The sequence below is a fragment of the Lactuca serriola genome, chromosome 9, assembly GCF_051521515.1.
Source record: "Lactuca serriola cultivar US96UC23 chromosome 9, Lser_US96UC23_V15, whole genome shotgun sequence".
Lineage (NCBI taxonomy): Eukaryota > Viridiplantae > Streptophyta > Magnoliopsida > Asterales > Asteraceae > Lactuca > Lactuca serriola.
Genome location: NC_136416.1, coordinates 14,801,950 through 14,874,038, shown reverse-complemented (window position 1 = coordinate 14,874,038; position 72,089 = coordinate 14,801,950). Strand labels below are relative to the sequence as shown.

General features: G+C 36.9%; 3 protein-coding genes across 4 annotated transcripts; 2 read left to right on the top strand and 1 right to left on the bottom strand.

Moving 5' to 3' along the window:
* Positions 1-36,851: 36,851 nt before the first annotated feature.
* LOC145074120 (xyloglucan endotransglucosylase/hydrolase protein 2-like) lies at positions 36,852-39,702 on the top strand. Its single transcript, XM_079020538.1, has 4 exons — positions 36,852-37,156; positions 37,453-37,553; positions 38,009-38,202; positions 38,946-39,702. Exons 1-4 carry the CDS (start codon positions 36,943-36,945, stop codon positions 39,331-39,333), a joined length of 897 nt encoding a protein of 298 aa, XP_078876664.1. The 5' UTR covers positions 36,852-36,942; the 3' UTR covers positions 39,334-39,702.
* Positions 39,703-50,259: 10,557 nt separating this feature from the next.
* Positions 50,260-53,089, top strand: LOC145076992 (protein XRI1-like). Of its 2 annotated transcripts, none has more exons than XM_079022774.1 (9): positions 50,260-50,511; positions 51,116-51,162; positions 51,260-51,379; positions 51,475-51,623; positions 51,854-51,917; positions 52,001-52,112; positions 52,190-52,218; positions 52,294-52,365; positions 52,452-53,089. In XM_079022774.1, exons 1-9 carry the CDS (start codon positions 50,489-50,491, stop codon positions 52,742-52,744), a joined length of 909 nt encoding a protein of 302 aa, XP_078878900.1. In that variant the 5' UTR covers positions 50,260-50,488; the 3' UTR covers positions 52,745-53,089. The 2 variants fall into 2 exon arrangements, with proteins under 2 accessions (XP_078878900.1, XP_078878899.1); XM_079022773.1 differs by having other exon boundaries at positions 51,257-51,379.
* Positions 53,090-57,436: 4,347 nt separating this feature from the next.
* LOC145074846 (uncharacterized) lies at positions 57,437-58,769 on the bottom strand. The gene is made up of 2 exons (XM_079021168.1): positions 58,588-58,769; positions 57,437-58,434 (listed from the first exon to the last, which is right to left on the bottom strand). The coding sequence occupies exon 2, from the start codon at positions 58,385-58,387 to the stop codon at positions 57,590-57,592; it is 798 nt and encodes a 265-aa protein (XP_078877294.1). The 5' UTR covers positions 58,388-58,434; positions 58,588-58,769; the 3' UTR covers positions 57,437-57,589.
* Positions 58,770-72,089: the final 13,320 nt, after the last annotated feature.

Below are 72,089 nucleotides of genomic sequence, written 5' to 3'. Positions count from 1 at the left end.
CATGCAAGAGTCACAAAGATAAATAACATACAAGATAGTCATCAAGCCCTACCCGGTGTACATATCAGAAATCATACATGCACAATCACCCAGACAACTAAATTCCTAATCATAATAAACCATAGGCCGGCATGGTGCCTTCGACCCGCCGAATATGGCGAGGAAACTCACCTCAAGCTACCGAATATCTCAGATAAAAGCTCGGATAACTGATCTGGAAAATCTCCGCTCTAACATCTTCAATAAAATCCAATTAACAATTGGATCTTAATCCAAAATCAAGAATCTAGATCACTTGTCCTACATCTAGGGTAAAAGACCATTTTACCCTTTTCCTACTTGGCCCAAAAAAAGGCCCAACCCATTTGTCCAAAAGAGCAAATTCCTAAGTGGCACCAAATCCCAATATGGACCAATCTAAGAAGGCCCAATGATCAACAATAACCCAAAGTCTAGAAATTATCCATAGGAGTAAAGGGGCCAAGCCCAATCGAAACATAGCCTAAATAACCCAAGCCCACAATTTATTCGACCCATAAGATAGCGTACACTAGACGTACTAAACTCGTACGCCTGACATACGCGATTGATCCGGAAACGGGCACGCATCCAGTACGCTCAGCGTACCTAGGAGTACGCCCCGCATACTGGCATGATCTCAACCCTTTGTCCAAACGACTTAATCACTTTAGAACTTATGATCCAATCCACAAAATAACATCATATTAAGGTTCTAACCTATAAAGTCTAAGACTTTATGCCTTTGCATGGCTATAAACACTCCAAGGCCCAATTCTAGCATCTTAACTCCATTAAGAGATGCATCAACCTTGCATGGTTAAGCAAAAACCATCAAGTTATCATTTTTATGAACAAGTGACCTCTAGAAAAGACTAGATCTATCATCCCAAGTTGTTGGAGTAGCCCACACTCTCAAACAAAGCTTAAAGGACCAAAAAAATGCATAAACAATGCCCTAAACTAGATCTAGCATAAGAAATCATCAAGTTGAGAGATTTATACCTCAAATAGCTTGCAAAGTTGATGATGGTTTTGAATCTACAAGCTCAAGCCACACCAAGACAACCTCCAAGTGTTATTCTTCCTTCAAATCACCAAAAACACCACCAAAACTCACTTCCAAGCTCAAAACTCACAAACGACACTTAAGGTTTCGTTCTTAGGGTTTAGGGGAGTCGAGGCTAACCAAAAGATACCACCAAGGCAACATAAGTTCCATAAATAGGGGACAAACCCTAAAATTAGGGTTTGTCCCTGCTTAACGTATGCCCCTGGTACTCCCTCGTACGCCCAACGTATGTGGCCGCATCCGCGACCAACTAATGAGCCAGTACGTCCAACTTACTCATAGAGTACGCCCAACGTACTCGAATATGGAATAAAATGAGAAGAATTATCATTAAGGGTTAAAACAGAACATACCACTAAATTTCGAATGTTACACATACATACAAATAAGCATGAAAATATAAAAAAATACATGGAAACGTAGACGAACTCAAGTTTATATCGACGCATACATCAAAAAAAGCAAGTAAGTTTTATGTAAAATTAATGAAAAAAAGTTATAAATTTACGTCGAAGCATTGACCATATTGAATTTATACACTTACATAAAAATAAGCACATAAAAATTAGTTTTTTTTAAGTTAACGAATGAAAATTATTATATGTGACCCGACCCATATGTAGGAAAAGTAAATAAAATTAAGCACAAAACATAGAAAAAATTACGTCGAAACGTAGACAAACTCAAATATAATACGTTTTTTATGGATAAATTCATTTATACCCTTATAAACTTGCATAATCACATCTATATCCTTGTAAAACTTCAAATTACATTTATATCTGTATAAAACCTATAAACTCACATATATATCCAAATACTTAATTTAATGATAATTCACATATTTAAAAATAAAAAACGTTATATTTAAGCTATATTATTACTAAATTACTAAAATACTTATTTGCAATCCATCCCATAATCGATCTCCTTATTCAAGATATGGTTATTCATGAATTGATTTTTTGTCACTTCATATTTTGCATAATTGGATAGCAAAACCCGATGATTGTATATTCCTAATCGATTGCTAAACAATATTTTCCATATCCTACAATTGATTTAGGAGACCTGTGATTATTCTTTTCTAAACGATTTTGTTTTTCCTCTGATTCTTCAGTTAGAAGTAGAATCCGGGATAAACTAATTTCAATGAGGGTGTCAATATTTTGTAAAGATTCATAAAATAAATAAGTCGAGAATAGCAATGTGAGAGAATGGTAATGTTGTAATGTTACAAGTTAATTATTTTCTTAATAATGAAAAATCAATTTAGATATATTCTTTTCATTTTTTTAATACATTAAATATGATTAAATTAATTAGGTATATATGTGAGTTTATAGCTTTATAAGGATATACATGTAATTTGAAATTTAAAAATATATAGACGTAATTATGAAAATTTACAAGGATATAGATGAAATTATCATTTTTTAAGTTAACGAATGAAAGTTATTATATTTGACTTGACTCATACATAGGAAACATATATAAAATTAAGCACAGAAACGTAAAAAAAATTACATCGAAACATAGACAATCTCGAATTTATACCAACATGTGCATAAAGAAAAAGCAGCTAAGCTTATTTTCAAAATTAACGAACGAAAGTTCTAAATTCATGTTGTTGATCACCTTAAATGTATACCGACACATATATAAAAATAAGCACGTAAAAATAGTTTTTTATTAACATACGAAAGTTATTAAAGAAAATCAAATTATATATACCACAGAGGATAAACACAAATTTTTTGATGTGGGAACATTATCCTGAGTTATTCTCGACTGCCGGCTTTGACGGCGAAGTCTAGTTCAAGAGGGGGAGAATTGTAACATTCCATTGTCAAGGTAATTTCAATTTCAACCCTAAGTTTGGACAATATTTTATTTTTGCCATTGGGATTAAAAAGGATTTCAAAATGGCCCATAGTGACAATATGGTAAATTAGTCCAAGAGTAGTACGATGAGCGTACGTTGTGTATGCTAGCATACCAAGGTGCGCCCTAGTACGCTGGGTGTACACCTCGTGCGCAGCACGTACGTGAAGAATGTGCAAACCCTATTTTTTAGGGTTGGTCCATATTTAAATCCCACTATAACCTCATGTCCCATTTCTACATCAGCCACCCTTTGTGAAAAACGACCCCAAGCAAACCCTAAGTGAGAAGAGTGATTTTTGAGTCAATTGGAGTGTTTTGGAAGTGTTCTTGAAGAAGAAGAAGAAGAAGAAGGTGGGGAGAATAGCTTGGAGCTTGGGAGCATCTTGGATATGGGATTTCCTTCTTGTTAGCAACCTCGAGGAGGTATAAAGTTTGCAACTTGATCACTCCATCTTATAGATCTAGACATTTCTTCCTTTAAGACACTTTTTTTTCCCAAATATGGTGATTCTTGAGCATGACATGTTCTTGACCCAATAAGTCCTCCTTTCCGACCTTAAGAGGGGTCTTAAGTCATAAAAATGTGGTCTTGATGGTTAGTTTTGCTCCATGCATTTTATAGAGGGTCTTAATGCATTAAGATGTTGAGTTTTTGTGTTTTAAGCACTTAATGGACATGTAAAGTCATAAAGTTGGAAATTTTATGACTCTTGAGGATATTTTAGCCTTGGATTTGTAACTGGAAGCATTAAGTCGAAGAAATAAGGGTTGAATTGGTTAAGTAGAGGAAAGTTGCGTACGTTGGGCATACCGCAGGGTACGCTGCAAGTACGCAGATATGACCCTGATCACTTGGACGCTTGTATGCCCCGCATACCTCTGGAGTACACCCCGCATACGAAGCCTGAGTCAACTCGACTGAGTTGACTCGACTGTATTAACCCGTTGACTTTGACTTTGACCAAGTTTAACCTAGGGGTATTTTGGATTGTGTTTGAGAATTGGTCATTTGGATGGATAGGTGACTGTTAGAGATGAGATTCGGAGTCGGGACCTCATTAGCTATTGTTCAGACTGTAAGGTGAGTTTTCCTCACTGTACTTTCGGGTAAAAGGTACCAAGGCCGTCCCATTGGATTGATATCCTGGTTTACCGTATGTTGCTATGTTGGAGTTATCTGTAGATCTGCTTGTTAGCTTGTTGATTGATTATATGTTTATCTATTATGTATATGTTGACATATTGTGTTAGGGTGAGGCTGTACTACTTTGTGTTGTAGCCAACAAACCTAGGAGCATTCCATATATGAGTTGAGGGCCGATTGGCATGCCAGACTCATACTGAGGGCTCAGAAGCATTCCAGATATGAGTTGAGGCCCCGAATGACATGCCAAACTTGTACTGAGGGTCTGAGGGTATTCCCCCGTTGACTTAGTGCACTTGTTGTATATTGGCATTCTAGTTTGAGGACAAATTAGGCCAGGGGTAATCCAAACCGATGGTTGGGGACCTGGGGGTATTCCAGTCCGATGACTGATTGGACCCAACATGCTTGTTCGTTTATGTTATGTATTTTGTGTGGTGGTACTTTGTGGGAAACTCACTAAACATTGGCTTACAATTTTTGGTTATGGTTTCAGGTACTTCTGAGGATCGTGGGAAGGCGAAGGCGTGACCGTACACATCTTGATTTTATGTTGTTGATCTTGGGAAACTCTATTTTGAACTATGTGTTTGGAAACAATGGTTTTGTAAAAAAATTTATTAGTAAATGGGTTGATTTGAAAGTTTAAATTGGTTGTGATTTTTGAGATGTTATAAGTTGGTATCAGGGTCTTGGTTTGAGCGAATTGGAGGAACACGCATGTGAATCCAGTCTCAAACTAAGGAATTGCGAAGGTTTTAAAACTGATTTTCAAAAATAATCAAGAAAGGATGTGATGTGTACGGCCATCCAGAGCTAGTAAGTAGTCCCCAAATTACCACACTGTTATTTGATATTGTGATATGTTAGAATAGCATGCTAGTGGTAGGGTAGGGATCTTCAGGAATTGCATGATAGAAGCGTTTGGTTATATGTTGCCTGATAGCCTAGGGTTTTTTCCTTATATGAAATTGACATCATTATTGTAGTAGCTTAGTGTATGCATCAAAATTGTACATAACTAGGCTTTTATAGCATGATAATGTTTGATTTAGCCTTGTTTCTTGTTCCTTGTTTGGTTGTGGGCTTAGGGTAGAGACAAGCATTCGATTTTCTATAGGATCCAGTGTTATGTATGATTAGTATACACGAATGCTCCAAGGTTGGTGGAAGTTTCATGGATGAGTTATGTGGAGTCAACCGACCCGTTAAGGGGTGTCCCACCTTTCTCTAAGAAGTGAGATTTGGTTGTATGCGTACTCCAGTGAGTTTTTTAGGGTTGTTGTGATGATCCTCTTAGAAAAATACGACTAGGTGCAGAAGGTAGTGTAGGCCTGTACTACTGGAAGCACAGGACCCTACCTGTAGCAGGGAAGTCACAACCCCTATGGTTTTATGGGGAATGGTTCTTATGGTATAACATGCGTCTTATCTGATATCTCCCTATTTTATTTTCAATATGGTGGTTACGAGGCGATTTGAGTCAGGATCCGGATCAGAAACCGAAGGAGGTGGCCAGGATGGGCCAGGATTGACTAAGGACCGGGTTAGGGAGATCATTCGTGAGGAGGTTGTTTCTATTTTCTGGGAGAAGATACCGGAGCTGTTTAGGTCTATCAAGACCGCTAAGATGGAGTTATTTGATGACCGATACGTTGCACTTTTAGAAGTTGTTGCTGCTATGGGGATTGGCACTGGGAAAGCTTTCCAGTACCGGGAATTCGACAATACGAAGCCCCCGGTGTTTGACGAGGTTCGGGATCCGATCATTTCCATGAGGTGGTTGTCAGATGTTGAGGGATGTTTCTTTACTTGCTCTTGCCCAACTGACCAGAGGGTCAAGTGCGGTCTAAACCTTCGTACGTCCGGAGCGAAGGATTAGTGGAGACTGATTACTAGTTTGTACACTCCAGAGAAGAGGGCTGCAATATCATGGGAGCAGTTCAATGAGATGTTCCACTTGATATATGTTCCATTGGTGGAGCGGGAGAGGCTGGCTCAGGAGTACTTGGATCCGAGGCAGGGGACTGATTCGGTGACGGAGATCACCAATATGGTTACAGAGAGCTATGTTTTTCCCTGAGTTTGCTGCTTCCGAGCAAGTTCAAATGACCTGGTGCTTGAGCATGCTCAAGATGGAGTTACAGGAGGCCATTAGGCGAGGTTAGATTGAGATGGAGCTCCAGACGAGGGAGCAGAGGCAGGCCCCAATGGATTCACAGCGGTTCAAGGTCGCTGATGTTAGATATAGGAGTCGGAGGGGCCGCACTTATGGGAAATGCGGCAAGGTTCATGATGGTGATTGATGATCTTCTTCTTGATGCCACAAATATGGTTGATAGGGCCACATTGCAAGGGACTGCCATCAACAGGCTCCAGTACCCAACACCGGGATTTGCTATCACTGTGACTAGGTTGGCCATATGTCCCTTGTTGGCTGCTACGTCGGCATAGGCTCCAGCGTCGGCTACTCTGAGGATCACATATGGGAGCCAGGGTAGGGTGGAGCCCCCGAAGGATCGAGGCCGAATTTTTAGCTTACGATAGAGGAGGCCAGGGCGGCACTGGACGTCATGAAGGGTATGTTTCTATTTATTGTTTTGGCAATTATTTTATGGTATGCTTATATTTATGATTCTGTTAGGTACCTTCCTAGTGAACTCTTTGCCTGATCTTGTGCTTTTTGACTCGAGTGAGAGTCGGTCTTTTGTATCCCAAACATTCAGTAGGGAGTTTAATATGCCCATTGGGGAGTTAGAGTGTCCGTTGCGGGTTTGTATCACCCACGAACACAAGATTTCTGCATCCATAGTGTATTAGGGTTGTGTATTTGAGATCTTTTTGGCGCCTTTTCCGATTGATTTGATCTCTATTCCCATGGGGGATGTATGCGTGATTGTGGGGAGGGATTGGCTGATCCAGTTTGGTGCCATGATCGATTGCGAGGGCCAGCGAGTAGTGGTTCAACCCCTAGTGGGGGAGAACTGGTTATCTATGGAGAAGGTACCATGGTTGGTTTAGAGTTTTGTTTGGAATCCAGGGCTCGACAATATATTCAGCATGGGTATGCGGGTTATCTTACTTATGTGGTTGATATGCGGGTAGGGGAGCAGGTTTCGGTTTCAGATATGCCAGTTGTTAGGATTGATCTAGTGCCAGGTGCGGCTCCGATTTCCAAGCTATCGTACCGCTTGGCACCGACCAAGATATAGGAGTTGTCCTCTCAGCTTCAGGAGCAGTTAGGCAAGCAGTTCATCAGACTGAGAAGTTCATCATAGGGAGCGCCAATACTATTCGTTAAGTAGAATGGTGGTTCTCACTGGATGTGCATTAATTGCTGAGAGTTGAACAAGTTGACGGTGAAGAACCGTTATCCCTTTTCGCGGATTGATGACCTCTTTGATTAGCCGCAGGGTGCATCTTGGTTTTCCAAGATCGACTTGAGATTGGGGTATCATCAGGCGAGGGTGAGAGAGGAGGACGTGGAAAAGACCGCGTTCCAGACTCGTTATGCGCATTATGAGTTCGCGGTGATGTCATTTGGGCTCACTAATGCACCTGCAATGTTTATGGATTTGATAAATCGGGTATGCAGGCCGATGCTTGACCGATCTGTTATTGTGTTCATTGAAGATATCTTGGTGTATTCCAAGACCAGAGAGTAGCACGAGGAGCACCTTCGAGAGCTTTTGGGAGTTTTGAGGCGGGAACGACTGTATGTCAAGTTACCAAAGTGTAAGTTTTGGTTACGAGAGGTCCAGTTCCTGGGACATCTTGTTAACCAGGATACGATTTTGGTCGATCCAGCCAAGATCGAGACCGTGATGCAATGGGAGGTTCTGAAGTCTCCCTCATAGATAAGGAGTTTCTTGGGTTTGGTAGGATACTATCGGAGATTTATTCAGGATTTCTCCAAGATCACAATACCCCTCAATCGTTTGACGAGGAAGGAAGTGGATTTCCGTTGGGGCCCCAAGCAGCAGATTGCTTTTGAGACTTTGTGACAGAAGTTATGTGAGGCCCTAGTGTTGAACCTTCCAAAGGGTGTTGAGAAGTTTTTGGTATTTTGTGATGCGTCCATCACTGCTTTGGGGTTGGTCCTTATGTAGAAGGGATGAGTGATTGCTTATGATTCGATGCAGCTGAAGCTGCATGAGGTGTAGAATCCTACTCATTACCTAGAGTTAGGGGTATTGGTGTTTGACCTCAAGATTTGGAGACATTATGTTTATGGGGTCCGTTGTATTGTTTACACGGATCACAAGAGTTTGATATATATTGTAGACCAACCAAACTTGAACATGAGGCAACACAGGTGGTTGGACATGGTCAAGGATTATGAGTGCGAGATCCTTTACCATCCTGGTACATCGAATGTGGTAGCAGATGCATTGAGCTACAAGATGGCTGGATCTTCAACTAGGGAGATGTGTATGAGGATATCGATTGATTATCCACTTTTGGGCCTTGTCCTTGGGCCAAGTTCGGTAAAGGGTGAAATGGTCTTTTACCCTAGTTCAAACTCTTAGTTATGATTTGGGGTCTAATGATTAATTACATGTTGTTTTATGATGATAGCGCGGGGATTTTCAGACCAACAACCAAAAATTTATTTGGTAGATTCAGCAGTCTGAGGTGAGTCATCCTCTTTATGTTTAGCGGGTCGAAGGCACCAAGGCCGACCCATGATTTATTATGTTAGGGTGCTAGATCTCTGCATGACTCTTGTATGTGTATGTGTTTGTATGCTTAGTAGGCAGGGCCCAAAGGTTATTTTGTATGCTATTACTTGTTATTGTTGCATCTTTGTATGTTAGGCGGGGCCCGTTGTGAGAGTTAGGGCGAGGCCCATTAAACTCAGTGGGTGGGGCCCGTTATGCGAGTTAGGGAGAGGCCCGTTATACTCAATGGGTGGGGCCCGTTGATTGAAACATCTGTATACCGGGCAGGGCTCGATAACGAGCGGGGCCCATTATGTGTTGATATGTATGGTATTTGGTATTTTGGGGAACTCACTAAGATTTGTGCATACGGTTTATATTTTATGTTTCAGTTACTTTTGTTTCAACAGGGAAGAGTCTGGGATGATTAAAGAGCACGCACCACTTTATTCCGCATTTTGTGAATTACTCTGATATTTTGTGATATAGTGATATACTTTGGTCTACCTTGGTTGTATGAAAATGTTTTGGATTACCATTTTATTAAATTATAAATGAAGTTTTTGGGTCTTATTTTTGGGACGTTACACCATAAGGTCAAGTGCGCTCCGAACCTTCTTCGGTCTGGAGCGAAGGATTGGTGGAGACTGGTTACTGGTTCATACACTCCAGAGCAGAGAGCTTCTGTATCATGGGAGCAGTTTTCAGATATGTTCCGCTCAAGATATGTCCCTTTGGTTGAGAGAGAGAGATTAGCTCAGGAGTATTTGGACCTGAGGCAAGGGACGGTGTCGGTGACTGAGATCACCAAGATCTTCACTAAGAGAGATTTGTTTTGGCCTGAGTTTGCTGCTTCTGAGCAAGCACAGATGACCTGGTACTTGAGCATGCTCAAGATGGACATCCGCCAGTTTGTGTATACTAAGTGCAATCCCTGCTAATATGACCCGTCTGACCGCACTTGAAGCAGGAAAAACCACCCACCCTGGACACCCCATCGTGCGTCTTGTCGTACTTGCCACGACAGCTCCAACCCTACTGGTCTCTCGATCTCGAATCAGATAACTTGGGCCTCTTGCTTGAACCCCTGAACCTTCATCCTGATTTGGCTTTGTCTTCCTATCCATCTCTAGATCAACCCCTCTCTCTCTAGATATTGTAATCATATCATACAATGTCTTGCAACTGGATCGGCTCACCAGTTTATGACTTCTGAGCAGCAGGTTGCATTTGAGACGCTGAGACAGAAGTTATGCGGGACACTAGTGTTGAACCTGACTTTGTGGTATTTTGTTATGCATCCGTCTCCGGTCTAGGAGCGATACTTATGCATCGTGGGAGGGTTATCGCTTATGCGTCTGGACATTTGAATCTGCATGAGGTTCGCTATTTGACTCATGATCTGGAGTTAAGAGGAGTGGTGTTTGCTCTCAATATTTGGCCGCATTATTTGTATGGGGTCCGGTGTACCATCTACATGGATCACAAGAGTTTGAGATATTCCATGGATCAGCCAAATCTAAATATGAGGTAGTGTAGGTGGCTTGACAAGGTCAATGATTATGACTTTGAGATCCTGTATCGCCCAGGGAAAGCGAATGTGGTCGCTAACGATTTGAGCCGCAAGGCGGCTAGTTCCTCTATCGAGAGTCTATGTATGAGAATATTGGTTGATTCTCTGCTTCTTGATATGATTAGGGAGGCTCAGGTCGATGGAGTCAAGAAGGAGAATTGGAAACAGGAGAGACTCGGGGCAAGGTTGTCAGGTTCGCCACTGACAGTCGGGAATTATTGACCTGGTATGGACGGGTCTGGGTGCCAGAATTTGGTGGGGTCAGGCAGACTGTAATGGAGGAGGCGCACAAGTCTAGGTTTTTGATACACCCCGGATTCACCAAGATGTATCAAGATTTGAGGCTTAGTTATTGGTGGCCTTGTATCAAGAGGGTGATAGCCTAGTATGTCGAGAGGTGCTCGACCTATTAGATGGTCAAGGCTGAACATCAGATTCCGCATGCAAGCTGCAACCATTGGAGGTTCCCATGTTGCCTTATACGGCTAAGGGCTTCGACGTAATTTGGGTTATTGTAGACTGTCTGACCAAGAGCGCCCACTTTCTGGCCATTCGAGAGAGTTCTTCGACCAATCTATATGTGTGCGAGATTGTTGCTTCTGGTCTCTATTGTATCAAATCAATATGTTTGGTTCACATCACATTCTTGGAAGAAGTTCCATGAGGAACTGGGTACTAATGGGTTTTGTGCATTCTAATACTCCTATGGTGTACATGCAACCCTATAAACCTTGGATCTATGTTTTCTCTATTATACATGAAAATATTTGATATTCAAGGGTTTCATCCTAACTAGCATAATATGGAGCAACTATACTACAAAAGCCTAGTAAGATGACATACCTTTTGATGTAGCTTGAAGTCATGAACTTTAAGAGCTTAGCCCCAATAGTGTGGAAGCCTCAAGTGGAATCACAAATCACCAAAACCACCTTGGAAAACTTGAGAGAATAGATTACACACTAGAAATTAGCCCACTCTTGTATCCTCATACACTAGTGCCATTTCATGTGCCAAAGACCTCTTTATATAGTATATAGGATTAGGGTTACATTAATGTAAACCCTGATACCCATGACCTTTCATTTCCATAGGATCCATGGGTTAAAAACTCCATGGACTATCTATGAAATCTTAGCCCAACCTAAATGAACTTGGCCCATGCTATATATATATATATATATATATATATATATATATATATATATATATAAGAGTCTATATTTAATTAGTTCCTTCTTATCACTAAACTAATTCTAACATAATTCTTGATCAATACTAATAAATTAATATGATTCCATATTAATATATTAGAACTTATAATATATTAATATAAATCATAAACATACTATTCTTAAAAGACTATCCATATAAATTGTTTCGGTAAAGTGCAACCCAAATGGACCATGCTACTCTCGGGTCGAATACATACCAATAATGGTTATGGGCTTAGCCATCTAATCCAACAATCTCCCACTAGGATAAGTCTAAAACTATTATTGCATATGACTCAAAGATCCCGACTAGCAATCGTAGCTCTTAAAGCCGCTGCCGAACTCTGACCTAGTCAAATGACTTGTCCATTAGATAAGGGATCATATATTCCTCCATTCTAGATATCGTATGGACTGAGACATGGATTATAGTCATTCTCTCTGTCCATTTTTTGTTTCCCGATTTCTGATTTATGACAACTGACTAATTGAACAAATCAAATAAGTCCAGGCTTGGCCAAGCACTTAGGGGTGTCATCACTAAATCATCGAGGGCCCCACAAATATTGCTTTTATCCCTTCAAGGGTAAAAGGATTGGATAAACTTATGCTTGTACTAACCACTTGTTGAATCATACACAAAGGCACATTTTATAACATCAGGTTTGTTGGGTTGAAGATTTGTTCAAGGGTTGCGTCTTTGGGCTCGACTATTTGTTTATTTAATTTGTATTCCGGTTTGGGCCTGTCCAACCGAGAGCCTATTATGTTTATTATATAAGTATATGCTTGCATGCATATTAGGTTAATGATTTTAACGATTGATCTAGAGCATAACGATAGTATTTACTGATTTCTTTGATCGTTCTTGTAAACCTACCAATCCTCTACAGTTGATGTTCTTAATCGAGCTCTTCTGAGGATTTTGTTTTAATCATTCGACACGTTTGATTCACTCTTGCCTTGTTCTTATTTTCGTGTTCTTGCTGTTTTATAAATTACTTACCTGTTTAAGATCTAATCGATCTTCAAAGATTAAAGTTTTAATCTCATCAATTGGTATCAGAGCAGGTGGATGTGTAATCGATACACATCTTTTCTGTGAAAAGGTTTCAATTAGGGTTTTTCCGCAATCACTGATATTTATTGAGCCGTCATCTCATTATTGACGTATCTTGATATTTATTGTTTTGCCCTAATCTGATTTATTACAAGTCTGATCTTTAAACAGGTTTTTCGATCATAATGGACGAGTCGCAGTCAAACCCCATCAATATTTCCAACATCATCGGTTCAACCACGAAGATTCCAATCCTATATACCCATGATTATGAAGTCTGGGCGCATCACTTCGAAGACTACGTGATACGATCTGAGGATAATGGATACCTCATATGGGAAGCTATCATTAATGGACCTTTTTCTCATTCTGCAACGTCCAGGATTATCAAAACTCAAAAGGAGTACAATGATCTGCTCAAGGATGTTAAAGATATTGCACAAGATGAAAAGGATAAATTCCAGTGCAATATCAAGGCGTTAAGATTGATAAGATTCGCCCTTCAGTCCGACACATTCAGGTTGGTCAGCTCATGCACGACGGCAAAGGAAGTTTGGGATAGACTTCGCGAACTGTACTCTACAGACGAGGATCTTGAACATTCTATCCAAACCTTGCTCTTATCTGAGTTTGGAGAATTCAGGCAAGGAGCAGAAGAAACAGTGACCCAGACGTTCGATCGCTTCAATCATCTTCTCAGCAGGATGATCAAGCATGACATCGAAAGGAAGCTTATCGAGCAGAAGGTTACGTTCTTAAATGGTCTAAGGTCAGAATGGAGAGCTGTGGTGTCTACAGTCAAAGCCCATGAGCAGTTTAAATCATATTCTTTGGTGAAACTGGTGGGTATTCTCAAGTCCCAGGAGAAGATTGTACTGCAGGAGAAGAACGTTGTTTCAAGCCTTGGTTCGCTGGCCCTCCTATCAAAAAGTAAAGTTGTGATGGAGGATGAAGACCTTAACTTGGAGGAGTATGACCTCACGTCTGAGGATTATGCTATGATGGTGTCTAACCCCAAGAGGTTCATAAAGAAGAGATTCCCCAGCAATAAAAACCGAAACTGGCAGGGGAGTTATAGTTCAGAAAAAGTTAACAATGAACCGAAGGTTGAAGAGCCCAAGAAGGAACCGAAGGTGGATGGTGATTCTGGAGTAAGCTGTTACTACTGTGGTGGGAAAAACCACTATGCTAAAGATTGTGTCCTTAAAAAGATGGCTGAAAAGGATGATGAAAAGGATGAGGAAGCTGTGCTGCAGAAAAGGCTCGATGAGATGAGAAAGAAGAAGTCTACCGCTAACCCTTCCATGAATGCTCTTATTGTGCAGGGTTCGGTTGCTGATGACGAGTTCGGTAGCGTGGAAGTTTGGTCTACCGACTCAGAAGACGATGAAGTGAGGAAGCCTACTCATGGAAAGGCTTATGTGGCAAAGGAGGAGAGCAGTGGAGGAAGATGCTTCATCGTGTCTGATGTATCTCAGATGAGGGGATACAACACTGATGGTGGAAGCGATGAACCGAAGGGGCAGGAGGACATGTGCTTTACGGCCAAACCACTCAGCCAGCAGTTCAATGAGCTTGATGAACTGATAAAGAAGGTACAATCGGTTTTCATTTCATTTAAAGTACCACAATCCTCATATGAGAAAGAACTAAAAAATGTTAATACAAGAATTTCTAATCTAGATAGTAGCTTAACTCAAACTCGAGTCACCAATTCTAACCTAACTGATCAATTAAGTAGGGTGTCTTCGAAGAGTGAGGAGCGGCGGATGTGGATCGAGTTGAAGGAGTCTGAATTAGTTAAAATAAAAGACGAAAACATTTATTTACAAAGAGACAATTTAAAGTTGTTAAAACAGCGGAATGTTTTTTGTTTAATTGCAAAACGTCTTTATTCTAATATTACTCAGCTTCACTTGGACTGTGAAATAGGCCAAAAGATCCATCGCATGATTTTGCCCTTCCTTGAGTTTAAGGAGGATGAAATCGATGCCGAGGCTTATAATTGTGAGAGTGTGATATCATCTGATGACGTCAATCCAACCTACATGTATGGACTGGACAAAATAGAATCTTTCATTAAATCCAAGGACCACAAGGACATGCTCAAAAACCTTTTGGATGAAAATGATAGACTCAAACTGAGAACCGAAACCATACAAAAATTTGACTCGTTAAACGCCAACTTGAGCTCAGAAAACAAAATAGATGTTGAAAATGCATCTGAGCTTAACGAGGACGACAACATGAGTGAAATTTCTGTAGAGGACATGGTTGACTGCTCAGAATTTGTAAAAAGCGAACCTGAAAACCACAAGAATCTAATTTCTGAAAATTCAGTGTCGCTCGATTGTCCCAACAAAAGTCCCCGATCTTAGCAGAGAAAGCAGTTGTGTATCAATAAGTCAGGACCACTCCAAATCAAGTATACAAGGTCACTGGAGTAACCGAACATCAGACAGCTGAACTCACAGCTATTGTAAACGAAGACAATGCTGATGGCTGTGATGAGTACTTCTGGTCCGCTCCGATAGATAATGCAAACGAAACGGTAGGCTTATCAGAAAGAACCTCTTGGATGAGTAAAGGTAGATACATACCTGAACCCTTGAATAAGCCAGACAATTTCGATGAGCCAAGCACCAGTGGTACGAAAGAAATTCCTCAGGAGAATGAAAGTTCGGCAAAAGAAGACGTTCCCTCTACTTCCTCAGTTCAAAGTGAAACTCCTACAGTTCAAAATGAACCAGCCAAGGAGAAACCGAAAATGAAAGCTAATATTCATCATCAACCGAAGCAGATGAGGAATAAGAAACGTGAAAGGAACCAAAGATACAGGAAGAATCTCTCTGAAAGGAGGCAATTCTGGCAATCCCAGAATGTATACTTCTCACATCAAGACAAGAATCTGAAGTATGAAAACAATCCTGCCGGAAAGCCTGAGAGCCACAACAACCGAAAGCCAAGGTTCGGTTTAGAAGATAATAACACCCGAAAGCAAAGGTTCGGTTCAAAGAACGATTCCAATCGAAAGCAAAGGTTCAGTTCTGAAGTCAAAAGAGATCAAAACTCTATAGTCAGTCCCTCCAATGATCAAAAGCAAAAGGGTCACCTAGAGTCTCCAGCTAAGAAGTCCTCTCAATCTAAACTCACTTCTTCCCATTCATCTAATTCTTCCAATTCATCTCCATCTTGCTCTAAAGCTAATTCTGTTCATTCCCAAAAATCTCATTCGTCAGCTGAACAAAAAGGCAAACAGAAGGTTGATGCATCCAAACCAGAGTCTAAACCGAACAATCCCAATCCTAATAAAATAAAAGTCTTTACCATTAAAAAGAAAGATGAAACAACACTCATAAAACGAACATATTTTGTTGACATCTCTCTTACTATTCCAGTTCCTATGAAAAGCTCACGTGGACCTAAGAAACTTTGGGTTCCTAAATCTGCTTAATTTTTGAAGGTTATAAGTGACGAGCAGTTCGACGAAGAATGGTACATCGATAGTGGCTGCTCACGTCACATGACATGGAGGAAAGAGGAGCTCAGGGAATACATGTCTCTTGCAAATGGTGGCAATGTCAAGTTTGGAAACAATTCTTTCGGCACCATAAAGGGATACGGGATGATAACAAATGGTGACTTTACTATAAGGAAGGTGGCTTATGTGGAAGGACTACAACACAACCTCATCAGTGTATCTCAGCTTGTTGGAGGTACAGGTCTCAAAGTCTCATTCGACGATGAAGGTTCTGAAATTATTGAGAAGAAGACAAAGAAAGTAATTCTCAAGTCGGAGTGAAAGGGTGAAATGTTTCCTCTAAACCTTAAACCCATCAAAGGAAACCCAGCTATATGCTTGTTATCAAAAGCTCAATCTGACGAAAGCTGGTTGTGGCACCGAAGACTCTCTCATCTCAACTTTAAAGATATCAACCGAGTTGTCACTGGAGGTCATGTTAGGGGTCTTCCATTACTCAAGTTCGATAGAGATCATTTGTGTGCTGCATGCGAAATGGGGAAGCAGAGTCGTCAAAGTCATCCATCTGTAATTAACACAAAAGTTGTTGAACCACTCGAATTACTTCATATTGATTTGTGTGGTCCTTCATCTATCGAAAGCATCGGTGGTAGCAAGTATATTCTTGTTATTGTTGATGACTTTTCACGATTTACATGGGTGTTCTTTCTAAAGCTCAAAGCTGAAGCGACTCATAAGCTGAAAATGTTCATCAAGCAGATTGAAGTACAGCTCAAGAAGGTCGTTCGCAACATCAGGAGCGACAATGGTCTGGAATTCAAGAACAGGGAGTTTGAAGAATTTCTAGCAGAAAAGGGAATAAGTCACAACTTCTCAGCTCCCTACACACCACAACAGAATGGAATTGTCGAAAGACGAAACCGATCTTTGTGTGAAGCTGCCCGAACTATGCTAAGTTTCGCTTCCTTACCTCTTTATTTTTGGGCTGATGCTATTTTTGCTGCTTGTTTTACACAAAACAGGTCCTATCTCAACAAGCGATTCATGCTCACACCTTATGAGATACTAAACAACAGAAAGCCCAATGTGAAATTTTTCCATGTGTTTGGCTCACGGTGCTTCATCTTTAACTCTAAAGAACACCGCAACAAGTTCGATGTCAAAGCTGACGAGGGAATCTTTCTGGGCTACTCTCTCACATCCAAAGCATACAGAGTCCTAAACAGGCGTTCGAGAAAAATTGAAGAGACATATTACGTGACCTTTGACGATAGCTATGTCAAAAAGCTACAAGCCAAAGAAGACACCGCTGGGGAAATCTTTCCTCAAACTGGCCAAGTCACAGTCTCGATCGCTAATCTATACGAGAAATTTCTGGAGCTCTTTGACGAACCAGAGAAAGCTTCTCTCTCAGAAGCAGGTGCAGCAGACAACAAGGTAGACCACATGAAGCAAATTGTCGAAGAAGCTGCCAGGAGAATGAATGAAGGAGGATCGACTTCTGATGAACCTCCATCCAACGATGCTTCAGTCGAGGGGAGCCAAGCTCACAAGTCGAGGGGGAGCCAAGCTCACATGTCGAAGGGGAGCCAAGCTCTACAACTCCAATCGAAAATGCTTCTCCACCCGAAAGTCCAAATCCAACCGAAAATGCATCTCCAACCGAAGGTGCGTCAACGTCTGAAAGTCCAGCACCACAAGAAACCTCTGAACCTCAAGTTTCTAATAGCACATCAACCGAGGGGGAGCATGGTGATATGACGCTCGACTACGAAAGCCAATCCGAGCCAGAAGAAATGATCAACGCTGAACTGGACCCCACCTTTGATCCAAATTACCCTCCTCTTACCAAATGGACCAGAGATCATCCTATCTCTCAAGTGGTTGGTGATGTATCCGAAAAGGTTCTGACCCGATCACAACTGAAGGCAAAACAGACATCCTTATTTTCAAAGGTTGAGTTTTGTATGTTCAACTCATTCGTATCAAAAGTTGAACCGAAGACAGTTAACACTGCTCTCGATCACTCCGATTGGGTTCAAGCAATGCAAGACGAACTGAACGAATTTGAAAGGAACAAAGTCTGGCGCCTGATTCCAACTCCGCCAGATGCCTCGGTTGTTGGTCTCAAATGGGTCTTTAGAAATAAAATGGACAAGGAAGGGAATGTTATAAGGAATAAATCTCGTCTGGTAGTAAAGGGATATTGCCAGGAGGAAGGGATTAATTATGAAGAGACTTTCGCTCCTGTAGCTAGGCTGGAATCTGTAAGAATATTTCTTGCTTATGCTGCCCACAAAAACTTTGAAGTTTTCCAAATGGACGTCAAGTGTGCATTTCTTAATGGAGAGCTCGAAGAAACGGTGTATGTGGAGCAACCTCCTGGGTTCGTGAACGAAAAGTATCCAAATCATTGCTATATTCTGGATAAAGCTGTGTATGGCCTTAAACAAGCTCCGAGAGCCTGGTATGAAACGCTAACTAAATTCTTAAAGATGTCTAAATTCAAACAAGGTTCGGTTGACCCAACCTTCTTTCGCAAAAAGGAAGGTAGCCACCTTATGATAGTTCAAATTTATGTCGATGACATTATCTTTGGCTCTACGAATCCCAGCTTAACAGCTGAATTCAGAAAGTTGATGGAGACTAAATTTGAAATGAGCTCAATGGGTCCTATTAACTTTTTCCTTGGTTTAAATATTAGACAGGGACCCGAAGGCATCTTTATCAATCAGGAAGCTTACACGAAGACTCTCCTAGCAAAGTTTGGTATGATGGGAGACTCCAAAGTCAAAGTCCCAATGGCATTCGGCACCAAGCTAACTCCATCCCTAGACAAACCGGTTGTCGATATCACGCTCTATCGTCAAATGATTGGCTCACTAATGTATCTTACTGCTAGCAGGCCTGACATCATGTTTTCTGTGTGTTATTGTGCTCGATTTCAGGCAAACCCACGCGAACCTCATATGCTTGCAGTGAAGAACATTGTACGCTATCTCAAGCGAACCACCTCCTTAGGTCTATGGTATCCTTCCAACTCAGGCTTCTTCGTTCAAGCCTATTCAGATGCTGACCTTGGAGGATGTGGACTCGACAGAAAAAGCACAACTGGTGGTTGTCAATTCCTTGACAGGAAGTTGGTTAGCTGGCAATCCAAGAAACAAACGTGCGTGTCGTTGTCTACTGCCGAAGCGGAATACATTGCCGTTGCATCCTGCACCTCTCAAGTGATTTGGATCCAGAGTCAACTTCGAGACTATGGACTCAATATGAAGAAGATCCCACTATATTGTGACTCTGAAAGTGCAATTAGGATCTGTCATAACCCAGTGTAACACTCTAAAACCAAACACATAGCACTGAGGTATCACTTCATCAAAGATCACGTGGAAGATGGAAACGTCGAAGTTCATTTCGTAAGAACCACTGATCAACTGGCTGACGTCTTTACCAAAGCTCTTCCTGAAGCATCATTCAACAGAATATTGCAAGGGCTAGGTATGATGGAATCAGAGTCAGTACCTCACTCTACCTCTCAACCTCAAACGTAAGAAGCGAAACCAACCGAACGTTCGGGTTCGGTTAAACCATCTGACTTGTTCATCACTTCAAAGGTAGTTTTTCTTGGTTGTATATTTCTTGTACAAAAATTGTTTTTCTTAGTGTTGAAAGTATTTTCTGATTGCATGTCTAAATTCCTTGGTTTTCTTAAAATTTTCCAAAACCGAAACCTACCGAAGGTTCGGGTTCGGTTTCTTAAAATTTTTCAAAACCGAAACCTACCGAAGGTTCGGGTTCGGTTTTTCAAAATTTTGTTGAACCGAAACCAACCGAACGTTTGGGTTCGGTTTTTCAAAATTTTGTTGAACCGAAACCAACCGAACGCTCGGGTTCGGTTTTCAAAATTTTGTTGAACCGAAACCAACCGAACGCTCGGGTTCGGTTTTCAAAATTTTGTTGAACCGAAACCAACCGAACGCTCGGGTTCGGTTTTTCAAAATTTTCTGGAACCGAAACCAACCGAACGCTCGGGTTCGGTTTTTCAAAATTTTCCAAAGTTTTTTTTACTCTTTCTAAGTCTTATTTTTTTTTTTACTTATTTTTTTCTTACTATTTTTTTCTTTTATTTTTTTTAATATCTCTCAAAAACTCCAAAAATATCTTTCTCTTTTAATTTTGTTTGTGTGTTCATTCGTTTATGGGGATATAATTGATAAATTACTTAAGTGTCCCTAGAAGCATGCTGCTGTATGTGTCCCAAGCCTCATAAGATTTTGAATAATAGCCTTCATGACCTGGTATAAACAAACCTTGTCTTCCCAATAAGGCTACCACATTTATTCTAATCGTGAGCTACCTCACTCTTTTCTCACATGAGTTAAGAGTTTTTCTGCTTGGTCCTTATCTTCGCAGCAGAGGTACTTTATCTTCTTATACCATCTCCAATACACTTCTCCATTACATTCGTTTCATCAACGTAACCCTTGAGACTCTCAGAAATTACCACTGAGGTTTATGGTTACACAACATCTGTGTTTATGATCTTAGTTTCGTGCCACTACGAGCTGAGTGAAACCCAAAATTCAACACCAAATCTGAATTGACGGTGAACAATTAATTTGCTCAAGTTTTTCACCAAAGAATTGACGAATGTACCTTCATGAAATCTCAAATTTTATTTTGTGTGATTCCTATGAAATTGTTAAACACCATAACATTTCTTCCCTTGGGATCCAGTTTTTAATTTTTTTCATCTGGGATTTTATATTTTTCCAAGCCAATTTAAAATAAATTCCTACCTACTTGTTCAACAGACTACACCGGTCTCACAAGTACTTTGATCACTTTCTTTCTTATTTCAAGATTAGAATTGATGCATCAAAGCGAAAGCCACCCTAATGTAGCCTAATTAAAAGAAGCCTTTCAACATTTCTTAAAAAGTGTTTGATCGTAATTCAACGGGAATCCACATTAACACTTTAAGGTCTCTCTTGACCTTGAAGGAAGAGATTCGTGCCCGGAATCATCAGTTTCGTGTCATTATTGACATCACAGTCAATCCTAAAAAGAGTTGCTTTATTTCGTTTCTTTTTACACTCTTTGCACGAAAATCTTTGATTTTCCAAAATTCCATTACTAATTAATTTCAGGCCGATTTATTGCATTGGTGGTTAATAATTAAGACGTGGCCAACAATCCTCCACGTGGGCAGTTTATTCAAAAGATGCGATTTACAAGATAAGACGAAAGGTTGCTGACTCAGGCGGGAAATAAAAGGATTGATTTTCAACCGGTGGTAAAAATTCAAAAGGGGCGCGTGTGAATTTGAAACGCCCATTCCTTTGCTGACATAATGGACGCGTGTGAGAATTTCAAGCGATTTCTCTCTGGCATTTAAAGGCGCGTGAGGATTTGAAACGGCTTATTCTGAAACGACGCTTGTTGGGCGGCGTGATCCTAGGAATCTGACACTCTCTCTCCTACGTGATCATCGCATGCCTTAAATGTCATGCATCTGTCATTCCGGAAACCTTTACGTATTTCCATAGAAGATTTGAAACGATTTTTCTCTCTCCTTTTACCGACTATAAAAGGCAGTCAATACTTCCATTTACCTCTTTACTGCTTCAGAATTTACAAGAGAGCAAAAACTAGAAAAAGCTTCACTGTTCATCTTCTTCTACCTACAACAATGGCAGAATCTTCATCCGTCCATGCCACCTCACAAATCCTTCCCATTCGTCCTCAACAATGCTTGGTGATTGACCTAACACCGCAGGCGTATGATTCTTACATGTTTCCGATCATCGAGTGCTTGAAGTACTCGCAAATCGCTCCTGCACTATCACGGGTTGAGTCTGTGCCCATGACGATGCTCTCGCAGGTGTATGCGACTGCCTATTACGACAAAGCAGTCGAGCGGGTGTTCTTTGAGGTTGCTGATCATAAGACCTCGATTTCAAGGCAGCGATTCTGCACTCTGCTAGGGTTTGCTGCTGACTCTTCAAGAATCAATCCAGAGACGATTCCGGTGGGTCTTCTTTACAGTATGTTTTACAATATGGGGTACACGGAGGTGCTCATCTCCGTCGCAAAGTTCAAGAAATCCTGCTTGCCGCCGTAGTGGAACGGCATGTTCACAGTCCTCTTCAAGGGCTTGTCGGAACGGAGCTCAGGATCCGACGGTGCTAGTCGACTTTTCTTGTCGATCATGTATGCAGTTTACAACGGAGTCAACTTAGACTTTGAGTTGGTCCTCTGGCAACAGCTCATCCAGAGCCTTTCTTCTTCATCACGACATTCTGAGGTGTCGTATGCCCGGTTCTGGACTCTCATTACAAAGTGGGCAATGGATAAGTTCGACGTCCCCACTCCTGCAGGTGCATCGATGTCTTCAATCGGTACGTTTCATACCAAGAAGATCATCGTCTCTGATGCGTCCAAGTTCTCTTTCATTGGCTCTATTCCGGAGACAATGTACGGTGCTGTTCCTTCTGACAGCAGGATCATCAGGACGATCAAGGAGTTCAAACAGTCAGGGCCAAGGGAACTCACACCGGAAATGCTCAAGTCCATCCACGACGCTGACAAACCGGTGAACAGGGGCAAAAAGATGGAAAAAGGGAAGCAAGTGACCAAAGCTCCTGAAGGTCCTTCTCCCAGGAAGAGGAAACAAACAAAACCTACACAGTCACCACAACCGAAGAGGAGGAAGACTCAACCGAAGCGAAAGCTTGTTATCCCTTCTTCTTCGAGTGACTCAGAAGGCGAGAGTTCGGATTTGGACGGCTCTCATCGAGGCGAAACCCCTCAAAGAGGCAACACCCCACCCCGATCTCCTACTCCAGACATGGAAATCAATCATTCACCAGTTCCTTCACCTCCTCAAACCATCCCTACTTCCATTCCGACCATAACCCCCACTACCACTATTCCACCAACCTCTTTCCCTATACCACCACCCATTTTCACAACCGTAACTGAAACACCACCTGTAACCGAAACACCACCTGTAACCGAACCACCTCAAGCCAAAACCCAGCATACAACCGAACCTACCCACACTCAACCACCACCCGAAACTACCCCACCCCATACTCAACCTGAACCTACCCAAACTACTACACCCCCAGCTTCACCACCCCCATCATCTCCAGATCACGCCTCTGATGGAGATAACCCGTTTCTCGGCGGTGACAATATGACCTTCGATTCGGTCTACTATAGTCCGTTTCAGGTTCAAAGTGACGAAGAGGATGATGCTCCAGTGACAAAGAAACATCTGAAGGAGCTAAACGAGAAGGTTGATCTACTTCTTGCCTCATCTTCCAATCAACAGTCCTCTCTATCTGAAGCTGCACTTCAGAAGATTGTTGATGCCTTCTCCAGGGCTCAGCATGATTCGGTAGCCTCAGCCACTGGCGCCATTGACGCCTCCATAAAAGCATGTGAGGCAGCGACCGCAAAAGTCGATAAACTATTCTCAGACGCCTCTTCTCTGTTGAAGTCATTACAGGAGAGTGCGGATTCTACCAAGACAACTTTGGAACCGATTGTTCAGCAATTGGCAAAGTTCGTCTCAACGGAGTTGACCTCGTTCGCCAACCTTCGCCAATCAATAAGCGACGACAACTCGGCCCTTCGTGCCTCCATTGATGAGCGCCTCGCTAAGCTTCAGGAGGATCTAGCAGCTGAAAATTCATTGATGGACGTTCTGGCAAGCAAAACCACCGCCCTAAAGGTCAAGAGCACTCAGCTATCAAACTCTCAACAACAGCTGGAAGCTCTTCGATCCGAAAGGGAGGTCATCAAGACATGTGTTTCGGATGTACACGCTGCCTTATCAAACATCCTTGAAGCACACAATCCAATTCTCAACCATTCGGTGAGGCGAACCCTTGCTGAAAAGCTTTCTCTTGCCATGGACCTTCTCAGCAAAATCGAAGGCTTACCCAATTTCGTGTCCAATCCGAAACAAGGGGGAGAAGAGTTGAAGTCCGGATCGAAACCACCTCCTTCCTCCAAAGCTACTCACACAACCGAACCACCTCCGACTGGTCAAGCTTCGGGTTCGGGTGTGAAGGATAAAGGGAAAAACATAGCTGAGGCAGAAGATGATGATGAAGATGATGAAACCATTGCTGACATGTTGAAACGAAAGAACAGTCGCAATGCTGATGACGATGTTAATCGTGTGGCGCGAGAGGCTGAAGAAGCCGAACGCAAGCAGAAGGAAGCCCACGATCTCCTCGAGAGCAGGAAGACTCTCTTCCCTGCCTGGACTCGGGAGCGAATGATCAAAGAGGTCATAGACACTCCCAGCATCTTATGGCTCGAGCCGGTGATTTCGTTCGACTGCAATAATTCTGTCGATTCGCAGTTCGACATGCCGTTGACTCGAAAGGCGTTTATCTTCCACGCCTTCTCAAATATTTTTGAAGTCCCTCATCCGAACCCTGAGGTGGATAGGGAGTTGATCGAATTCTATCTGAAGGCTGCTCGTCCTCAGTATCTAACTTGGAGCGCCCAGAAGATAGTGAATGTCCGAGTACTGAAGCCTTACACCGAAGGAAGATTTATTAACGTTCGATTCAAGGTGATTCGAGGATCTGCAAGAACTACACATCATATTTCCTTGGCAGATCTACCGAACTTAAATCCTCATGATTGGATTGTTTTGCATAACATTCTCTTGACAAATGAAGCTGAATATGGTCCGATTATAGACCATATCAAGAGGATGATTGTCTGTTATATCATGGAGGTAGCCCTTATGGATCAGGAGGTAGCCACTGTCTTCAAGAAGAAACCGAAGATAGCTCCTGTGGGATCGGCCAGTGATCTCAATCAAATGAATATGGGCAAGATCGACCCGAGACGCAATTTGGTCATGTTCACTAGAGCAGAAGGACAGAAATGTCTCTTTGCTTTAGCTGACAAACATCTTTACACCACTGCTTGTCTAGAGCATGTGTTATCGATCATTCGAAGGTGTAAAGAGAATTCAGCGGATGATGTTAAGTACTTCAATGACATGATCCAGTGGTACATCAGGTTTAGGCAGACGATTCTGGCTCTTATCTCTCGTCTGTTTAACACCGTGAAGAAGAAGGTACCTGCCTCCGCTGCTGGCCCAAGTAATAAGTGAAGATCTCGCTCCAATTGACGCAAAGGGGGAGATTGTTGGGTTGAATATTTGTTCAAGGGTTGCGTCTTTGGGCTCGGCTATTTGTTTATTTAATTTGTATTCCGGTTTGGGCCTGTCCAACCGAGAGCCTATTATGTTTATTATATAAGTATATGCTTGCATGCATATTAGGTTAATGATTTTAACGATTGATCTAGAGCATAACGATAGTATTTACTGATTTTTTTGATCGTTCTTGTAAACCTACCAATCCTCTACAGTTGATGTTCTTAATCGAGCTCTTCTGAGGATTTTGTTTTAATCATTCGACACGTTTGATTCACTCTTGCCTTGTTCTTATTTTCGTGTTCTTGTTGTTTTATAAATTACTTACCTGTTTAAGATCTAATCGATCTTCAAAGATTAAAGTTTTAATCTCATCAAGGTTATTGATGCGTTTTCGTGCAATCAATGTATAACCAACACATAGTCAACAACTCATATCTCTAGGTTTGAAGAATATAAGATATTATCGTCTCATGATCACTCGTGATAAAATCCATGAAGTGATTCAAATGAGCGTGGGTTTAATCTAATACTCAAATCTCATTCCAGGAGCACTCATGAATGTTGTAGCAACTCTTGCTATGTCCAACACCTTAGACATCTACAAGCCATCTTCATGACTCTCTTAATTCATATCTACTTCCAACATATGACTGACTGTGGAGAATTTGAATAACTTAGTTATTCGGGAATTCAAAACATGCAAAGTGAAACACAAGAATAATACTAATCCTATATGGCCCCAAGCACCTTTGAGAGTAAATAAAACACCTTTTATTTAAACACCATATTGATTGCTCATTATTTATTGTATAATGTTTCGAATAATCAACTTAATACTTGAATCAAAATAATAGTCATGCCATGCTCCAAGCATGCACACTATGTTTGTCCAAACAATAGTTACGCTATACACCAAGTATGCACACCATGTTTGTCTATGATCTTTACTTTGTGGAATAGATCAATTGAACATAATTCCAATGATTTTCATTTCATAATCCCAAATCCTTACCATAAATGTACGAATTCCAAATTCCTGCCATTTACCGAAATTTGTTAGATTCTAAACTAATATGCATTGATCCTCTTGTAATGACTATGCACAAAAATCACAAAGACTTGTCCTCAGACATTACAGAGTATTCCAATGGAGATCAATTCCATGGAAACGAAGTCTCAAATTCAAAGTACATTGCTTTGAACATCCTTCTTGCATTAAGTTCTCTAATCTTACACATATTTAATGGATAACTTCCACCTATGAAACATTTCCATATTCCCATTCTGACTATCACTTCTGAACAAGAGTTGCCTTTTTTCAGAATATGTCAATATGGTCCTTTCCACAAAAAAAATTACACCATACTTCCAACTGTCCATGAGCAACCAATCTTTGGTAACCCTTAGATTGTCCTCGACAATTGCTTAATCCCTTTAGTCATATCCAGTTCTAGTACTTTCCCTCTTAATGCCATAGACATTTGGAAGAATTTAGAACATATGAATATTATAGCAAATGCAATTGATCCTATATCCGAAGCATATGGGACACGATTCATGATGTCTCACATAAAGACATGATTCTAGATCAGTCTTTTGCTATAATATTTTTTATTTGCCATGTTTTCATAATTCGACTATGAAGAAGGATGCCGTAATCATAATCGAATTTGAGAATGCAATATATACAGAATTTCCTTATGTTGAACCATTCCAACATAAAATTCACACACACACACACACATACACACACACACACACACACACACACATATATATATATATATATATATATCATTGACTAAAGATGATTAAAATCTCAATCTAAGCTTTTAGAATTGAAATGAGGTATAATTTCAATTTTGTTTTCTATAATTAACATTGCTAACTTGCAATACTTACCATAATTATCATGCTCCCACTAGCATGATGATTATTAGCATAACAATTATGCTCCCACTAGCTTTGACATGTATCCAGAAATTAGTTGGACTTCTAGAAATCAATACTTTATTGATTTTTTCTTACCAAAGTTCAGATTTCTGATACGAGATGCTTTTATAAGACTTTATCAAAATCATAGACCTTTCCTAAGATAGCACCCATGTGTGTCTAAACAATTTCAGAACTATCAAAAAGGATGCCGTAATCATAGTCTCAATTGTTTAGACCTTTTCCATTCCTCACAAGTCCATGTTAGTGTGCCGGTTAACCACGCACGCTCCACTAATGACTTTGAGAATGCAAATATCACAATTGCTATCTACTTAAAACCACTTAGTGAAAACGTTTCCTCACCATCATTTTCATGAATCGGAGAGAAACCTTATGACACTTAGATTTTATGGTGTATATGTTTCTATCCATGTGAATTTGTCAAAAGCATAATCACAAGATAAAGTTAGTGGCAAATCCAAACTCATATGGACTAAACTTGTGTAGTCTTAGCTTCTTGCCACCTGGCAACACAAGGGCCTGCCATTGCTTCCAAGTTGTTATACAACCAATTGAGAACTCTCAGAACTCATATGCAAAGCCAACTTTAACTGGAACGGACACATAAATAGGAATATGTTAACACGATAGGTTGTAAACCTCAAGTTGTGTGCTAGTGATAAACTACAAGTTTTTTTCTTGATTAGTTCTTGAAACTCTTTCAGGATCTTTTAGACTCCCACTGTCCTCTTGACATCTAAGACTCTCTTGCCAAGAACCATTCCTTTACAAAAAAAATATTCAAGAGATAGTGTGGATTCTTATCAAGACAAACACTTCACACAATTGGCCTTAGTTGGTCTTTTTTTATCCAAAACATTACAACTTACCAATTTCAAATATACAAGAGTAGAACACACTGTACTCTCACATTTGACAAGTGTTAATAAACCTTCTTTAATATGTGTCACTCAAATTACAATCTTGGAGTACGAATCTAAGACTTGTAGTGGAACTTAGTATGACTCAACTTTTTTTTATAACCATTTCAACAATTCATGACTCCTCTTCTTAGCCATAAGAATGCACTAAGATGTCCTTAGAGGATGAATTGTTATATGGTCTCACAATCATTAAGATGATCATAAAACATGATACTAAAGTACTCTCCCATATTTTCAAATTTGAGAAACTTTTATCTTTCTGCCAAATTTGATTCTACTCATTCGTTCTACCAAACATCGAAACTTTTCCAATGCTTCAGAATTATACTTAAACTTGTAAGTATAACCATATTTACATGACGGATAGTCTTATCGATCATTGTGGTGGGCTTGACCGGTGCACAAGAATGTGTACTCGATCCCTTAGTCCTTCACTTGACTCACATATACATGTGAAAAAGGAATTAGTCTTACTTTTCCAAAGATGAAAATTCTCATTCATCATACAATACAACTTGCATGATTCCATGTTTCGGTCCAATTGAAAACTTGGGTGATGAGAATCTTTCGTTATTGGGTAAATTTAGACACTACCACAAGTGAAAGAATCAAATTCATATTTCAATTATTGCTAGAAATATAAAAACATCAATTTTCCATAAATGCCATTGCAAGGAGATATAAAGTAAAACAAAATTTTATTTATTTATAAATGCGGAAAAAACTTTTTCCTTACAATGCAACTTTAAATGAAAACTATGCTATTACATATTTTCTAGCAATCTATCATAACTTCTCTAAGTAGTAGCTTAAGAATCCGATCTTCGAACCATGCGATTGAAATCCATCTTCACGATCAGATTCAACATACTCTTCCTTTAAGTTTCCTTCCCTTTGCTTGATCCTGCCAAACATAAAAAATGTAGCCGAGTCACATTTTTGTATTAAGAATCATCAATTAGGAACTTAACAGAGTTAGATAGTGGACTTACCTGAAGCAGAGTCAAACTTTTTGATTCTTCCTTCTCTCAGATCCTTCAGGTAGTTAGGACATGCTTCCAATGTCCCATTCTCTCGACAATAAAGACATACAGACTTATCCTTTCTCTTTACCTTTTGGTCAACCGGGTTGACCAAGGCCGATCCCTGTCCATTGGGAAGAGAAAGCTTTTCTGGACTTCCAATGTTACCATTGTCAATGTCCTTGGAAGTTTGAGAAATAGACCTTCGACCAATATTTGCTTGACCATTACGCCAAATCATTGCTGATTCAGCAGCAACAAGCAAATAAGAAATATCTATTAGGGTCATGTCGTGATCTGTCACATAGTAGTCTTTGATAAACTCACTGTATGACTTAGGAAGTAACTGAAGAACCCAGTTAATAGCCAACTTTCTTGGAACAACAACACCCAACATTCTCAACCTGTCAATGTGTGACTTCATTCCTAAGACATGAGTGCACACAGGTCTTCCATCTTTATGTTTCATTACTAGTAGGGCTTGAGTGACCTTGAACTTTTCAAGTCTTTGAGCTTGTGGGTCAGGGAAAATAAATGGAGGAGGTGGAGGTAGAGAAGTATGATTTCCATGAACCAATCGCGGGAAATCATCTTCATTAGGAAAGCTTGTTCCAAGAGATATGGGAAGATCATAGTTGTCTGAACCAGAAATCTACAATGGGAGAAATTCAAGTTAGTTGATTTAAAGTACTTAATAGAACACCCAATATGAAATATTAAGGCTAGGACCCAACACAATATTTTACAACTTGGAAGAGGGATGTCGTAATCCAAGCTATAAAATATTTGAAGGTAGGTGAATGACGATTCACCAATTTCCACCATGAAAAACGAAATAAATATTAGGTTTTAATTGGATTGAAACTCCTAGAGCTTTAGAGATTCATTGAACTTTTCAATGGCATGTTTAAATCTCGATTATGCCCTCTCAAGTTTGTGACCGGGATGCCGAGGATCACAAACAAGGTGTGAATAACCACGCAAATTAACTTGGTACCCTTAATTTTATCACCTAATCGATGTGACGGTTAACCACATGCGCTCCACCGATTTATAATAGAACGTAAGCCACCCTTTACCAACCTTGTTAAATCCAAGTTAGTGTGCCGGTTAACCACGCGCGTTCCACTAACGACTTAAGCAAGGTGCGAAGTGTAATTTCATGGGTTAGCACCAAATTCACATTTTCCTAAAGTAACTAAGATTGAGAATATATAAAATGTTTATTTACTTTATATTTATCATTATACTTATAATGATAATTATAGTACTTTTCCTACCCGTTCGGCTAACGACCCTCCACCTGTCAAGGAAGCGGTGGGTGAGAGCGGACACCCATTAAACTGCCATTTTATAGGCAACAACCTTATACCCTCCTTATAGACTGGCTTCGTGAATGAGGCCTACTAACGGTAACACTGAATTGATCTTATATATATATATATATATATATATATATATATATATATATATATATATATTATTAACTTATAATACTATAAAGTATAAGAGTTGAATTTTAACTTTTAAAACTTTACAAATTCCAAAACTTAAGGGCAAGTTTTGAACTATTCAAACACTTTTCATTTCTATAACATATGAGTTTTAATTAAGGTTTTAAAACTTTTAATGAAGAGACTCTTGAACATCCATAACTTGAGGACAAGTTATGGAGTCCATAAGACACATTATGATGAAAAAGACTCTTCAATTGTGTAACTTATGGAAATCTTATGAGTTTTAATAATCATAAATGGACTTTTCATATAACTTGAGGACAAGTTACAAAAACACAAATTATGAACAACTTTTAGATCAATTTGGATTGAAAACATATTATTACATAACTTTTCTATTAATCTAAATCAACTCATAAGAATAAGATAATTCAAATCAAACAATTTTCATGAAATTAGCATAACCATTAAACTAATACAAAACATGAATCTATTGACAAATATCTTTGATATTGGATTAACATGAACATTACCACATCAAAAACAGGTTTACAAGTTCAAAAACAGCTTAGGGTAATGTTCCTAGTCCAATTTCAGCCAAAAAACTCGAAAATATGTTGTCTGGGGGTCTAACTCGTCTAGTGCAAGAACCAACTCGACGAGTTGGATGAATTTGTGCATGGACTCGGTGAGTCCACTATCCAGAACAACATAAAATCGATTTTTTCAACATTTTTCAGCAATTTGCATCAAGTATAATTGAAAACAAGCCTAGGCTCTGATACCACTAATGAGTTTTGAGCATTCTAACACTCCTATGGTGTACATGCAACCCTATAAACCTTGGATCTATGTTTTCTCTATTATACATGCAAATATTTGATATTCCAAGGTTTCATCCTAACTAGCATAATATGGAGCAACTATACTACAAAGCCTTGTTAGATGACATACCTTTTGATGTAGCTTGAAGTCTTGAACTTTAAGAGCTTAGCCCCAATAGTGTGGAAGCGTCAAGTGGAATCACAAATCACCAAAACCACCTTGGAAAACTTGAGAGAATAGATTTCACACTAGAAATTGGCCTACTCTTGTATCCTCACACACTAGTGCCATTTCATGTGCTAAAGTCCTTTTTATATAGTATAGAGGATTAGGGTTACATTAATGTAAACCATAATACCCATGACCTTTCATTTCCATAGGATCCATGGGTTAAAAACTCCATGGACTATCCATGAAAGCTTAGCCCAACCTAAATGAACTTGGCCCATGCTATATTTATAAGAGTCGATATTTAATTAGTTCCTTTTTTATCATTAAATTAATTCTAAATTAATTTTTGATCAATACTAATTAAATAATATGATTCCATATTAATATATTAGAACTTATAATATATTAATATAAATCTTAAACATACTATTCTCAAAAGACTATCCATATAAATTGTTCCGGTGAAGTGCAACCCAAATGGACCATGCTACTGTCGGCTCGAATACATACCAATATAGTTATGAGCTTAGACATCTAATCCAACAGGTACGAGGTTGCATCTTAGCACTGCCTATCATCCACAGACTGATGGTCAGAGTGAGCGGACCATTCAGACACCTGAGGATATGTTGCGAGCCTGTGTCATAGACTTCGGTGGGAGCTGGGACTCATACCTTTCCTTAGCTGAGTTTTCTTACAACAACAACTATCACTCCAATACCGGTGTGCCACCTTTCGAGTTATGCCGAAAAACGAATTAGGCAGAGATTGCAAACAGCTCAGAGTTGGCGGAAGAGTTATGCCGAAAAACGTCGATCCGAGTTGGAGGTTCAGGTAGGTGACATGGTTTTGCTGAAGGTATCACCCTAGAAGGGTGTAATATGCTTCAGGTAGAGGGGAAAATTGGGGCCCTGGTATATCAGGCCATTTCGGGTGATTGCCATGGTTGGCAAGGCAACTTATAGGTTGGATCTACGTGATGAGCTCAGTCAGATCCACAACACCTTCCATGTTTCACAACTGCAGAAGTGTGTGGCTGCTAATTCTATGGTTATTCATTTAAATGATTTTCAGGTTGATGATCGTTTGAATTACGTTGAAAGACCAGTAGAAAAGATCGGAAGACGAAGGCCTTGCGCAACAAGGTGGTATCTTTGTTCAAGGTTCAGTGTTTGTGCCGGAAGGGTTCCGAATGGACATGGAAACCCGAGTTTGAGATGCGAGAGTATTATCCTGAGTTATTTGCTGCAACAGACTTCGAGGAAGAAGTCTAGTTCAAGTGGAGGAGAATAGTAACATCCCAGTGTCGAGGTACTTTCAATTTTAACCTTATGTATGAATAAATATTGCATTTTTGTCCTTGAGTACAAGAAAGAGTGCAAAATGGCCCATAGTGGCATTTTGGTGATTTTGGACAAATGGGAAGTAAGATGGGCGTACGTTGTGTACGCTGAGCGTACTCAGGCGGACCCTATTATGCTGGGCGTACATCGAGTACGCAGGGCGTACGTGGAGAAACTTCAAACCCTAATTTTAGGGTTTTGTCCATATATAAGCATCATTAACTCTTCATTCTACATTCCCTCTTCAACCTCCAACCTTCATTTCATCCTTAGCAACCCTAATCCCTTGTGTGTGATCATTTGAGCTCAAAAGTGTGTATTTGTGGTACTTTTGAAGCAAAGTGAAGAAAGAAGCATCATCTTGTAAGATCAAGACCTTCTAGATCCAGGAACCCCTTACCTTCAAGATCCATTTTGAGGTATAAAGTTATGAACTTGATGATTCTTTGCATAGATCTAAGTTAGCCATGGAGTTTGTGTCCTTTTGGTCCTATTATTTGGGTATTTTGAATATGAGCTACTCTAATCCGTTTAAGTTTTCCTTTCAGTCACTTTGAGGTGTTTAGAAGCATAAAAATGCAGTCTTGATCATGTCTTTCCTTCCATGCATGTTTTTGAGGTCTTAATGGGTTAAGTGGTTGATGTTTTTGATGTTAAGACCTTATTGGCCATGCAAGACCATAAATTTGGAAACTTTATGGTCAAAAACGTTATTTGGGACTTGGATCTGCATTTGGACATGATAAGTCGAAGTAATAAGCTCTTATTCGGTTAAGAAAGGGGTTGTTGTGTACGCTGGGCGTACCAAATGATATGTTGCACGTACAAAAATTTGGCCCCGATACCTCGGTCCTCGAGTACGACCTGCGTACGAAGCCTGAGTCGACTCGGCTGAGTTGACTTGGTTGACTTGTGGGCGGAGCTTCAACATTTGATTCGGGGGGGGGGGGGGAGGGGCAAATATATAATATGTATAAAAATTGGTAAGCAGGGGGAGCTAATGTCAAAGTTTTATATTTTTGGGTATAAAATGTATAAAATGAATCTATAAGGGCTATTTAGAACCAAAAAATCGGTGGGGCCACAGCCCCCCTTGGCCCCAATAATGCTCCGCCAATGCTTGTGGATTTTGACCAGGTTTGACCTAGGGTATTTTGGGAAAAAGTTATTAATTTAGAATGGGAAATGTTTAGACATTTAGGATTTGGGTTGAACCGGTTTTCGGAGCAGGGAGTTATTCAGATTACATTCAGACTGTGAGGTGAGTTTTCCTCACAGTACTTATGGGTCGAAGGCACCAAAGTCGACCCATTGGATTGATATCCTGGTTTACTATATGTTGTTATGTTGTAATGATTTGTTATATCTGTATACTGGTATATCGGATGTTGCTATGATGTAGGGATCTGTTTGATATGTATGATTATTTGTATCTGCTAGCTATTAACTGTTATGGTGTATGTTGATATGTGATGGTATATTGGGTTGAGGCGGACTAGCTAGGGCTAAAGGCCAAGACACCCACGACTGTCCAGATAGACCGAAGGCCTGTGAGGCGGACCAGTTAGGCCGAAGGCCCAAAGCGTGGTCCAAATAGGCTGAAGGCCCGATGAGGCGGTCCAGTCATGCTGAAGGTTGTGTATACATGTTGTTTTTTGTTATGTTTATGTGGTGGTACTTTAGGGGAACTCAGTAAGCGTTGACTTACAATTTTAGTTTTATTTCAGGTACTTTTGAGGAGTGTGACAAGACGAAGGCATGACCGTACACATCCTTGGTTTTATGTTGTTGATCTTGGGAGACTTTGATTTTGAATAATGTTTTTGGAAACAATGGTTATGTAAACACTTCTTTTTAGTAAATGAGTTGTTTTGAAAAGTTTAAATTTGTTGTGATTTTTGAGATGTTACAATTGAAATTAAATAACTATTAGATTTATTTATCAAATTGAAGTTACATACAATACAAGTTGTCCATCATATTTCCTAAACTTCTTAGTTTGTACAAAGATCTAGGAGTATATTTCTTCCTCGTTGGTCGATCGATAGCAACTCACGTGAAATATTAGTCACCAACATATTTCCACCCAAGTTGCTACCAAATTTGAGACATACATTATTTCTAGACATTTAGAATGAATATGCTTCTATCAATGAATAACAAGATGACCCTTCGACTAGATAGTCAACGATGGATCTTTAATAAAGTTATATAGAATAAAACCGAATCTACAAAAAGTAAATGGAAGATATGACGGAAAGCAACTACTTGAGTAAATTTTCAAGAGGTAGATATCCAATCCCTTAATTATTCATCCTTTCATTCGATTAGCACCATTCTTTGCTAAACATGAGCACCCTAGATCATCTCATTGTGTAGGTGTTCTTATTTTTGGTAACCGAATCTACAAAAAGTAAATGGAAGATATGACGGAAATCAACTACTTGAGTAAATTTTCAAGAGGTAGATATCCAATCCCTTAATTATTCATCCTTTCATTCGATTAGCACCATTCTTTGCTAAACATGAGCACCCTAGATCATCTCATTGTGTAGGTGTTCTTATTTTTAGTTTGATGGAAATTCAGGTACAAGAAACATGCAAATTTGTTTATGAATACAACATGAATAAATATATGTTTGTTCCTTCTATAAGACTTGAATTTGTTCTTCATAACCATAAATTTGAACTTGTTTATTAGAGTAAACTAAAAGTAAGATACATACCATGTTAAATCAACGTATAAAAGTCATTCACAAAACTTATAACATTAACTAAAAGTAAACAAGTTCAAAATATATTTAATTTGTTGAAAAGTTCCGAACATGTTCTTCATTACAAAATTTTTGAAACTCCTTTTTTAGAGTAACTGGTAAACAGTATGCCAATACACACCATGTTATGGCACTTACAAAGCAATATATAACAATTAATCATAAATTACAACAAAAAATTGTTAGAAACAGAATTTAGAACATGATATAATGCAATGTTACAAACTTATTATTCATCACCCAGTGTTCAAAACTACGTGTTAGACACGAATTTGACAAACATTAACACGAAACAAATTAGAAAAACTTGTCTTGGGTATCAAACACGAACATGACACATAATTAATTTGTGTGATACGTGACACAATACGAATATACACGTTTTTAACCATGTTACTCGAAAACACGGATAAACACAAACTTACATTAATTTCAATTGTGTTTATACATGTTTACAAGTGTCATGTGTCGCGTGTTTATACGTGTCATGTGTCAACCACTAATTTAATTTATATCCATATGTGTTACAGATAAATTCATTTTTGACACGCATAAGACACAAAATACGAATTTAAAATTTGTGTCGACACGAAACATGAGTTTTTAAAACCCATACAAAGAAAACTCGTGTCGTATAACAAATTGTCGGGTCTACGAATATAAAAAGCCCTTTGGTGGGCACCATAGTAATTGAGTCTTAACATAGACGACTTGTCGAATAGAATGGCCATTCCCAAAATTTGCAAAAAAATAGGTCATTTTCGAAATTTGTATTTATAGAACGTGGTCAATTTGGTGTTTATCCATTATATCATTAAAAACTACGTGAGCCGAATTTATACCGTTCAAATTTGTATATTCCAAAATAAACAAGATAGTTTTGAGCACAAGTTTTTCTGGTCCAAATGTGTCTTTATCTTTACCGCTAAAAAATTTATTGGTTAATAGTAGTTGTGAATTTACCAATATTTACGCGTTTTCACATTTAATTTCTAAATATGTCTATGCATGTTAGAACTCTCTATTAACAATCTCTGCATTGTCTTATCATTTTCAATTCTGACGACCCATTAATCTAATAGTTGATACATACATATATATATATATACAATCAAATTAATTTGTTGTGGGTTTGTTTTCGCAATATTCAGGGTTTAGTCAAATGAGTTTTCCTCCATGGATGATAACGACGTCGGTAATGGTCGCTTTGTTGGACTTTTTTTTCTTCCTTAGTGCAGATGCAGCAAGAATCGTTGAAGGTTTTGATCATAAGAATGTTGCATTTGATCAAAATTATAATGTAACCTGGGGAAACCATCACGCTCAGTTACTTAATCAAGGAAAGGAGGTTCAATTGTCGTTGGATCAATCTTCAGGTGTTTTATATATACTTCTATCTCTTTCTCCTTTTTATATATTTAGGTTCCATGTTTTTACTATTTGATTACCAACCCATATGATATATATAGTATTTTATTTTAATTGTAATGATACCAATTCGTTTTTGTAATCAAAATTTTGTAAAACATAATAAATGAATGACCATCTTTGATAATTGTATTGATTACGTTAATCTTAACATTTTATTGCAAGTATATATGTTCATGTCCATGTATGCATACAATTGATTACTTTATAATGTGTGTGTTCGTGATGAATATATAATGTGTAGGTGCTGGATTTGCGTCGAAATCATATTATGGATCTGGTTACTTTCAGATGAAGATTAAGCTACCCGTCAAGGATTCTGGTGGTGTGATTACTGCTTTTTATGTATGCATACAAAAATTAATGCGCGAAACTTGTTGATCAATAATATTAATCTTTTAGATATTTTTAAACAAAGCAGTATAATTAAACATTAGTGTGAATATATATGATGAACATGAGCTATTTAAAAATCAACCATTTGGATCAAATCAAAACTGATTTAATTTCCTTGTGAAGCAAAATGAGAGTGGGAATAAAATTTCAAGCTTGACTTGGTTTGACGATAATAACACTTAAATGGGGTTGGTCTTTGTACTGATTTTCCAACCCTGGATTTCCAAAAAGAAGTTTATATTTATATGTGTGTATTTTAATATGTATTATGTATGATATAAAGGTTGGAAATATATAGTTCTAAATGTTTAGCACCATTCTCAACTCCTAAAAGTCGATCATTAGTTAATTACATACATATTTCAATATGTCTCTCTTTAATTATGTTGCTTTGATCGATGCAGATGTTTTTAAATACAAGTATACATGATGAGTTAGACTTCGAGTTCTTGGGAAATCGACCGGGCAAACCTATTACTTTACAAACAAATGTATTTGCGAATAGTATTGGTGGTAGAGAGCAAAAATTCACTCTTTGGTTTGATCCCGCAACAGATTTCCATTACTACAAATTGTTATGGAACCACCATCAGATTGCGTATACACTTAATTATCTTATCTTATAAAAAATATATGCATCATCATCATCATCGTACAAGTCACCCTAATGTTGAAGCATGTGAGATTCAAATCTTTCCAATTTGGAGTCTTTGATGATCACTAGGCCATCTTGATGCATCAAGGTGGCCTAATAGTGATCATCTAGTATAAAACACTCCGGATTAAAAGAGACCTATAAATCTCACATACTTTAATAGCTTTGTCATTGAAAAAAAAAAAGATAAATATACCACATCAATATCAAAGTTATAATGGTTTTGTTAGTTTGATTTTGTGCATTGCACTACAAGAAATCTCGTTTATATCAGTAACACAGTATTATGTGTTTCTTGTGTCGCTGCTTATAGCATCGCCCATAATATTTGTATTTTTTTTTACTTTGTAGGGTTGATCAAGGGGACCGATTCGATTAGTTTTTTCTCTAAGTTTAATCACAAATTTACATTGAACAAAATATTATTGGTTTGCCAAATATCATATTTTGTCCCATTTTCAAAAATAGGAAAAAAAAAACATAAAGCAATTGTGTGTTTTTAACGGCACCCAAAAGAATATTATTAAGAATTGACTAGTAATTAAGGAAGTAAACAAAAAATTCAAGGAACGACTAATAAAACAACTTTGTTACCAGACAACAGGATTTTACTCTCAATTTAATTTCCCATTAAGCATATAAAGATTTCTGAATAAGACCTAACGATTATGTTTTTTTTTTCTCAGATTCTTTGTAGATGACACACCAATAAGGATATATAAGAACAACATAAACAAAGGTGTAGGATACCCTAACAATACAATGCAAGTGAAAGTGAGCTTATGGGATGGGTCTTCTTGGGCTACTGATGGGGGCCAAACGAAGGCCAATTGGACAAATGGACCAATTGAAGCCCATTTTCAAGATTTTAAGATTGATGGATGCCTCTCGCCAGTCAATAATCCTAATAAGGATTGTTTTGGCCAAGACTATTGGTGGAACACCAAAACCTACTGGCAATTGGACACAAAACAACAGAAAGCTTATGATGAAGTGAGAAAAAAGTATATGAATTATGACTATTGTAATGATAAGGGTAGGTATCCTACCCCTCCTCATGAGTGCACTAGGTGAAAAGATGAAAAAGGACAACTTCTTCGTTAGTAATATGCATGGGACTTTGGGTTGATTACTTATGGGTTGTAATACACTCAATGCCCAGTCTTCAACTCTAGCAATAAGATTGAAGATTTTTTATTCTTCATTTCTTATCAAAATTTTGTACCAAAATGAGTAAAGCTTTGTGTTTGCTGTAAGACCCGTAGATCTCGGAAGAAAACTCTTACAGGAAGTTTGCATGATTTAGGGATAGAGGTGATCACGCTTCTCTTGAACCCCACAAATTTGCGAGACCCGGATATTGATACCATGCTGTTGGACAAAGATACTTGCATTAGACCTCATGAAGCGCACAGTTTATTTGGAATGAGCCACATTTTTCAGCAAGATGAAGATCGTTGGCATGTCAACGATCTATTTCAATAATTATGTAAATTTTAAAAATGATAACATTTATCTCTGAAGTATTACATAACAATAATATCATATTTTTTAACTACATGCCATTCATCATTATATAATGTTTATTGAGAATTGCAATATGCCAGATGAATCAAAGAATTACCGCACACTTATGGGAATATGATGGAATGTGCTTAGATCACATATACACATTTAAAGGATAAAGTTTTTCATAAAGAAGCGAAATTCTTGTATTGGACAAAATTATAGTCTATATGTAATTAAAAAGAGTACCCGATCGAAGTGGTACACACAAAACTTTTAAATATGTTGGAAACATGTTAACGGTAAGGAGATGAAAAGTTGGTTTTCTGAATGGGTACAAGTATCCACTAAGTGAATAAGGAAAAAAGGGCTTAAAAATGGTAAAACATGTATTTTGGAAGATGCTAACAATATGTAAATTACTAAATTATAAAATGAGGAATGCCATCTAAAATGATAATTACATATGTGTGACCATATTGAAGTAAGATTATACAAATTGAGAATAAAGTGGGGCAAGATAGGATTTTTTGCAATCTAGGTATTGATAAAAGATTAAGAGTATAATATATTGTTAGACATCCAAAAGATATGTAAATATATCATTGAAAGTAGGATGCATAAATAAGAAAAAAAAATGTCAAAAGTGTTAAAACGAAACTTGGTTAAGAATATGTGCTTAAACCTTTATGCATGCTTGATTAATTTATGGAACACATTTGAAGTAAATAATACAAGATGAATCAAGGGATTTGAAGTAAAACGACACTATATACATTATATGGTTATTTAACTAAGTGCAGATTTTAAGTTAAACCCTACATAACTATTTTTATTTGACAATCACGTGCATGCAATAAACATTTATTAAGAAAGATTATGTAATTTATGTGTATGCAAATGATTTTTAACAAGTCCCATGATAAATAATGTCACATCCCGACCAACGACGGAAACGCTAGGGTTGCGAGTAATGATGAAGACTAGAAAAACGATTTAACGTGGCCTGTCTTTCTCATCGCATTCAATGGAGGACTTTTCAATTCTTGCGATTCCCAGCCCACTTAGCTTATATATATATATATATATATATATATATATATATATATATATATATATATATATATATATATATATATATATATATATATATATATATATGTTAGACAAAATTACAAAAATGGTTCCTGTGGTTTGCCAAAAGTAACAAAGTTAGTCCCTGCTAATTTTTTTTATACAAATGGCCCTTGTGGTTTTCAAAACTTACATAGATGACCCTTTTTACTAACACTGTTAGTATTCAGAGGGCATTTTCGTCTTTTCAAGTATAAAAGGACTGGATTCGCAACTTTGGTTAAACCACAAAGACCATTTTTGTAATCCGTCTTAAAATGATAAAAGTGATAGAAAACAAGGGAATGAGAATTAGAACTTGAGACCTTCTATTTTTCTCATCCGGTTAAGACCAAAACTCTAGTCCACTAGGTTAGAGTCAAACTTGTTTTTTTTTTCCGAAAATTAATATATATATTACCAAAAAACCGCAAATATATTAATAAAAGATACATATTTTACAAAAAAAAAACTTTTTTTAATTTAAACAAAATATATTTTTAGCATTGTAAACAAAATATATTTTACAAACAACTCACTTGTTTTTTTACGTATTTGTCTTTCATAATTTTTTTATGTATTTAAAAAAAATACGTTTTCGTATAATATATTATTACATTGTTATGATCTTAAAACATATTTTTACGTTTTTATAAAAATATCATAGAAAACAAAGATTTTTTTACATATTTATTTATGTAAAATATGTTTTTTTTATATATTTAAAAAATACATTTTTCGTATTAAATGTTTTTACGTAAAAACATTAAGAACGTGATAACATAACATAAAAAAATGTTTTAGGATCAAATCAAAACGATTTATATTTTCTACGTAAAGCAAACTAAAAACGTTAACATAACGTAAAAATGCGTTTTCGTATGATATGTTATCACGTTAATGTTTTTATCGTAAAACGCATTTTAAGACAACATATTTAAGATAACACATTTTTACGAAAACACATAAAAACATATTATACGACAACACATTTTGTATAAATAATTATTTAAAATAACATATTTAGCTAATTTAAGACAAAATATTATAAACATTACATATATATTTAAGATAAAATATTATACAAAAACACATATTTACAAAATGCTATCTTGTTCTTAATGTTTTTACGTAAAAAAAAATTGCAAACCAACTAGATTAACATAAGGTAAAAATATATATTTTCGGATTATAACAATCTAATAACATTTTATACAAAAATATATTTTTTAAATATATAGAAAACATAATTTACATAAAATAAATACGTAAAAAAAACTTTTTTTTATACGTGAAAGAAAAAAAACATATTTTTATATGAAAACGTAAAAATATGCTTTAGGATCATAGGAATGTAATAACATATTATACGAAAAAGTATTTTTTTAAATACATAAAAAAAATATTTTATGAAAACAAATACGTAAAAAAAAGTAAATTGTTTGTAAAAAAATATTTTTTTTACAATACGCTAAAAATATATTTTGTTCAATTTAAAAAAAGTTTTTTTTTTTGTAAAAATATGTTTTTTTTATTAATGTATTTGCGGTTTTAGATAATATATATTATTTTTCGGAAATATAAAACAAGTTTCACTATAGCCCAGTTGGCTAGAGTTTTGGCTGAAAAGGGAGAAGGGAGGTGTCCCAAATTCGAATCCTCCTTCACTCATTTTCTTTCATACTTTTCATTTTAAGACAAATTACAAAATGGTCCCTGTGGTTTAACCAAAGTTGTGAATCCAGTCCCTTTATACTTGAAAAGACGAAAATACCTTTACTAATTCAGCCTCTAACGGCTGAAAACTAACGGCGTTAGTAAAAAGGACCATATGTGCAAGTTTTGAAAACCACAAGGGCCATTTACATCAAAAAAAATTAGCAGAGACTAATTTTGATACTTTTGGCAAACCATAGGGACCATTTTTGTAATTTTGTCTATATATTATTTGAAAAGGGTTCCGCTGGGCTAAATAGGCTCAATGATCTCTTTCGTCGCTTCGTTCGATAGGCCGGTTTGTGACGTTACAGTTAGATTACAATCAACCACATATATTGAACAATTAACATATTTAAATCAATATATTACAAACTTTTATATTTGGAAACGAAATTAAATCATCATAATTCAAACACAAAACGGTAATATAAAACATGTCAAATTTATCTCAAAACAGAGAAAATATAATTTCCTTAGAATCGATGTCCTACCTCCGACTTCTTAGTTACCTGAGAATACACATTTTTAAAATACACCAACAAAAATTGTTGGTGAGTTCCACAAGTTTTGACTCTATGTGTTTTATAAAATGAAATGTTTATAAAACATAGAATGTTTAAACGATTTTTTTTTTTTGCAAAAACATAGTTAACAATGTTACCGATATGATTTGTGTGAGACCCAATACTTGTAATCCGATACAAGTATCCATGTTAATTTACTTATAATAAATAAGTAAAAATTAACATATTTTCGTGAAGTGCAATATTAAGTGTTTATTTTATAAATATAAAAACTAACAATTTGTTTAACATTCTACATGTAAATCTTTATACTACATACAACCTTATCTTAGTCTGTATTAGTATTTTTGTATCCGAGATTTTGTTGAACAATAACTGAGCTAAATGACTTGAACCCACCTCCGTGAAGCACAATGAAAAAAAGTTTGGTGCTTGTTGTCGTAATGACGCTTTATCAACGTCGTGATAAAAAGAGTAAAATAAAAAAAAGTTGTCATCAAATTTTGTTTCGACAAACGTTGGAATATGATCTATTAATATATTATGGCAATGATATATTAAAGGAGAAATCATATTGTTTAATTAATATTAATCAATAATTAATTGGTAATTAGTTTTGTGACTAAAAGAGATTAATTAAACTTAAGGGACTGGAATTGTAATTATAAGATAATTGCAATTTGGGCCATGGATTGTCTTAAATCAAGAGGTGGACGAATTCTTATGGGAAGCCCATAAGGAATCGTCCAAGGGCTTGATTAAAGGAGTCTATGGATTGCTTAGGGCTTAAGCAACCAAATTAGGGTTTCCTTGTTAGATAACCCTAATAGCCTCACTATAAATAGAACCTTTAAGGCTAAAAAACGTGGGGAACTTCTTTTCTAGGGTTAGAACACGTTTTTGGGAAGCCTCTAACCTCTCTCCTCTTCATCCTCTTGCTTATGGTGTTTGTGAACCATTAGAGGAGTGACACTTGTGACTCTATGCCTTCCAAAGTCAATTCAAGGAGGAATTGGGATTGTTATTGCTACATAACAATCAAGGTACTATCTTAAACCTAATTATATGTTAATATTGATTTCCATATGCTAGAATTAGGGTTTATAGTCTTGGATTCAAAGCATGTACAATAGAGAAACCTAGATCCAAGCATTAGGGTTTGTATGAGCACATAGGATGTCTTATGACCAAAACCCATCAGTAACATCCCAAGACATTCAGCAAATTAAAGCTTTTCAAAACAACCAATTTATTAACAAAAGTGTTTACATGAACATTGTCTCCAAAACATGATTTAAAATCAGAGTCTCCCAAGATCCAATCCGCTATAAAACCAAGGGTGTGTACGGTTATGCCTTCGCCTTGCCATGAATCATCTCAAGAACCTGAAACCATAAACAAATTGTAAGCACGAAGCTTAGTGAGTTCCTCCAAAGTACCAACACACAAACAAATAACATATAAAAATAGCAGCATGTACTGGGTCCACAACTAATAGACTGGATTTCCCCTGAGCTCACAGTATGAGTATGGCTTGCCTAACGGGCCCACAGCTCAAATCCGGCCTGCTCTTAAGCCCACAACATAAGTCTAGCTAGCTCCCGGGGCCCACAACTTATGTCTGGCTTGCTCCAACCTAATCAGTTCTCAGACTGGAATTCCAATGTCCAGCCCTCAGTACGAGTCTAGCATACCAACCGAGTCCTCCGCTCATATCTGGAATGCTATTGAGCCCTCGGTACGATTTTGGCATGCCCTACCCGACCCTCAGCTCATATATGGATTGCTCTGATACTCTCAAGCCCTCAATACAAGTCTGACATACTAACCGGGTCCTCAACTCGTATCTAGAATGCTCTTGAGCCCTCAATATGAGCCTGGCATGCCCTACCCGACCCTCAACTCATATTTGGAATGCTCCAGGGTTTGTTGGCTACAACATGAAGCAGTACAACCTCAACCCAACACAATATGATGACAGATAACCAACATACATAGATAATCATGCAGACAAAATCATAGGTAGTCCTACAGATCTACCAGACTAGCAAATTAATAAGTAGCATACTCATGCATATCTATTCCATACTCGACGTATCAGCAATATCAGGTTATCAAATCAAAGGGCCAACCTTAGTGCCTTCGACCCGAAAGTACAGTGATGAAGACTCACCTCAAATGGTAGACAAATCCTACAACTGCTACTGCTGCGAAACAACTCCAAACACTGAGCCAAAACCAAAACAACAAACTCCACTAATACTCATGGCTAATCCAACATACAACCCAACAATGGCCCAGCTAACCAGGCCCACTATTAACCAAGCCAATCCAAACTGGGCCCACAAAGGCCTAACCCAAACTCCTTAGCCCTAACTGGGAAATGCAATCAGATCAGTCCACACATGGCCCAAAACAGAAATCCCAAAACCCAAAACCATGTCCAAGACCAAAATCCCAAAAGTCCACTGGTGACACGAACGATGGGTGTTCTCTTGTGGAGCGTTGGGCGTTTGTCACTGGACCATCCATCGGGACACCAAGCCAGAACACGTGGCGTTCCCCAGCCTTACGCTCGACGTTCCCAAACAGAAACCAAAAGTACACAAATGACTTAATAGCTTAAGCCCAACGTCCAGAACTTCCAAATAGGTCCATATCAATGTCTTAATCCATAAAGTCGACCACTTGACACCTTTGCATGGTCCAAAAGGACCCAAACATGATTTCTAACACCCAAACTTCACAAAGTGACCAATAACTCAAGCATGGGAGGACTTAATGCATCAAGACTCCAACTTTATATCAAACCCCACTCAGAAAAGGCAAGATCTACAATCCTAGGCTCTTGGAGTGACCCAAACTCACAAAGAGCCTCAAAAGACCATAACATGCATAATTCAATCCCTAACTTAGATCTTATGATAAAGAAGCATCAAGATGAGAACTTTTTACCTTTTGTGGCTTGTAATTGTGATGAAGAATTTGGATCTAGAAGCTCAACTCCAACCAAGGATTGATTAGCAAGTTTCTTCTTCTTCAAGGTACAAAAACATAACAACTCAAGACCCACGTAAACCCATATGAGAAAAACCATCAAGGTTACGACTTTACACCTCCAAAGGCTAGATCTATCTAAATAAAGCTTCGTTCCAAAAGCTCCAAGCCAATAAATGACTCTTCAAGAAACTCCTTCTTCTTTCTCAAGCACCAAACACACTTAAACCACAATAAAAGCGCAAGAAATACTCAAATGGAGGCTAGGGTTTCATTCTTATGGTTAGAGAGGATGGAGGCTGAAGGAAATGAGGGTTGGAGGAGAGTTAAGGTCTTTAAATAGGGTCCAAGACCCAAAAATTAGGGTTTAATCTGCCCAGAGGAATGCCCCATGTTCCCATGGGGAAAGCCCTATGTTCGTAGGTGATCCCGCATTCATATTCCACAAGTACGCCATGCGTACACATCTTGTACGCCCCACATACCCGATTCAGCCCAAACCCTTCTAACTTCAAATGGTCATAACTTCTTCGTTATAAATCCGATTTTGACATTCTTTATATCCACGGAAAGGTAACGAGAATACCTACACTCCTATCAACTTAATTTTTCCTGAAAACCAAACGAACTCAAATCCAAAATTCATAAAAGGTCTGAACCAACGCCTTTACTGATACCCTTGGGCTCTAAAACACAAAACGAACCCTTTCGTCACATAACCAACATTACCCACATCCAAATGGGTCTAAATTTTTTTCCCAAAGACCCTATGACTTATGATAACTGATGATCGGGCCACGACCCGAATAATGAAGCAAATTCGAAACAAGTGTTACAGGTGGTGTTTTTGTTGATTTGAAGGAAGAAGAATACTTGGAGGTTGTCTTGGTGTGGATTGAGCTTGGAGATCCAGAACCATCATCAACTTTGCAAGCTATTTGAGGTATAAAGCTCTCAACTTGATGATTTTTTATGCTAGATCTAGTTTAGGTCCTTGTTTATGTATTTTTGGGTCCTTTAAGCTTTGTTAAGGAGTATGGGCTACTCCAGCAACTTAGGATGATATATCTAGTCTTGTATGAGGTCCCTTGTTCATAAAAATGATAACTTGATGGGTTTTGTTCAACCATGAAAGGTTGATGCATCTCTTAATGGAGTTAAGATGCTAGAATTGGATCATGGGATGTTTTTAGCCATGCAACGGCTTAAAGTCTTCGACTTTATGGGTTAGGACCTTAATATGATGTTATTTTGTGGATTGGATGATAAGTTATGAAGTGGTTAGCCAAAGGGTTGAGATGAGGCTAATACGTAGGGCGTACTCCTGGGTACGTTGAGCGTACCGAGTGTGTGGCTGTTTTTAGATCGATCACGTACACCGGGCGTACGAGCCTGGTACACAAAGAGTAAGCTAGTCTGTAGGCCGAATGAATTGTGGGCTTTGGTTATTTGGGTTATGTTTCGATTGGGCTTGGCCCCTTAACTCCTATGGATAATTTATGGACTTTGGGATATTTTTGGTCATTAGGCCTTCTTAGATTAGGCATTGTTGGGCTTTTGGGTTCCATTTAGGAATTTGGGCTTTTGGAACAAATGGGTTGTGCCTTGTTTTGGGCCAAGTAGGAAAAAGGGTAAAATAGTCTTTTACCCTCGATGTTGGACACGTGATCTAGATTCATGATTTTGGATTAAGATCTAACTATTAATTGGGTATTATTGATGATGTTAGCGTGGGGATTTCTGGATCAACAGTCTGAACTTTTATCTAAGATATTCGGCAGCTTAAGGTGAGTTTCCTCACTATATTCAGCGGGTCAAAGGAACCAATGCCGGCCCATGGTTTATTATGATTAGGATGCTAGTTGTCTGCGTGACTTTGCATGTATGATTTCTGATATGTACACTGAGCGGGGCCTGATGACTATCTTGTATGCTATGTTATCTTTGTGATTTTTGCATGTGCTTTGTGTGTTTATATGTATGTTGAGCGGGGCCCATTATTTACTGACATATCTATTTCGAGCGGGGCTTGATGTCTGGTCGGGGCCCGATGACGGGTGGGGCTCATTATGTGTTTTATATCTATGGTATGTGGTATTTTGGAAAACTCACTAAGCTTTGTACTTACAGTTTTAATTTATGTTTCGGGTACTTCCAGATCCAAGGGGAAGAGCTCGGGGTGATCACATCGCACACACCATATTGTTCCGCATTTTATTTGACTTTGATGTATTTGGATGTTTTGATTACATTCTAATTCTATTATGGTTACGTGGACATGTTTTAAAAGATGGTTTTATTAATCTAAAAATTAAAATTTTTGGTCTTGATTTTTGGAACGTTACAGTATGTGCTTATTTTTTTGTTGGTGTTTATTTTTTTACATTTCAACGTGTTGACGATTATATTGATAAAAGTTACGTCGAATCGTAAAAAAATAAGCACGAACAAAAAATAACAAGACTACGAGTTATAACATTGGATAAGCGTGTTATAGAAACAAATATGATTTCCATAAGTAATATAGGAAACCACATGCTTATTCTAATAATGTCCTTGACGCCTTCGGATGAAATGATTTCTTTCACATTTCAAAGAAGACAATATTCACTGGTTGTATGCTTTGTGATAACGATAATCAGGAGTCAAAGACAATCGCTATCAAATGTGATGGTTGTTTTTGAGACAACTAATGTTCACTCATGGGCAATTGTATGTTGCATTTTTCAGAGTTAAAAGTAAAGATGAATTAAAAATATTAATTTTATATATTGACAATAAACTTAGCAATATAACATCTAATGTTTTATTCAAATAAGTTTACGGAAATTTGTGATTAATAACAATTATTTACAATATGTCAATAATATTTTTATTAGTTTAGATTCAACTATCCATTTATTCATGTTTTTAATGTATTATTTTGAAAGCTTACTTTAAAAAATATTTAATTTTTACACATTGATAGTCAACAAAATTATTTAAAATATGTCAATAATTTTTTTATTAGTATATATTGACATAGTTACTTATTTATTCATCATTTCGTTTGTATTTATTTCAAAATTTTACTTTAAAAAATATTTGGTATTTCCACCTTATATTTAACCTCTTTTTCAATCAACTTGTGCAATACACAGATCTCACAGCTAGTAGAATAAATAAAATGCATACAACCATTACAAATTTACGGTTCATAAATATTAAAGTCTATTATTTTTATAAAATTAACAGATCAAAATACATTATTATTTAACATAAAAAAAAAACATATATAAACAATATAATTAATAAGCCCCGACAAAAAAAAAAAGTGAGGAAAAATTATAAAAAATATATCAAAATTTATGATTTTTAATTCCTTACAAAATGAGAATCTTCCACACATCCTCATGACTAACCTAGATATCATTTTATGGGAAAATACCGACAATAGTCAAAAAAATTAGGGGTATTTTCAAAATACAGACACAAAAAATTGAATTTCTGGATATAGACATGGATTCCGCGGAGGTAGCTCCGCGTAATCTACTGTAGCTCCGTAGAATGACAAAATCGTAAATAAACCAGTGTATTAAAAAAAACTCAAAATCCATTCCACGTAGCTACCTCCGAGGAATGAACTCAATCCGCGGAGGTAGCTCCGATGAATGAATCTTCATTTTTTTTTCACATCGATTCTTCAAGATTTATATTCATTATCCGACTAATTATTTTCAAGAAAAAATATTATCATACTATCATAATTTTTTCTTGAAAATAATTAGTTGAGGAATTAATAAAAACCCCGAAGAATCGATGTGAAAAAAAAATCTGAAGATCTATTCTTCGGAGCTACTTCTGCGGAAAGAGTTCATTCCTCGGAGGTAGCTCCGCGTAATGGATCTTGAGTTTTTTTTTTTAATACACTAATTTATTTACGATTTTGTTATTCCGCAGCTACAGTAGATTTCGCGGGGCTATCTCCGCGAAATGCATGTCTATGCCCGGAAATGTCCATTTTCATGTCTAAAATTTGAAAATATCTCCCATTTTTCTTTACTATTGCCCGTATTTTCACTCATTTTATCTCCGCATTTATTATTATTATTATTATTAATAGTTTGCTTTTATGTTAACAATCAAAATTATTTGCCATTAAACAAGGAAAAAAGGGGGGCGAAGTGTGGTGCGAGTGACAGAGAAAGCCGGCGGTTTCCCTCGCCATTTGCGCATATTCCGACGACAACTTCTTCTATTGTTTTTCACACTTTTAACTTTTAAGGATCATATCATTTCAAGGCACGCTTATGCTTATGATTACAGCAGGAAGAAGAGTGTAGTACTGAATTATATCATTGAGTTGCTTGCGGTTTTAATTATTCACCGAAATGGACTACAACAACAATGACAAGTACGTGCTAGCGCTACGTTCTGCTTCTTGCAGTATTTTATTTGCGGGATTACATTTATAATACATTTGTTGTGAATTTATACTATATTTCTTATGTCTTTGGGGTAAACTGCAGACAAATTATGCAAATTTTGTGGTGTTTTAGGGCATTTAAATGAAGGATTTGGGACTTGAGTGTTGCTTGATTTCGTTAATTTTGCTTGCTAGCTTAGGGATTTTACTCTACTATTTTTATTGCTTGATGGTGTTTTCAAATGCAGTTGTTTGTGAGTTTATATGGTGTCTTATGTATACAGATGGATTTATGTCAGTTTTGTGGTGTTTAGGGCATTTGAATGAAGGATTTAGAACTTATATATTGCTTGATTTTATTATTTTTGTTTGCTAACTTAGGGATTTTGCTTCTATTGTTTGCAAGTTTGTGAGTTTGTATGGTTTGTTATGTGCTTTGGGGAAAATGCAGATGAATTTCTTCTACCAATGTTGTGTCGTTTAGGCTTTTAGAGGAAGAATCTGGGACTTGGATCTTGTTTGATTCCATGAATCTTAGTCTAATACTTTTGTGGATTGGTGATGTTTTTCTTTATTTTTTGTTGAATTGTAGCACTGAAATGTGGGATTGGGAAGATGAAGATTACGGTTTGCAAACAAGTGAGACTCAACACACAATTCTTTATCTTTCTTAAACATATAATATATATACTATATAGGCTATTGACATTTCTTATTTATGATTTTTTGTCAGCAGATGCTTCTAATAGCCTATGGAGCAATGCAAATGAGAATGAAGATGATCTTACTTATGTGTTTAATGAAACTACCCCAGCAAAGTCCTTTGAGGATTTGGCTTATCAAGCTACCGACAATGGTAATCTTATATCTTTCAAAGAAAAACAAAAAAAAAACATTCATTTTATATTTTTGTTGAATTTGTGATATTTATTACGAGGAATGAAAATGCAGAAAACATAAACAAAGGAAAAGAGCCATATAGAGAAGCTTATTCACAAGCTAAGAGACGTCGAATGCTGCAATTTGACAATGAAATTTTGGATGTGGACATGATACCTGTTTGTGGCAAGGACTTCTCATCCACATATCTAAAGTCAAAGGTTAGTCAAACATTTACATTCCCATTTCAAATAATTATTGTAAGTCAAATGAAATAAATTTATAATCTTTTTAGTCCCCGTTTGTTACACATGACAAGAGAAAGACAGAACAAGTTGTAATGTATTTGACATGCATTTGACTGATGTCAATGGGAGAAAATATAAAGTTTTATCTTTTAATTTCTTTTGACCACTGGTTGTAAAATGTTTTTTTTTTTTTTTATGATCAGGAGAGGGAAGCTTCTTTGAATGGAGCTTTATCTGATATTAATCAATGGGTTGATGGATTCACAGGTTTGACTCTTATAAGAACCATAATCCAAATATATGATAAAGATTATTGTATTAATTTGTGAAACTTTTGAATTGTTTCTCAGATGATACACCTGCATCTGGATCTGGTTACGAGGGTCTAGATCAATCTTCAGAGGGTTGGTTAGATGATTGTCTAATAAATGATACAGAGATGCATTTATGCACTAATGATTTGTATGTTCTTTTTTTTATATAAACTTCATTAATTAATTACCAAAAAGATTTGGCTAATTTAAAAATGTTCATAACAGGAATCCATCTGTTCAGATTGAGCTCACAGGTATGGAAACCTTTTACTATTTCATAATTTTAATATTTTCACTAATCACATATATATTTTTTTTGTTGTTTATAGAGTCGAAGAATTCCCAATCTAAGAATGATGAAGAGATCCCCACTCCTACTCGTAAAAATATCATCTTAAAAGGTGTGTCACATTCCTAAAAAAAGTTGTTGTGATCCTTTTTACAAATGAATAATGCCATTATTTCTAATAATTCTTGTAATGTTTAGGGAAAAAGTCTTTTATTAAGACACGGACAACAAAGATAGCTTCATCGGTTGTTCTTCCATTTGCATTTGTAAAACCATGTGGAATGCAAGGAGCAGTTACTCTAAAAGATATAAACCAGAAAATACTGACTCCACCACCATCAAAATCAAAGAAATCCCATGAAAATGAAAATGAAAATCCTGAAAAATCATATCCAACTTCAGCTTTCTCAGGGAAGCCTGTTGTTGGTAAAACCAAGATTCGTACAGAAGGAGGAAAAGGTAGCATTACAATCATGAGAACCAAAGGATGATTCATGTAAACTGATTAACCCTTTTTGTTAGTAATTTGCTCTTTCTTTTCATGGTGTCATCTAGAATTATTAGTTAAAAAGAAAAAAAGACAAAGAGCAAAAGTTAAGGGAGTCGATGGATGGGTAGTGTTTGTATCTTGATGGAGTGGTTTTGTTTGGTAGATTCCTGTTGTTTTTTAATATCTGAGATGACTGGAATCTATTAGGATCTTTTTTGTCTTTGAGATCCTTCTACCACTTTTTTTTGTCTCTAGAACAACTTGTAATGTTAAAGTTATGTGTTCTTATTGTAATTTTGTATATTGTTTTTGTTGGTTTATGTTCATTTTACCATGTTTGAATCAACTTGGAATTTTGAACACTTAATCTACACAACTCTACATGTTTTTTTTCCTTTTTGATTTAATCCAAAGCATAATGGCTTAAAGACTTAAGCCAAAAAAACCTAGCTTATGTATATATTAAGACATTAACACTTTCCATATTTACCTTTTTCGCCTCCTAACTTCTCTCACATTATAATCAATGAATATTGTAAAATTTGTGTTTTGGAAGATAGTTTATTAAAAAAAACAAAACATATGTATACAACGTTGTCGTGTTATTCTGTTTGGTTTATCGGTTTTTGGTTTATTTGGCTTAGTTTGATTGGTTTTTTAGCATTTCTAAATTAACCATAACCAAACAAAATAAGGTTCGGTTTAATCGGTTTTGGGTTATTTGTTTTCGGTTTTTTCAGTTTGGTTTACCGGTTAAACCAAATAATACAATGTGAAAACAAATTAACAAGAACATCAGGAAAACTAAATCAAATGAATTAATAAGAAAGTCATGATTTCTCTCTCTCTCTCTCTCTCTCTCTCTATATATATATATATATATATATATATATATATATATATATATATATATATATATATATATATATATATATATATATATATATATATATATATATATATATATATATATATAGCACAACAGAGGAATTCGAAGCTAACTAGATAAGTGGGTTGTCCTATTTGGGCTCTATGTGCTCAAAATGATTTTTAGAAACTAATTTTAAAATTTAAATAAATTTTAATTAAACAGCTTATTCAATTTAACAAAAATAATGAAAATTTAACAAAACCCAAACCGGATAAGGTATGTATCCTTATTTGGCCAATCAAACCAAATTAAAATTAAAATGATCCAAATCAATTGAACCGAACATCATTCGGTTTGATTTGACTATTCGATTTTGACTTTTTCTCACACCCCTACATGTTAGTATAAGTAGCTGGAAGAAAATTGATTATCAAGATAAATATAAATTAGTTGACGATTCGTAACTTCAATAAACTGTATATCCCTGATTATATGTTTATTATTATTCAAGTCATCGTAGTCAGTTTATTGAAATAATCAGTTAACATCTGGCTCCAAATTGGAGTCGCTCTTTGTTTACTTCTTGCTTGCAAGGGTAAAAAGGGAAAGTGGAAAAAGTCGAATTAATTTCTTGATGGATGATGGATCATGGGTGTCTTTAAATGTTCATAATGGCAGTTCATGGATATTGGTATTTCTTTATTTAATAAGGTAAGTCCTTAAATTTAGTGCAATGTACAATTTGTAACGCAATAAAGTCCAAACTATTATTATAGGACTTGATTTAATTCGAACTAGTAAACAACTTTTTTTCATATTATTAACTGTTTTCCCTTAATGACTGTTATTAGAGAGGATTAGTACTTAAGCAAAGCCGAGCTCCCAAGCCACAGCCGATGGAGAATTCTGGCTAGCAAACCAGTTTAGTAAAAGACAGGTCCAGAAGTGACAATCTCCAGAAAGTATAGTGTGTAAAGTATGTATAATATACTACTGTTCATAAGGCGTTTTGTAATTTAATTGTATGTATAATTCACGTATTTTTGGATGATGACAATTTGATCTCTTTTAGGGCCAAAATAATTTGGTTGGGAAAAGTAAACACAAATAATATAATTGTTGTGTACAAATCAGCTCCCATAGTAATTATGTGATATATTCATATTATGATTTAATGGGTAAAAGTTAAAATGCTTGAAGAATGTTTGGTAACTATAGTTTAAAAGCTTGAGGAGAGAATATTGGTAATTTAAAAGTGGACACCTACACCATTTCTCATTAGCTTGTTCTATGGGGAAGGAGATGTTAGGCATACAATCATACTTCCACTTACTTCCCTTGAAGAGTAGAGATTGTAACACCATCATAGTCTACAATGGCCCCTACATATAGAAGTGGACATCGTACTCTTTCCCTAGATACACTTGCAACCCCACCCCCACCCACTCTCAGCAAAAACCGGTATCAACTGTGTAGAAGAAAATTAAAAAACACATGACACATCCTACAACAAATACCTAACACCATATCACATAACCTAGATACATACATATATGATTCCACTTCTTAAAATTTATTTTTGTGTTCGTTTATAGTTGATGTGTTCTCCAAAAGTATCACCTCGTTCATCTCAAACCTCAAACTCTCTTCTCACTTCATTCTCTCTCCTCACTCCATCAACACTAGTCACTAACAGTCTCGACCATCCTTATCATAAGTGTCATTTACCTCATTTTGCTATGTCCAATCACCAAAATCTTCATCCCCTTAATTTCAAGGTGATCGAAAAACTCTCAACATAAGTGACACACTCATCGCAGATGTCGGTTACTTCCTTTTAATGTGTTATTTCAGTAGAAATAAGTGACACATTCACCATGTCTACAATATAAGGTTTCATATGAGATTATACTAAAAATAAATAAATAACCAAACATTTTTAGTTGTTAAAACATATAATCAAGTCATACGTGAGTAATTTGTGCAGGAAAAAACCTACACTCCTCAATGAATGTTCAAAAATCGCGGAAAGTATATCTTGAATGTAGGCCTCAATCTCTATAAAGAAGAGTTTTGTGTTTCCGTCTTAGGACACTGCATATGCAGACCTCAATCTTTATAAAAGCTCATGGTTTTTCTTGTTAATCAACTATTGTATTATATATTCATTCAATTTCGTTTGTTTTGTTTATGTTATATTGTTGATTATACTTCTGTCATAACATAAATAAACAGATATTATTATAGAATTGTTGAGGGGAAGAATGGAGTTGTAAGAATGGTTTTAGTTTTACAATGTCTGAATGAGTGAATTCCGTAAAAATATCAAAAGGAGCACTGCTAAATAAAATCAACATATCCAAAGTGTTACCGGTCAAAAATTTTATTCTACTTTGAATGTTTATGTTTATTTATGCTTTTATGTTTGTTTGGTTACAAACTTGAATAAAATAATTTGTTAAATGAATATGAGAAAAAAAAAACTTGTGTGTAACCATTCGTGTTCATTTGTTCTCATTTATAACTCTAGACATGGTGCTCATCTCATGTATTTTGGAGGCAGTAAGAATTATTTAGTTAATAGCCACAGGCCAAGCAAGATACTAAACTAGAAAATTTATAAATTACAAATATAAAAAATGAGCTGATCTGTACATAACAATTGTTTTTTATACATAACAATTGGTGTTTTAAAATGTTGTATTGTACACCTAATGTATAATTTTTGTGTATGGTAAAAATATGTTGTGTATAAATCACTTCCCATATAAAAAAAAGGTTCCCATATAAAAAAAAGGAAAGATACACCTGTGTGAGCAATTGATATCATCTATATAAGTGTGAGTCGGAAGAAGTTAATCTAAGATAACAAAGCATCAACAACAAGAAAATTCTTTTTGGTAACTTTTTTCCCCTTACTTAACATATCCCTTATTTATTATTCTTCTATAAAAATAACAAAAAAAATCTACAAATCCACCAACGCGACATTTAATCCATAATGATGCTTCCTAATGATCATAAAAGACAATAATAATCATGATGACGAGGATACCTTTATAAAAGACAAGATTAAATAATAAATTATAGATGGATTAAGTAAAAGGAATATTTGGACCATGGTTTGTTTTTCAAATTGTCAGTCAGGCCGGTTGAATTTATTCTTTATTTTTGTACAAATGAAAATGTCAAACCTTAAAAAGAAATTAAAATTGTTTCCATTTGTTTTTTTAAGAGTTATTTAAACAAGTTTGGTAATATTTATTTTTTAACTAAACTGAAATTGAACATTCCGTTTCTTGGATTCTTTTCAGACGGATTTTTGTTTCTTGAAAAGCAGTAATGAACAAAACTGGTGTCCAGTTGGACCCACTATCACCCCACCCTTTTACTTTTGTTTCAGTAAATCAGCATGCAAATCACTCATTGTAAAACATAATAGTCGCACACTATTATCTCACTAACATAGAACTCATTAGGGTCAGATATCGAACACTATTATCTCATAACATAAAACCCGTAGGGTAGGTATGTAGATTAACAACGTATTAGTAATGGAATCATGATAATTAAAATTCCAGTCCCCTATGACAATTAACACAGCCCTATACGATCGCACACCTGAAAACCCATTAAATACTGTACTTATTTATATAATAATTTCTTACTTTAATCAATTTCTATGACAATCTTTAATTTTTACCTATTTAAACTATCATGAATTATAAAATCGTATCTCACCTGGCTTCATAAACTACAATTAACATATTATATCTTTTGGTTTAATTTGCGAAGTATCACATGTTTTGTTTAAAAAATCAATTTGTTGTATATGTTTAAAAATGTCCTTAAATAAATAAACATTGAACAGTGTGAGATAAATGCTTTACATAATTGGACTAAATGTACTAGAGATATTGTAAAAAAAAAATCACATGGAACAAGAATTTAATTTTCTTGTTTTTGTTTTTTAAACTAAAAGATATCAAGAATTTCCAAGATCAGATTGTTGCATAATGGACAACTAGCCCTTTGAACAAAAAGCTCCCTTGAACAGAGTCTGCAGAAAGTGTGCCCACAGGGAATAAATGCTGCGCCCTTATGTCTTACCATGCACACGCAGCAGTTGTTGTACTTGTATCCTCCTCCACCACCACCGCCTTCTTCCACCTCCTCCTCCTCCTCCATCTCCTCCGCCTCTTTTTCTTCTTCATAATCCAAATACGCAGATCCATCCACTTCCAACAGCGACATCAACGACATCCTCGCCGCCGCCGGTTCTCCTTCTCCACCGGCGCCCCGATTTTCCTCCGTCGAGGTTTGCTCACTTTCCTCCACCGGCGGGTCAGTTTGTACCCTGGCTGTTTGCGTTTCCGGTATGTTACTAGAGTTAGTTACCTGCGGTGAATTCAACTGCCACGTTGATTCGTCGGTGGAGTTCCGCTGAGTCGAACCATGTCGCGTCGACAGACGATTGCTCTCTGTGGTAATGGGGACAAGAGAGGCGAGAGTAGGGGCGGTGGTTGTACAGACTGAACCAGCGAGTTTGAGCCGGAGTTTCTCCCTAATCATCTTCCACGTCGTCTTCGGTTCTTTTCCACAAGTCTGATCATCGCGTATAAGATCCAGTAGAGTACGATCTTGGATCCGATAAGGCGGCGTCTGCTTGATCGACAGGATTCCACCGAGCGTTAAACTAGCTGGTGCAGGTGGAGCGTTAGTTTCTTCATCCAACTCGTTACGCCGGCTCCGACCACCACCGCTGTCTTCCATTCCAGAAACGCCTCAAACAAAGAGAAAAATGCCGCAACCAATTGACACTGTTTGTGCAATAATTTCAAGAAGAAATCATGATTAAGTGAAAACAGATCTGAAATATGTAGTGTAGAAGAAGAGGAAGTAGAGAGACAAAGAGACAAGAATTCCGATAAAAATTTAATTAGATGGAGAAGAATGGAAGATGAAGCATATACCAGAATCAATTGTGTTTGTGTGGTGAAGGAAACTGTAGGAATGGATATGGATTTTGGAGGATTTGCTTCTTTTTGTTACTTTCTGTTGGTTTTTTGTCTCAGTTTCCTCTCGTTTTTTTCACACAGTTCGTTGGAGAGAGAGAGAGAGAGGAGAGACAACGCAGCGAGGGTTATGGAACGGCTTTATTAAGAAGAAAATCGGTCACTTGAATTACAATTTACACATTTCTTTCGATTTTTGTAATGAACATTTAAAAGGTGATAATCACTAAAATAATCAATGTACGATCATCTTTTGGAAATTATTGAAAAGTGATTATTTATTGTAAAATAAATTGTACAAATACTGTTGCCTTTACCAGATTAATTTATGAATGGTCTTCAATACGAAATAATGATGAAATTCATGAATTTATCTAACGAAATTTTGTAAAGATATGATAGTATTTGGCAAAAATATTGGGGTTTTAGTTAGAACATCGGAATGGTTATACATCCAAATAAATGATCATTAGTTATCGGTAATTAACTTTGTAAAAGTTTAGGCCAAGGAGATGCCAAATGTACTAAAATAATTCTTTTATTAAATGTATTAAAATGATTCTTTTATATGTAATACTAATATTCTCTTATTTTTCTGAAATATTAAAAAAATACTTTATTTAACTAGTCAATTTTTAAACATAAATCGTATTTTAATACATATAAATACAACTATATCGGTTCATTATTTATATACGTAAAATGCAAAAAAAAATGTTATTTTACAGTTACAAAATAAAATAAAAAACACTGAAAATATTATGTTACCTTTATAAAGATTATATTTTATAAATAAGAAGTCCATAAATATTTAACAAAAAGAATTTATTTCGTAAAGATATAAAAAATATTAAAAAGTAAATTATACTTAAAGAGATAAAATAAACTATCATTAAAATAAAATGGGTTAGATGTATCACTTATGAAAATATATTGACCATTCATTATATATGAAATGGTTAAAAAAATCTATGTAATCCAATGATATTAAATTGTTAATTAAACAAAATATATAGTAATAAGTTATAAAAAAAATTGTCATTAAAATTGTGCTTAGTTATATACAAAAATCATAAAGTTAAAAGAACTTATGCAAAAAATATTTTATAACATATATGACTATTTTGTAATAGTTTCAAAAAACATGGTCACTATTTAATTATATCACACCTCCTATCAGTTTAGTGATTTTCCCTTTAAAATGTGGGAGTTTTGAAAGTTAGATAATAGACTAATATGAATTTATATCGAAACATGTACCTATAAATTGTGTGACATATTTGTCTAAAACATATTTTAGTAAAACTTAAAAATGCAACCTCGTAAATATAATGTTTCACCATTTACAGTTTTAAGTATGTGTTTAATCTAGTTGATACTTGCAACTGAAAACTGAATGTTGATTATTTGTAGTTAGTAGCTGTAATATGAAAGTTGTAATTTTTATTTATGAATAAATGTTTAAAAAAATAATTGTTAATTTTTAGATGTCAAAAATCAAATAAAACTAAAACTTAAAAACTTCGAAAAACTAGAAGGTCTCACTAATGATTTAAAGTAACTTTTGGATAGTGAGATGTTTATTTAAAATAAAACTAAAAACTCATAAAATCTAAAAACTAAAATTTATGAAAATCAATGTGTGAAGGCGTCTAAGGGTCGACGGTGTGGGCATGGTAACGATCGTGGTTTGCCACGGTGGACAATAGGAACACCATCCCCACCATGTTGTCTTCATTGTGGTTTGGCCGCATGCGGTTAGAAACTGTCGCACTTCCGCTCTATTATTTACCATTCTTTCTCATTTCCTAATGTTTTACACAGTCAAATATTTAAAAATCATTTATTTCTGTTTATTTTATCACATTTTTCTACATCCATTTCTCTCAAAATCACTAGAATATGTCGTCATTTTCGTCTTGTGAAGAATTTCAAGTTATGCTTGAAGTTGTTGACGGGGCTGCTAAAATTGTAACGTCCCAAAAATAAGAACAAAAAATTTCATTTTTAAATTAATAAAACTGTAATCCAAAACATCATCATGAAACCAAGGTGAAACAAAGTGTATCGATACATCATAAAACATCAGAGTAAATCACAAAATGCGGAATAAGATGGTGTTTGCTCTACAATCATCCCAGACTCTTCCCTTTCGAACCAGAAGTACCTGAAATATAAACTGAAAACCGTAAGCACAAAGCTTAGTGAGTTCCCCAAAATACCACATACCATATATAATAAACACATAATGGGTCTCACCCGGTATACATATAAACATATAATCGTAAAACACATGTGATAATCACAAAGATAATAGCATACAGAATAATCATCGGGTCTCGCCCGACATCGGGCCCGGTACACATACAAGCACAAAAGACATGCAAGAGTCACGCAGACATCTAGCACCCTAACATAACAACCATGGACCGTCATTGGTGCCTTCGACCCACTAAAACACAGTGATAAAACTCACATCAAGCTGCTGAATCACTCGAAAGAATCTCTGATTGATGTCCCGGAAAATCCTTGCGTTATCAAAAATCAATAGCATCCAATTATTAATTGGATTTCGATCCATAACCAAAAGTCTAAGCTATTTGGTCCATAATCAGGGTAACAGACCAATTTACCCTTTATCTAACTTGGCCTAATACCAAGGCCTAACTCAACCATTCAAAGGCCAAAATCCTAAAGCCTAATATATGGACCAATCTTTTCAAGTTTGGCCTAAAACCCATCATGAGCCAAAAATCCAAGGAATCCCAACATGCTAGCCCAAAGCCCAAAATAGAGGTCTAGTGGCCCAACTAGGCCCAAACTTCCAAATCCAGACTATAGCCCAATACTGAGGACGTTAAACCCAAAGGCCCATCTACTGCGTACGTGGGGCGTACTCAGCTCGTACACTTAGTGTACTCTATCTGGAGCTAGTACGCGCAACGTACCAGCTGGGTACGCCTTGCGTACTCCCCAGTGTGCCACTTACTCCATTAAGCACTTAACCCGCTAAGTCCTTTATCCAAACTCCTAGATCTAGTCCCTAAAGGTGACTTATCACGTAAAGTTGGTAACTTTACATGCATGCATGGCTTAATGGGGCTCAAGAGCTCAAAAAGAGCTTAACAAAGGTCTTAATACATGCATGGGTCAAAATACACCATAAAGATTACATTTTTATGATCATGGGGACTGCATGGAGCTAAGATCTAGCATCCATTACTTCTAGAGTAGATCAAAAGCCCACCTTTAAAATAAAAGGCTCCAAAATACCCAAGAAACACCACATAGAAGATTTATCATAAATGAACATAAAGGTGTGAGATTTTTACCTCAAAGAGCTTGCAAATGAGAAGGTGATTCTGGATCTACAAGCTAAATTAAACTCTCCAAGGGTTTCTCTTCTTCTTCTTCACCTTAAGACACCAAAAATCCCATTACCAAGCTCAAAAACTCACTAACACACTTAGGGTTTCGTTCTATGGGACAAAGAGGATGGAGGTTGGTCTAAAATGTCCAGGAGATGAGTTTAAGACGTGTAAATAGGGCACAAACCCTAAAAACTAGGGTTTGTCCCAGATCTTCATACGCCATGTGCAAGTGGAATCTGCAATCAATCATCGGGCTAGTACGCCAAGCGTACCATATAGTACGCCTCACGTACTAGATAAAGAACAAAAATAAAAGGTTTTTCAATAATGGTTTAAAAGTGAAACTTACTAAACTTGAGTGTTACGATTCTTCCCCACTTAAATCAGACTTCGTCCTTGAAGTCTGTTGCTCCAAATAACTCCGGGTAGTGCTCCCTCATCTCATCCTTCGGCTCCCACATCTATTCTGAACCCTTGCGATGTTATCACTGAACTTTCACCAACTCAACAACCTTCTTCCTCAAGGTTTTCATTTTCTGGTCAAGAATCACCACCGATTTTTCAATATACTTCTGGCGGTCATCTACTTGAATATCCTCCAATGGAATCATTACGGAATCATCCACTAAATAATTCTGCAACTACGAGACATGGAACGTGTTATGGATCTGACTGAGCTCCTCGGGAAGATCCAAGTGATACGCACCCCGGCCCACCCGAGCCAAAACCCTAAAAGGACTTATATATATGGGGCCTAATTTTCTCCTCTTCCTAAATCGGATGACACCATTCCAATGTGACACCTTCAAGAGAACCATGCCCCAACCTGAAACTCTAGATCTGGTCGACGTCTGTTGGCATAACTCTTTTGCCGACTCTGAACTGTCTGGAGTCTACTCTGAACCTGTTGTATCAACTCTGTGGTTTTGAGTACCACCTCGGTACTCCCCATGACTCGCTGACCGACCGCACTCCAACAAATCAACTTCCTACATTTCCTCCTTTAGAGCATCTCAAAAGGAGGTCGATCGATGCTGGCGTGATAGTTGTTGTTATACGAAAATTCCGCTAATGAAAGATACGTATCTTAACTCCCACCGAAGTCCAAAACACACGTCCGCAACATATCCTCCAAAGTTTGAATGGTCTACTCGCTATGCCCGTCAGTCTGCGGATGTAATGTCGTGCTAAAATGGAGACAAGTACCCAACTCATCATGGAACCTCTTCCAAAATTGGGAAGTAAATCGGGCATCCCTGTCTGAAACCACCAAAACCGACACCCCATGCCATGCTACAACCTCTCTGATGTATACCTCAGCCAACTTCTCCGCAGAGATACTCTCCTAAATCAGGATAAAATGCACGCTCTTAGTCAATCGATCTACGATGACCCAAATCGAATCCACTCCGTGCATAGTCCGAGGCAACTTTGTAATGAAATCCATCGTAATCTCCTCCCATTTCCAAACAAGAATATCCAACGGATGCATCTTGTCGTGAGGTCGCTAATGCTCGGCCTTGACTTTTTTGCAAGTTATGCACCTCTCCACATACCAAGCCACATCCCACTTTATGCAAGGCCACCAATAATTAGGACGAAGATATCTATACATCTTCATCAACCCGGGATGAATGGAGAACCTAGACTAGTGCGCCTCCTCCATCAGAACCTGACGCACACCGACCCAATACGGAACCTTATCCTCCAATGATGAGTCAACAACCCACGACTATCATAATCAAAGGAAGCCACCTGACCCACAATGCGCTCACTCTTCCAGTGCTCTTCATGCATAGCCTCGATCTGAGCCTCATGAAGCCGCTCGAATAGCGGAGTAATCACGATTATCCTAAAAAAATATCCCTGATTTGAGCCGCGACCGCCTTGCGGCTGAAAGAATCGGACACCACATTGGCCTTCCCTAGATGGTAAAATATCTCACAATCATAATCCTTCACCACATCCAACCACTGGCGCTACCTCATATTCAGATTTGGTTGATCCATCAAATACCTCAGGCTCTTATTATCCGTGTAAATAGTACAACAGACCCCATAGAGTTAATGTCGCCAAATCTTGAGGGTGAAAACCATAGCCCCCAGCTCCAAATCATGTGTTGGATAGTTCACCCCATGAGGCTTCAACTGCCTCGAAGCGTATGCGATCACGCGACCCCTCTACATCAAAACTGCTCCCAAACCCGTGATAGAAGCATCATAATAAACCACGAAGTCATCAACACCCTCCGACAGGGTCAAAATCGGCGCCTAGCATAGTCTCTGCCTCAGGGTCTTAAAAGTTGCCTACTGCTCAGGTTCCCAGCGAAATGTCACCGTCTTCTTCATTAACCGATTCAAAAGAACAACTATCTTGGAGAAATCATGGATGAATCCATGATAGTAACCTGCTAAACCAAGGAAACTCTGAATCTCAGATGGAGGCCTCAGAACCTCACACCTCATCAAGGCCTTGACCTTGGGCGGATAAACTAGAATAACATTCTTGTTGACAAGGTGCCCCAGAAATTGCACCTCGCGCAACCAAAAGTCACACTTAGAGAACTTCGCACAAAATCTTTCCCTCCTCAAAGTCTCCAGCACCTCCCTCGAGTGCTCCTCGTGCTGCTCCTGGGTCTTGGAATAGACCAGGATATCATCAATGAATACAATCACAAACCAATCCAGCATCGACCTGCATACGCGGTACATGAGGTTCATGAACACGTCTGGAGCATTGGTGAGCCCAAAGGGCATCACCATGAACTCATAATGACCATACTGAGTACAAAAGGGTGTCTTCTGCACATCCTCCTCTCTGACCCTCATCTAATAGTAACCCGAACGCAGATCAATCTTGGAAACCAAGATGCACCCTGAAGCTAGTCAAATAAATCATTAATCCTGGGGAGTGGATAACGGTTCTTCACTGTTAACTTATTCTGCTTTTGATAATCAATACACATCCGATGAGACCCATCATTCTTTTTCATGAACAAGATCGGTGCTCCGTATGGCGAACTGCTCGGTTAAATAAATCCCTTGTTTAACAACTCCTGTAGCTGTGTAGACAACTCCTGCATCTCAGGAGGAGCCAATCGATATAGTACCTTGGCTATCGAAGTCACACCCGGAACTAGGTCAATCCTAAACTCCACCTGCCTCTCTGTAGGCACCCCAGGCAAATTCTCCGGAAACACATCTGGATACTCCCGCACAATCTGTGCATCATCCACGGTCGCCATACCCTTGTCTTGGGTATCCATAACATAGGTGACGAATCCGGAACAACCCTAATGAATATAGCATATGGTCCTCATTGCTGAACACAAAATCGCCCCCCACTAAGCTCTCTCCCCCTGAACCACCAACTCCCCAGTTGGGGTTCGAATACGAACTAACTGGTGCTCACAATCAATCACCGCCCCCATTGAGGCTCAACCAATCCATACCCACGACAACATTGTTTTTGCGCAAAGGAACGGGAACCAAATCAATCGGACACTGCTAGCTGAACATCTGAAGAATACAATCCCAATAATCCCTCGCTACCTGGACATATCAATCATCTAAAATCTCGACGTCTAAAGAACAATTCAGCTCCCCCAGAGCTCCGGAAAAACTCTTGCTAAGCGCAAGCGATACAAAGGATCGGGTAGCCCCGGAATTAAAAAATACCAAAGCAGAAATACCGTTCACGAGGAACGATCCTAAAATAAAACACATAAATATAAGAAGGTAATTCAATAAAAATAAAGAGATAAGGAGAAGATATATACATGTCACCACATCAGGTGTCGCACGATCATCATATGGGATTATGCTTTAATCATCATATGGGTCGTGTGGAATATGACACTGGTAGTGTCATCCAAAAAAATATGAAATGGGGTCGTCTCAAGGCAAAAATTGGCAATTTTTAGCAATGAACTTTAGAAAACCGATCGAAAGAAGGGAATGCACTTTGGAGCCACACAACGTCATGTCAAACTAGTTATATTTGACACGAGGTCATGTCAGAAGCATAAATGCCTTTTAGAAGTTTTTTTTACGATATAATTCGGGATTTTCAGCCATTCCAAACTTTATCTCTCATTCTAGGCGACCAATGGGTGATTTTTGAAGGGTTTTTTTAGCTATTAAATTGAGAAGATCATTGTGGAAACATTTAAATTTCATTTGTAAGACAGATTAATCTTGTCATTTCTACTTTCTAGACTTTGGATTCAAGCTTTAGCCATGTCCGACAAAAGCCTTTCCTTTTCTGATTTTGTAGTACGACTCTGTTTATGCTTTTAATCATGTGATTTGAGGTTATGTTCATGATTATATCTAGCAATTGTAGTTTCGTTTTAATCTGATGTTTGATTTAATCATGGTTCATGTTGACCACTAGAAATAGGCTTACTTCATTCTCGTTATTCAATTTATAGAATCTGTAATTATTTTATGAATTGAAACTTGAAAGTAAAGTATAAGAATCAAATTGGGTCTATGGTGGCATTAAATTTGGTGTAAACTACAATTGCGTGTTTTTACATTTTTGAGCTTATGATAAATAACATTAAAATTAATTCTAATGCGTTTTTTCAATCTAATTCTAAGAGCTTTTTTAGGTTATATTAGTAAAGCTAGGTTTGGTTCAAAGAGATTATTTTGATCATATACTTTGGTGAATATAGAACACTAGAACTTGTAAGTGTTTGCAAGTACCAACTTAGACAGATTATGGCATAACCTTTTCACGTGATTGAATTGCATGACACATGAGTTTACTATGAGATCATAACCATTTTATTATGAAGTTACAATTTCTTAATTGTATGTGTTTAGTTCTAATTTTCGCAATTACAAATCAACCCCCCCCCACCCACACACATACAATTTTGTGGCTCAAATACCTTACACAAGGAAGTATAATCATGTAACGTCCCATTTTCACAACACAAAAATTTTCATTTTATTTAAGTTAATCTCCCAATTATAACTCCATTATGGAGAAAATCGTTTATCCAAAATACATTTACAAATATCGAGCTAATATTAAAGCGCAGAATCTTCATTGTTGTTGATGAATGTGTACAGTCATGTCTTCACCTTCCCATGAAGAACGATGATACCTGAAACAACAAAAAAATTGGGTAAACACAAAGCTTAGTGAGTTTCCAACTTTATCCATTAGAATGGTCCCAATAAACAAGATCTAGTCTTTAAGTCATCAAGGGATCAAAAGTGCACCTTTTTCAACTTAATCCATTAAGTCAAAGTCTCCAACCTTCAGATTTGAATTAATATGATGTTTAGAAGGATAAAGTTTCCAACTTTATCCATAACAAGGTCACAAACTTTCAAGATCTAAACTTTATGCACTTAATGATGGGTTTTGGTCATAAGACATCCTATGTGCTCATACAAACCCTAAAGCTTGGATCTAGGTTTCTCTATTGTACATACTTTGAATCCAAGACTATGAACCCTAATTCTAGCATATGGAAATCAGAATTCACATGTAAATAGGTTTAAGAACATACCTTGATTGTTATATATCAATAACAATCCAACTCCTCCTTGAATTGACCTTGGAAAGCAGAGAGTCACAAGTGTCACTCCTCTAATGTCTTACAAACACCATAAGCAAGTGGAGAAGGTATAAAGAGAGAGGAGGGAGGTTAGAATTCGTCCTTAGGACCTCTTGGGAAGGGTTAGACGAATTCATGTGCCTTAGGGGGTTTATATAGGTGTAAAGATTAGGGTTTTAGTCATTATCCTTATCTAGTTGCTTGTCCACCAAGCAACCATAAGATAAGTCCTAGAAATCCTTATCCTAGTCGAATTCTAAGAGATTTACACCTCAAATTCGTTCACCATATATATAAGATAATCCTTACCTTATTTTGTAACTATCACATAATTACAATTCAGCCCTCTAGTTTAATTAATTACACTTGATCACAAAATTAATTCTTAATTAATTATTGACCGATATTAATTAAACAAATATGATTTCTCCTTTAATATATTATTCTTATAACATATTAATAAATCATAATAACCTCTCTCTCTATTTATTTCTCTAATCAAGTTGCTTTGGTGAAGGCAACCCAAAAGGACCATGCACCATCGGGTCAAGTACATACCAAAATAGTTATGGACTTAGACACTAATCCAACAGTCTCCCACTTGGATAAGTCTAATAACTATTTAGCGTATGACTTCGGATCCTGATCTGCAATCGTAGCTTTCCAAAGCCGCTGTCAACTCTGATCATATCAAATACGCGTGTCCTTAGATAAGGGATCATATATTCCTCCATTCTAGATATCATATGAGATATGATTTCAAATCATTCTCTTTGTACTATATCTCGATTTCTAATTTATGACGACAGACTAATTGAACAAATCAAATTAGCCCTAGCCCGGCCGAGCATTTACGTTTGTCATCACTAAACCATCGAGGGGCCCAAAGATATCGCTTTTATCCTACCTTGGATAAAAGGAACGGATAAACTTTGATACAATGCTTGCTTGCACTCACTCACCGAATCACACACAATAATATGTTTTATAACACCAAGTTACTAGTGCGTTTACATATTATCAATGTGCAACCGATTTGCAAGATACAACTCACACATCTCGGTCTCAAGAATATAAGATGTTATCGTCTCACTAATCACTCGTGATACAATCCATGGAGTGATCCAAGTGAGCGTGGGTTTAATCCAATGCTCAAATCATATTCGTAAGCACTCATGAACGTTGCAGCAAACATTTGCTTATGTCTAATACTCTTTTAGACAATCCACACACCAATTCACGACAGTCTTCATTCATATCTACTTCCAACATATGAACGACTGTGGCCCGTTTGAATAATTCGATTATTCTTAATAAACTCAATTATTCTGGAAGTCAAAACATGCAAATGTGAAACACAAGAATAATACTAATCCCATATGGCCTCAAACCTTTGAGTAAAAATAAAACGCCTTTTATTTATCACCATATTGATTACTCATTATTTGTCGTTTCGGGTAATCAACTTCTTACTTGAATTACAACACTTGTCCCATGCTCCTAGCATGCACACAATGTTTACCTATGGTTCTTACTTTGTGAAATAGATCACATTGAACACATTTTCAATCATTCTCATTTCACAACTCCAAATCCTTTTCATAAGTGAAAGAATATCAAATTCTTGCTACTTATAGAATATGCTAGATTCTAACATTTTATGCAATGATCTCCTTTTGTAATGTCACTGCACCAAAGTCACTAAGACTATTGCCAATTATATTACAAAGTCTTCTATCGAAGATTGTTACAAGACAATTCCATAGATGTGATGTCTCTCACTCAAAGTACTTTCTTTGAACATCCTTTTGCATAGAAGTTTCTAATCTAGTCATAGATTTCTCAATATTCAATTCCCAATATGGACACACTTCCATATGTTCCATATGACAACTCATTCTTAATAGAATCTATTTATTCGTAACGATGTCGATATAGTCCATCCAATGTGGAAACATTTCCATATTTTCCAATACTATACTTCCAACTACTCACAAGCGACCAATCCTCGTCGAACTTGGATTGTCCTTTGATAGTTGTTTAATTATTTTAGTCCAAACCGATTCTAGTCCTTTTTCCCTCTAAATGTGCTCGACATTTGGAAAATTTTAGAATGGTCAAACATTAAAGCATTTGCAATCGATCCTATACCCGAAGCGTATGGGACACGACGCATAATGTTTTATTTGCTATGTTCTCAAAATTCGAATTGTGAAGAGGGATGCCGTAATCATAATCGAAATTTTAAGAACACACTTTGAACCTTTGACTAAATTTTATTAACATTTCTCAACCTAAACCTTTAGATTTGAAATGAAGCATAATATTCTCTCCCTTAATTATAGCAAAACAACTCTTCAACTATTGCGACTTTGCAAAGTATGACTCTTGTTTTCTATAATTAATATTGCTAATCTTGCAATACTTTCCTTAATAATCATACAATCATAACTTTTATGCTCCCACTATCTTGATGATTATTATAAAACATAACACTTATGCTCCCACTAGCTTCGACATGTATTCATAAACATCTTAACTTTCAGAAAAACAATGCTTATTGAATTTCTTAAGTTCATGTTTCTAATACTTAGTGCTTTGATAATCTTTTATCAACGTTTCTCGAACTTATACACATTTGCCTTCGATAGTTCATATGTGTGTCTAAACAATTAAGACTAATTGCCAAACCTCATAATTCAAATTATGGAAAGGGATGCCGTAACCATAATTGAATTCTAGAATGCAATTTTACAATCACTATCTTCTTAAAATCTCTCTTAGTGAAAGCATTTCCTCACAATCATTTTCATGAAGGAGGAAATCTTATGACACTTAGATTTAAACGATGTATATGTTCCTATCCATGTGAATTTGTCAAAACCAAAGTTTACGACGAATTCAAACTCATATGGATCGAACTTTCTTAATCTTGATTTCTTGCCTTATGGTAGCACAGCTGCCCACCACGTCTTCCAAGTAGTTAAGCAGCTCACCTTTTCCTATCAATGTACCTTTCATCGATTAAGGTGCTTTGCCTTTTATGCGTTCAAAATGAGAACTCATAGAACTCACATACATAATTAACTCGATTGGATTGGCACAGAATCAAAATAATGTCAACACGATAGGTTGTAAACCTCAACTCGTGTGCTAGTGATGATCGATAAGGTTTATTTGATTGGTTCTTGAAACCTTTCAAGACCATTAATACTCCCACTGACTCCTTGACATATAAGATTCTCTTGTCAAAAACCATTTCTTGACAAATATTCAAGAGTTAGTGTAGCTTTTATCAAAACACTTCATAAATTGGTCCTAGTTGGTCTTTGTCTTATCCAAGACATCACAACTTTCCACATTTAATGAAAGTTACAAACTTTCTTAATACCTTTCACTCATTGTCACAATCTTAACTTTAAGACTTGTTATTGGAACGAAGTATGATTGACTTGTTGATTTAACCATTTCTTCAATTCTTGATTCCTCTTCTTAGACATACAATTGTACTAAGACTCACTTAGAGGATCAATTGAGATATGGTTCTTAATCATTAAGACCTATCATAAAGCATAAAAGGTACTCTCCCAACTTCTCAGAATGGAGAAACTTTTATCTTTCTGCCTACTTGATTCTTCTTATTCGTTCTGCTATTGATCTAAACCCTTTAATCAATTCAGAATTACACTTAATCTTGTAAGTATAATCATATTTACTAAACCTTTAGTAAATCATGACGAATATCATTTTTACTCTTATGGTGGTCTTGATCAACACGCAACATTGTGTGCTCGATCTCTTAGTCCTTTCACTTGACACTTTGTCAATGAATTTGTCTAATTTCCAAATACGAAATTTCTCATTCATCGTGCAATCAAGTTGCATGATTCCAAATTTCTGTCCAATTGAAACTTTGGCGATGAGAAACTCTCCCTATTTGGTAAATTCTCGACTTTCCATAAATAAGAACCAAATCCATTATTGCTAATAATAGAAACATTTTAACATCAATTTTTCATACACGCCATTGCAAGGATAAATAAATAAAATTTAAAATCAAAATTTATTTTATTGCGGAAAAATTTGTCCTTACAATGCAATTCATTGAAAAACTATGCTAATACATCTTTCTTAGCAATCTTATTCTAACTCTAAGTAGTAGCTCAAGAATCTAATCTTTGAGAAATGCGATCGAAATCCATTCCTTCACGGTTAGATTCTGCTCACTTCTTCCTTTAAGCTTCCTTTCTTTTCTTCGATCCTATAAAACATCAATTGTAATCTTATCACATTATGTATTAAGAATCTAGAATAGAAGCTTAAAAGAGTTAGTTAATGGATTTTACCTAGATTAGAGCCATGTGTTTCGACTCTCCCATCTCTTAGATCTCTTAGGTAAATGGGGAAGCTTCGTCTCCAATGCCCTTTCTCTTGGCAATAAAAGCAAATTGACTCTTTTGGAACATGACATGGAACTACTTCAGACATTGTCTTTCTCTTGCCATTGTCTA

What these genes read in the sequence shown, in the direction of transcription:
- LOC145074120 (XM_079020538.1), top strand. Translation starts at nt 36,943, where the DNA reads ATGAGTTTTCCTCCATGGATGATAACGACGTCGGTAATGGTCGCTTTG. An exon ending in GTCGTTGGATCAATCTTCAG is followed by an intron (nt 37,157 to 37,452) that starts GTGTTTTATATA and finishes TATAATGTGTAG; the next exon opens with GTGCTGGATTTGCGTCGAAA. An exon ending in GTGTGATTACTGCTTTTTAT is followed by an intron (nt 37,554 to 38,008) that starts GTATGCATACAA and finishes TGATCGATGCAG; the next exon opens with ATGTTTTTAAATACAAGTAT.
- LOC145076992 (XM_079022773.1), top strand. Translation starts at nt 50,489, where the DNA reads ATGGACTACAACAACAATGACAA. An exon ending in ATGGGTTGATGGATTCACAG is followed by an intron (nt 51,918 to 52,000) that starts GTTTGACTCTTA and finishes ATTGTTTCTCAG; the next exon opens with ATGATACACCTGCATCTGGA. An exon ending in TGTTCAGATTGAGCTCACAG is followed by an intron (nt 52,219 to 52,293) that starts GTATGGAAACCT and finishes TGTTGTTTATAG; the next exon opens with AGTCGAAGAATTCCCAATCT.
- LOC145074846 (XM_079021168.1), bottom strand. Translation starts at nt 58,387, where the DNA reads ATGGAAGACAGCGGTGGTGGTCGGAGCCGGCGTAACGAGTTGGATGAA.